This window comes from Biomphalaria glabrata, chromosome 1 (assembly GCF_947242115.1).
Source record: "Biomphalaria glabrata chromosome 1, xgBioGlab47.1, whole genome shotgun sequence".
NCBI classification, from domain to species: Eukaryota; Metazoa; Mollusca; class Gastropoda; family Planorbidae; genus Biomphalaria; species Biomphalaria glabrata.
This window is the reverse complement of record NC_074711.1, coordinates 72,623,341-72,695,429: the sequence shown is the minus strand read 5'-3', so window position 1 is coordinate 72,695,429 and position 72,089 is coordinate 72,623,341. Positions and strand designations below refer to the sequence as shown.

General features: G+C 34.0%; 5 protein-coding genes across 9 annotated transcripts in view; 2 read left to right on the top strand and 3 right to left on the bottom strand.

Moving 5' to 3' along the window:
• LOC106072107 (male-specific lethal 1 homolog) overlaps positions 1–8,832 on the bottom strand; it is a 10,399-nt gene extending 1,567 nt beyond the window's left edge. The window contains exons 1-8 of the mRNA XM_013232390.2: positions 8,236–8,832; positions 4,263–4,402; positions 3,409–3,818; positions 3,119–3,180; positions 2,953–3,020; positions 2,171–2,295; positions 1,962–2,034; positions 1–592 (exon numbers count right to left, since the gene is read on the bottom strand). The exon at positions 1–592 is cut by the window's left edge and continues 1,567 nt beyond it. Of these exons, the coding sequence (XP_013087844.2) occupies positions 499–592; positions 1,962–2,034; positions 2,171–2,295; positions 2,953–3,020; positions 3,119–3,180; positions 3,409–3,818; positions 4,263–4,402; positions 8,236–8,757 (1,494 nt within the window). The 5' untranslated portion in view covers positions 8,758–8,832 and the 3' untranslated portion in view covers positions 1–498. The remainder of the gene's footprint in view (positions 593–1,961; positions 2,035–2,170; positions 2,296–2,952; positions 3,021–3,118; positions 3,181–3,408; positions 3,819–4,262; positions 4,403–8,235) is intronic.
• Positions 8,833–17,836: 9,004 nt separating this feature from the next.
• On the top strand, positions 17,837–41,797 carry LOC106072100 (ras GTPase-activating protein 1-like). The gene is made up of 24 exons (XM_013232377.2): positions 17,837–18,077; positions 26,634–26,786; positions 26,929–27,064; positions 27,206–27,276; positions 27,453–27,570; positions 27,939–28,023; positions 28,134–28,278; positions 28,408–28,492; positions 29,092–29,233; positions 29,359–29,441; positions 29,669–29,742; positions 29,994–30,081; positions 30,554–30,792; positions 30,931–31,007; positions 31,107–31,276; positions 31,898–32,060; positions 32,677–32,819; positions 33,845–33,960; positions 34,102–34,188; positions 34,327–34,394; positions 34,534–34,622; positions 34,778–34,855; positions 35,813–35,935; positions 37,928–41,797. The coding sequence occupies exons 1-24, from the start codon at positions 17,962–17,964 to the stop codon at positions 38,000–38,002; spliced, it is 2,724 nt and encodes a 907-aa protein (XP_013087831.2). The 5' UTR covers positions 17,837–17,961; the 3' UTR covers positions 38,003–41,797.
• A 2,132-nt stretch (positions 41,798–43,929) lies between these two features.
• Positions 43,930–47,328, bottom strand: LOC106077463 (uncharacterized). Its single transcript, XM_056034251.1, has 2 exons — positions 47,266–47,328; positions 43,930–45,000 (listed from the first exon to the last, which is right to left on the bottom strand). Exon 2 carries the CDS (start codon positions 44,998–45,000, stop codon positions 43,930–43,932), a length of 1,071 nt encoding a protein of 356 aa, XP_055890226.1. The 5' UTR covers positions 47,266–47,328.
• A 425-nt stretch (positions 47,329–47,753) lies between these two features.
• LOC106072050 (myosin light chain kinase A-like) lies at positions 47,754–61,951 on the top strand. 3 transcript variants are annotated; one of them, XM_056012996.1, is made up of 11 exons: positions 47,754–47,825; positions 55,366–55,444; positions 55,538–55,600; positions 55,938–56,020; positions 57,065–57,143; positions 57,764–57,802; positions 57,982–58,033; positions 58,579–58,653; positions 59,083–59,158; positions 59,392–59,509; positions 61,160–61,951. In XM_056012996.1, the coding sequence occupies exons 2-11, from the start codon at positions 55,415–55,417 to the stop codon at positions 61,574–61,576; spliced, it is 1,032 nt and encodes a 343-aa protein (XP_055868971.1). In that variant the 5' UTR covers positions 47,754–47,825; positions 55,366–55,414; the 3' UTR covers positions 61,577–61,951. The 3 variants fall into 3 exon arrangements, with proteins under 3 accessions (XP_055868971.1, XP_013087779.2, XP_013087772.2); XM_013232325.2 differs by lacking the exon at positions 47,754–47,825 and adding an exon at positions 52,751–53,047; XM_013232318.2 differs by lacking the exon at positions 47,754–47,825 and adding an exon at positions 52,751–53,051.
• LOC106072066 (uncharacterized) lies at positions 49,746–52,622 on the bottom strand. Of its 3 annotated transcripts, none has more exons than XM_013232348.2 (2): positions 52,531–52,622; positions 49,746–51,890 (listed from the first exon to the last, which is right to left on the bottom strand). In XM_013232348.2, the coding sequence occupies exon 2, from the start codon at positions 51,888–51,890 to the stop codon at positions 50,823–50,825; it is 1,068 nt and encodes a 355-aa protein (XP_013087802.1). In that variant the 5' UTR covers positions 52,531–52,622; the 3' UTR covers positions 49,746–50,822. The 3 variants fall into 3 exon arrangements, with proteins under 3 accessions (XP_013087802.1, XP_055868979.1, XP_013087795.2); XM_056013004.1 differs by having other exon boundaries at positions 52,160–52,616; XM_013232341.2 differs by having other exon boundaries at positions 52,221–52,616.
• Positions 61,952–72,089: the final 10,138 nt, after the last annotated feature.

Here is a 72,089-nt window from a genome sequence, read left to right as displayed (position 1 = left end):
AATAATCATTTTTCAGCAAACAGGTTAAACATACTTTAAAGATATAGAATAAGAAGAAAGAATATATAATATATTGTAGAGTTATACAAAACATTTTTAGTATAACTTAACCCAAAAAAAGATCTACAGAATTACATTTTGAAGAAATTTTGTGTGTGTGTATGCGAGAAATTTAAAATTTATGTACATTATGTTCTCTCCTGAACATGATATATGTACATTGAGTTCAAAAGATGACAAATTTACATAATAAAATTACAATTTGTAAACAACACATTACATTACGACCTGACAGTGACAACTTAAAACAGTTTTTCAACAAATCAAGAGAAAAAATGTCCGGCAGCCTGTCTTGAGCCACAACTTTTTTTTGTTTAGATATTAGTGCATACAGCCATCTTATGAATTCATACCCGTAGGAGGGATAGATTTAGACCTGGAAAAAGTTTTGGCCAAAAAAAAACGGCAGTTCTGTACCAAGTTAGCTAAAGAAGATAGTCAGTGCTTTTTCAATGGCACATTGCTAGCTTTCTGTCGATTTACTGGCACTACTTGTCCAGAGCTGCTCATTTCCCAAGGGATTTCAAATTCACTGTGGATTAAAAAAAAAAAAAAAATTAAACTTGCCTATTTTCTACCTTCACATACTTTGTAAAAGTAGATTCAGGTCAACAAATGTTATGAAATGTGTATGTGTACTTCTACTGACTGATGGAATACATGTACTTTTAACCAAGATAGTTTAAGAAGGGTGAACTACATGCACAGTGTATAAAAGAGGGGGACAGCTGATGAAAGAGGAACCTGAGACACGTGAAGGCTAGATGATGAGATCTAGTAAATTTAAGTGAATTGAGATATAATATGTATTTTGTATCATGCAACATTAATATACCAGTAGATACTGGAAACAAAATTGATATTTTAATTTTTTTCCCTCAAGAGCATGAGTGTGTGTAGAATCTAGAAACTAAATCTATGTAATGCTAAATCTAGAATTAAAATCTACCACATAGTGTACAAAACAAAAAAAGGGTGAGGGCTGAGAGACAAGATAGGGGGTGAGAGATAGATAGAGACAAAGATAGGGGGTGAGAGCAAATCTAGATCAACTAGCTGTAGATTTTTAAATTCTTAGAATTGTCACAGTGAAAGTGAGGGTCTGTTAAAAGAATGTGTGTTTGGGGAGGATATTTTTGTTTCATACTGTTTGTGCCAGTGAGGCTATTTCCACCAGCTATAAATAATAGGAAAAAAAGTTTAAACGCCAGATGTAAAGTCTAGATTTATAACTGAAGGGGAAAAAAGTCAAATGTAGAGTATGGAGGATGCAAAAAAAAAAAAAGATTGGGGGGGGGGGGGGGGGGGGGGAAGAGGAGGATTTTTAGGCCAAACAAGCAATAGTTATTTAATATTTTGATATTGAATTGGAATCCAAAGAAAAGTCAGAGTTTGTATGTAGACTAACTTTTTTTCTTATGGGGAAAAGTAATACTAGAATTTGTGAGCTAAAAGTATGTAGCAGTTGGGTGTGTGTGCAGGTAGGGGGGCTTTATAAAATGGGTTGTTCCAATTCAAGCGTTTCCAAAAAATAAATAACTAAAAAATAAAGGAGGGGGAAAAGGGGGAGGGGGGTTTTCCAGAGAAGAGGTTAGAGAGAAAGAGAGGGAAGTTCCAATTCAACGCAACATATTCTACAATTCATGGGCTAAAAAATAAAGTTAATGGAATTCTTAAAATGTGGGCCATTTTATTGGAAGTGTGGGTTTCAGGTAAAAAAATAAACAATATATAGTCAATGGGCATAGCTGGTGTGTAATAACTGTTTTATAATAATTTCATAAATGCTGGAATTAAACTGTGAGCTTTTAAATGCAATAACAGTATGAATATGACAAAATATCTTTTTTTTTATATAGATAAATTATATATAGTATAAACAGCTAAATTATTTAACTTACGCTGGCGAAACATAGGGCACTGGTTGACCAAAAGCCATGACAGGTAAATATTGAGTTATTTCAATATGATTCACTGGTGAAATATAAAATATAGAAAACTAGAACTATAAATATTTACGTAGAAGCTAATTTGTAATATTAAATTGAAAAAAAACAAAAAAATTATTTTATATCTTTAAACAAAATGATTTAAAACAAAAAAGACATACAGTCATGAACTGAAGGTAAAAATGTCTCCACATCTGCTTCATCTTGGCTTGCTCTTATTTCATCTTCTCTTTGTCTTTGTAATTTTTCTAAAACACGAAGTTCCCTTAGTCTCTGAAGGTCCCATCTATTCATTTGAAAAAAAAAATCACTTATCTAACTTTTCAAAATAAAAAAAATAAATAAAAAAAGTAAAATATAAAAAATATTCATATTTAAAAACAAAGCTTATATTGAGTGAAATTACATCAATTATTTTGAATCAATCAATTAATTTTTATTAGATCTACAAAAACAAAAATAAATCTGAGTGATTGGAAATCTTTATATTAATGGGTTTGGGTTAAAGACAACTTTCATGCTTATAGAATGCTCAGTGTACTGCAGTCCAATTATTTTTGTGGACCAGATCGGAATGGGGCGATACCTGGGATGTTTCCATTCTGACTTTCCAAAAGCTATTTTTAAACAAAATTGCTACAATCCATAATAGAAGGCTGATGGGTCAGTCACTGAGCTATTTAGGGAAGAAAGATTTAAAGCCTAAAAAAAAAGTTTGTTGTTTAAAATGTTTATGAAGACCTAATTCTCTCCCCTTAGTTTAGAGCATTTCTATTTCATTTTTTAAAATTGATTCATGTATCATCAAGTTTCAACTTGATCTGAGTATGGGAAGTGGGAGAAATAATGTGTAAAAGATTCCACCCAGACGGAAAGAGATAATATAAGTAAAAAAGAAACTCAAATTTTATCTGAGTAATAGATTTATAATTAAAGGCTTAACCTTTTTCTTCTCTTTTCTTCCATTTCAAATTTTTGATGACGTTTGTTGTATGCTTCATCTGTAATATTCTGAGGAGAACATTTTCCATCATTCAAATACATTACTTAAGAATGCTTGCAGTCCACAACAAAATTATTATAAATATTTTATTTTCTTATTAAGTTACCTCTGTTCCTTCCAACTGATACATGTTAGTCACAGGTTTAAGGCGCCATGTTGGTGTCTCAACTGGAAAATATTATTATATTACTTACTTTTAAATTTTTTAAATATATACACCTATTTTTTTTTTTTTTTAAAGAAAGTTTGAATTGGTCATTTGACTAACACTTTTGCTAGATGGGGGAAAATGTTAATTTTTAACAACCCTTAAACCCAATAATTATTTTATAATTTGTTAATAATGTTGCTTCAAAGTTAAATAGATATGCTGATACTGTATAACAGAATGTTTACCTTCAGTTTGTTCCATCAGTTTCTTAACATCAGGACTTGGAAATACATGGCGTGGGTAATAAAGATGATACAGTGACTCTGTCTGCATTATGGGATAGTCTATTGTTTTTATTTCCTTTAATTCCTCTACTTCCTCATTTGGTCTAGCACCATTTTCTTCTTTTCTACTTCCTGAGATGACTGATTCATTTGCACTGTTATTTCCCTGTTCCCCTTCCGACTCAGAATTAGAATACTTTTCTCTTTCATCCTCTACTTCTTCACTTTCTTCATTTTCATTATTTAAAGACATATCCTTGAAACTAGCATGAGATTGCAGGAGTCTTTGTCTCTTATGAGTTTTCTTGTGGCTAAAATATATTTTGTGCCTTCGTCTTTTTCTGTATTCTAATTTCAACATTTCATTTTGGCTGATTTGAAGAAACAAAAAAAAATTTAATGAAAAAAAAAAAGAATTATATAAAATGTCACCTTTTGACAATGAAATAAAGCCAAAAGTATGTGTACAATGGGCCATAGATGAGAGTCCACCCAGCTCGAAATGGTACCTGACACTAGTTGGGGAAAAGTAAAGGCAGTTGGTTGTTATGCTGGCCACATGACACCCTCTTTAACCGTGTGCCACAAAAAAAGATGACCTTTACATCAATGGCCCTATAGATTACAAGGTCTGAAAAACTTTACCAGTACTGATTACTAAATCCTTCATATCTGCTTATTGATTATAAATAGAAACATAATTTGAAATCGGCCTACATTATAAGATTTGAGAATAAGTAAAGCTTGACTATTGATAAGATTAGCTAAAATATATAAATTTCTAAAGCAATTACAAGTGATGGAAAATGTTTTACCTTTTATGTGGAGAGGATTGTAAATTTGTTGTTGTTCTGAATGGTAGTGTTTCAGATTTTGTCCCAATAACATCATGTGATTCTTCCTTGTGTTTCAGGATTGACATACGCCGCTCCATGCGTTCCAATCGGCATTGTAACTGTAATTTTTTAAATAAACGTTATAAATGTGCATTATTTTCAAGTCTTATTTTATATATACATTTGTGTTTTAAAGAACACATACATCTAGATATATATTATACATTAGCAACTAAATGTTGTAGTATTTTGGTTTCAATTTTAATTTAAATTTATATTTTGGACAATGTGCACATCATGAAATGTTTACCATCAAATAAATAACATAGATCTCTAAATCTTGAAAAGAGGAGAGCCATAAACTTAAATAAACTAGACATTACTTTGTCTGCCATATTCTCATCCTTTTATTACTAATACACATCCATTGCTTGATAAATCTGAATACTGTGCTGATGGGTAAAAGGCTGTACTTTATGTATATATGTCTCAAGGTAAATAAAGCTTTATATTCACTTCCATACAACTAGGTATGCACACAGTTGCATATAAAAAGTCATAACTCAATGGGTTCTTCATTATTTTAAACCAAAAAAAAAAAAAAAAGGGTAAGTACAATTTCAATCCATTGATCAGCACTAAATCAGTGTTGTACAGCATCAATACTTATAACATTGAAATTAATTTAGACTATAAAAAATTTTGACAGTGAAATTACATTGACAAACAGTAAAGTTGATACAAACATCGACATCCTGCCAGTAATTACATCAACTTCAAAATTTCTAATTTTAGGGAGCAATGTAAAGAAGAACATAAACATTTTTTGTTCTTAAAATATCAAGTAAAAACAAAAGTTGCTATCATTTGAAGTATAATATAATGTGTTATGGAGTATGTGCATGCTGCTGGTTCTAACCATAAGGAAAGTAGGAGGGATGCTTTAGTTGTGTAGACTGAAGAGTTTCTGATGAAACCATGAGGGAGTCTGGCTTAATTCAAGTAAAATAAAAGGACTGAATGGATGTGAATTATCATTTCAAACAGTTGAACTTTCAAGTTGAATTGGTGTATATTGTTAATGTAATGATCCTGCCGGTGTCACAGCTAGTTAGTTTTGGTAGAAATGCTTACAATCTAATAGGACAGCTTTCTTCAATAGGTAATGACGTCATTTGTGCTATTTTATTTTGTGCAGTATTTTTTTCCCTTGTCACTTCGTCGTAATTTTTCATATGACTTCAATTTTTCTTCTTGTACGTTTGGTGCATTCTCGCCATCTTGCGCTACAGAAGCAAGCTGTATCTTTTGAGTTCCTGAATTATCCATGTACTTTATGTTACTGGACAGCCTTAGCGTTGCCTTCATTATATTCTTGAAAAACTTTTTTTTTACCCCTATTTAGGGTGAGTTTTATTTCACATTGTAAAGTTATTTTAATATGAATTTGGTCGTATTTGTATTTTGTAGTTAGATTAGAAGAATATGTTATCTGTCTTTCTATAGGTGAACATTCGTCTTGGCTAGAAGATACTTGTGTTACTATGAACATTTTTGATGAAGTGAACTGAATCTATCACAGAGTCTTTGTCTTGAAATGAAATATTGTTGAGGACAATATTATTGGACATCATACTATAAGATGGTTATTTTGTTTGAAATACTATTTAAGTATTTAATTAAACAGTACTTATGAGTTATTAATTTTATGCTATATGTACTTGTATTCATCATTTCATTCCCAGTCATATGTCATTTCATTGTATAAACATCATTAGATTAAATTTATAGTTCAATTATAATCATCATGTAATACACATTGTTTATTAATTTATGTACAACTGGGTGTGTATGGTGTGTCTGTTAGGCTAAACCTTAGTACTGATATATTTATTAAGTAAAAAGAAATTATAATTTGCAATTAAAAATTACATTTTTAATACCTAGAAAACTTAATATTTATTATTTAAATAATCTAAATTCTGACAGCTGGGATAACTTAAAAATAGGCGTTGTGTTCCTTGTGATTTGGATGTGAGTTTGTCCATTTCTTGTTAATTCTATTAACTATTAGTTTCTTTATTTCTTCTGGAAAGAGTCCACTTGTGTATTTGTTCAGACTTCTCACTCCTTAAAGTTCAGTATGTGCTGGTATTTTTTCTTGTTGCTATTGAGCTTTTTAGGTATTGTCCTGAGTAGTTTCACATAGAAAGAATCAGAGTTTTTCAAGTTTTGGGAGACTTTATGCATCGGTTAGAAGACAATGTGACTTTGTGGGATACTTGCATAATTTACTAGGGTGGTAACCGCTCTGTGGCTGTCAGAGTGCTTTCAAGTTGCATTGGATTTTTTTATTTTTTCTCCATTGGGCCATTTGATGTATTCCAGCACCTCCATTTGTAGTGGCTTTATGACATGAACCATATGTGTAAACTGTGATCTACTGATTGCTAAGATAATGAGTTTGTAGAAAAGAATTCACTATGTCCTTGAGCTATGTTGGAATGTAGGTAGATTTTTTGGTTATATTTTCAATAGTCTCCTATAGAAGGAAAAAAACTTTGGCCTAGGGTGGAGATTCGCTGTGTTGTTTAGTGGATTCCAGAGTTTCACGTTGGTGCTTCTTTTTTAGGTTCAGATATTCCTTTATGAAATTAGTCCTTTTAGGACAGTTTTGTGAATTTTAGTTTTGAACAGGTGCCTCTCTAAGGTTTCCATTTAAGAGAATTGGGAAAGGATTTTTATTTCTCTTCCTTCATCCAGAGAGCTAAGAGCAGCGGTTTCCTCCATAGCTCTTATGTGTGTTGTTTTGTTTTATTTTATTGTTTTACTGTCATTATCCTTAGATCAATATTTAGAACTGTGTCTATTTCCCTTTGGTTGGTTTGGGCTACTGAGAGGCTAATTTTTTCCATAGAGGACAGTCTCTGGATGCCATTACTTTTTTGTGTTGTTTTTTTTCTTTTTGTTTTTTCCAAGTTAATCTCAGGTCATAGGTGACTCCAAGATGTGTAGGACTCTCATTTTTTTCTAAAGCTTCCTTATCTAATGTTAATTTTATTGTTTGTTGTTTTGTTGACAGCGAGAAGAAGGTATATATGTTGTCTATTTTGTGTTGATGAAAATGCCCCAAATTTTTTGACCATTTATTCTAATTTCTATATTCAAAATATTCATATTCAATTGTTGAACGTTCTACTAGACTCTAGAATATAGATCTAGAATTAAAAAATAATTAATTAATGTTATTTTTAATTATAATAGACCCTCTTCTAAAGTCAAAGTCCCGTAGATTCTATATTTTTTTTATAGATCTAGTACTAGTAGTAAGTAGTAGCAGTACTAAGTAGTCTATGACGTCTATCATCTGACTATGTATACATCTGAACTAGACCTAGAATGACCTAGAAATCTAGATTCTAGTTGGTACATTAGTTAGTAGATAGATTATAGTTATAGTAACATATAGTTATACATATATATATTAAAGTTATAATCTACTCTACTAGTAGTAGTACTAGTCTCTAGTTAGTCTAGAGTACTCTAGAGTCTAGACTTAGACAAATAAAGAATGAAAAGATAGATCATAGATAGATGAGATTCATTGAGATCTACTCCAAAAATCATAAAATTAAAAATAAATTTAGATCTTAATAATAAATTTACTCAAGGAAATATGTTTAAATAATGATATTCCTTATGATTAACATTATTTTAAATCCTAGAAACGTGTTGTTTGACTTTTGAAATACCTTATTTTTATAAACAAAGACATGACTGTTACACCAATTTGGGTCAAATAGCCAGACAACTTTTAGGTTTATAGCTAGAGCGCTTATTGTCACATGACATGTCACGTGATATTAAAAACTATAAATAAACAGGACCTTCAAATTGAATTCCTCCCTCCAATCTTAGTTTACAAAATATGAAATTGCAGAAACATTATTACCGCATCATTAGCAGCACGAAGTGATTTTAATTCCTTTTCTTTCTTAGAAATCTCCTCCTGTTGACACTGTATTAGTTCTGCTTGACTCAGAACCAAATCTTTCAAGCGACCCACTTCCTCAGTGACACAGTCCGCGGAAGGCGCAGCCATAGCAGCATTAATCGGCTTGCTATTGACAGTATTGACTGCTTTGTTAGTTCGTTGTGTATCCGAACTGTTAGCGACTTCGATTGTAGTATCGTGTTCATTATCACTTTTACATGAGTCATTTGTAACGTATCCGTTTTCTTTGGGCACCTCTTGCTTTTCATGTTGAACATATTTTAAGCTTTCTTTTATTGCGAGTGATAATTCCATATCAAAATCTCCTACGCCATTTAGAAAAGACGCCTTGGCTGCAACTTTTCGCCTTGGAAAGAGCCTACCTTCAGGCCGACACCTAGGTTGCATAGCAATGTTAGATTTCATTGCTGATCGTTTCATTTGATATAACACAAATTGACTTAATTTATTACATATCATTAAGATTATCAAATAAATCCTGCTGAACGCAGCATCTCGCAAAAAACAACACGAACTCTTTTGTTACATTTTGTAATTTTCATTGGCTTATCTCTAAAAACTGAAGAGTTCGTGTCATGAAATTGTTATAATCTATTATATATTTGTAAAATACCACTGACTGACTCATTCATTGATCAAGAAATCTTTTAAACTGTTGTACGAATTCACATGAAATTTCGTACACAGGTTCCTTTTACTAAGAACTTGATTTGACATAACGACCGCTATTCGCGAAAAACCTCAAGCTTTCTATCAAACCTTTGTATTTTATTTCCCCAAAAGGGTTCGCGGGTTAAAAACAACAACACAGAATGGGGGTTCCAGAGAGCGAAAAAAGAGTGTGAGAGAGAGAAAGGAAAGGGAAAGCGGGCCGTAAAATTTCATTGTATTTCATTGCAGCTTCCAGGCGTTCTTTTTCCTTTGGGGAACACAAATGTAATTTGAGATAACTTCTTTAGTACATCAAAATATATATTGCTGTTCAAACATCATGCCTTGATGACCATCTTGTGAGGCACAATTTTTTGAATGTCCATGTTGGATTCAAAAGCGCCCATCTTGTGAATACAATTCTGTATCGTCTTGAGCACAGCTGACGGAATCATTTAGGACCAAGTATAAGTTGTGGTTAGCACAGTGAACATAATTCGCAAGCGACTGCCTGAAGGTCATTGTACTATTCACTTATAATAGAAGCATTATAATAGCCTTAGCCTCGCAGTTAATTAAAGATAAATGGTAATGGTTCATACAGCTCTCGCTGTCCTATAATTCTTATATACAAAACCAATTTCCCCATTCATTGCAATAGCACAAAAAATTCCATATCTTTAACGATATGATGTTTCTTTTGCTTGCTTAAACTATTAATAGCGATGAAACATTTAAAATACTTAATAGCGTTGAAACATTAAGACCTTACAATAGCGGCGAAACATTAAAACCTTACAATAGCGGTGAAACATTAAGACCTTACAATAGCGGCGAAATATTCAAACCTTATAATAGCCGTAAAAAATTCAATCTACACAGTAGCGGTGAAATAATTAAAACTATTTAATCGCGGTAAAACATTCAAACCCCATAATAGCGGTGAAACATTCAAACTATTTAATAGCGGTGAAACCAGGGCCAGCCTGAATCGCGAGTCACAATTTAATATATGCTTGCGAGGCACTCTTCTAATTTATTTTTCACAACTATTTCTACCAATTACATCATTATATCACTAGAGAGTTGTTGTACATCTAAGCTATAATAACCTGAGCCTGGCGGAACCATTATCACAGACAGGAGACGGGGCAAAGGCGAGCAACTGGCGCCTAAACCAGTATAAGCTTCGGGCAGGAGGGGCTAGTTAGCCTTGGTTGGCTACCCATCTAGGAGAAGGAAAACTCTGAATCCAAATCTCCGCTGCCTTGCGGCTATACCCAAACACGGGAAAGGCTTCCGGAGACAACCCTGAGGAAAAATCAGGAGCTGGTGACCCTTAGGCAGACTGTGGTACACCGTGTTACAGACTGGCAGAGCCTGCGGCGCTACTTATCCCAAATTGTATTGGATATTCCGTTCCTTTGGTCACATCAGTTGCGCGAAGAGGGGGAAACTGCTGTGTGGGTGGCATCGTTCCGACCATAAACAATGCCCAGCCTAGGCTTTCATCTCACTTCTCTGAGATGAACCATAGTCGTTCTACGACTGAAGGAGGCCAATATATATATATGAAAGTGCTCCTGGTAAATCGACATATCGACATATATATATATATATATATATATATATATATATATATATATATATATATATATATATATATATATATATATATATATATATATATATATATATAAAAGCTATAATAACAAGGTATTAAAATGAATTTTTCCAAAAAATCAATAATTTAAAACTGGGTCTTTCTTGCTTTCTTCTCAGCAAAGTCTGTTAGAGATTTGATGTCTCTGTTTATAAGAGATTTACTAGATACTAGTCGACCGGCGGCGTAGCATACGCCGCTATTTTGCAGGGCCGGCCTTAGGCGCCTGCAACCTATGCGACCGCAATGGGCCCGCACTTTCATAGGACCCGCTCTAATTCAAGGTGTAGAAATTATTAAATTAAACCATTTTATAACGTAAAAGAGATTTCCCGCGCCCTCCTGTCGATTTACCAGGAGCACTTTCACAGGACCCGCACTTTCATAGGACCCGCGCTAATTCAAGGTGCATTAATTAATTAATTAAACCATTTTATAACTTAAAACAGATTTCCCGCGCACTCCTGGCGATTTACCAGGAGCTCCTGAAAATCTCCCGAAATCGCAAAATATACGAAAAATATAAGGAAATATATACACGAAAATTGTCATTTTGGATGTAATTCAATATGGAAAACGCCAATCTTAAGCGCAACATTATGCATCAGCCGTAATTGTGTAATCTGGTGAAAGAAGCTTCTCGCGCCTCAAACTAATTAAGAATTACTTGAGGTCAACAATTCTCAAAGATAGATTGAAACAATTGGTAATGCTTGCTATTGAGCGTGATCTATGTAGGAAACAGAATTATTATAATATAGTGTAGGACTTCGCTACACGCAAGGCTCGTAAAGTATTTCTGTACGTAGTAAAGAATTTTGGTCACCGTAGTTAGCTTATGGTTTTCCCAAACTCTTGGTCTGAGTCGAGTCTAGCGAATGTCGAGGCAGCCTTCCCTATGCGTTTTTTCATCTCCTCTTCTAGAGACAGGTCATCTGTAATTGTGGATCCAAGATAGCAGAATTCGTTTACGGAGTCCAGCTTGTTATCGTCTATGAGGATGGATGGCGCCTTCGACACGGAGGTCACGGGATGGAGGGTGGTGCTGTAGCAGTTGGTCCCATAACATTGTTTTCTTCGTGCTAGCAGTCAAGCCATATTCTTTACAGGGCTGAGAGAAGCGGGACATTAGTGACTGAAGTTCCTCTTGCGTGTGTGCCACTACCGCTGCGTCATCCGCGAATAGCATATCTCTTACGAGGCATGCGTTATGAGTACACTGCTGTATGGCAGTGAATCATGGACCACCTACGCAAAGCAAGAGAGAAAACTGAACTCATTCCATTTGAGATGTCTCGTAGGATCTTGAATGTCACATGGAAAGAAAAGGTGTGCAATACTGAGATCCTTGCGCGATCAGGTATTCCCAGCATCTTTACAGCCCTCAGACAACGCCGCTTGCGCTGGCTTGGACATGTTCGCCGGATGGAGGACATGCGCATCCCGAAAGTCATCCTCTATGGTCAACTCGAGACTGGCACAAGAAAAACTGGTCGCCCCCACCTCCGTTACATAGATGTAATCAAACGTGACCTCAAATCAGTGAACATCAATACTGACAATTGGGAAGACATAGCTCTAGACCGCAACAGATGGAGAGAGACAGATGGAGAGAGACAGTGACCAAGAAAGCTATGGACAGTGAAAGTACATGGGTCTCAGCCCAGGAAGAATAACGCACAATCCGAAAAACGGCCAGCTCCTCTACCACCGAAGCAAAAGCCACCTTAACCCGCGCTATCTGTGGACGGGAGTGTCTCTCCAAAATAGGGCTCCACAGCCACATGAGGAAGTGTGCTCTGAGATAGTCGTTCTACGACTGAAGGAGGCCAATGATGATGATGATGATGATGATGAGTAAAGAATGAATAAAATGCATAGACGAATGCATTTTCTATTACAAACTCTTAAATTTCACTTATTATCCGCTTCCCTACTCAAGCTTGGCCCCGCGAAATCCGTTTCGCATAGGGCCCCACAATGGGTAAGTCCGGCCCTGCTATTTACACACATATATATTATATATATATATATATATGTGTGTGTGTATACATAGTATCGCGAGTTAAATTTACTTGAAACAATTAAGAGTGCCAGAAAGATAGTGCAACCAAAAACCTACTAAGGATTCAGCCTTACTATTTCCTTAAGCATCATCTGTGCTTCCTGCTAGTTCTTCTAAAGCATCACACATTTCTGGAGCTTGGAATCTTACAGCTTTAACACGTTCCATTGTAGGCCTACATTTCCATCGTGTTTCTAATAAAGCTTTCATGTGCTTTTTAAAGTCCTTCTTTTCGTAGATGAAGCGAAAAGTGTGTATATAGGCTGCAGGGTTCCAAAAAATGTCATAGCATCTGAACACGTTTTAGATATATCTCCAAGAACAAGATAAAAATTATGGCGCTCATGAATTTCCTTTCAAGCGCATACTTGAAAAATATATGTATGGCTTTAGTTAACTAAAGTTACTTAAATCGTATACACCACTAAATATGTTAACCCTTTAAGTCCTACATCTATAAAAGCCTGTGATAAGAGCCATGGCCGATAGTGATATGCTAAATGTAAATTGCGGGGCCCAATTTGGAACAATCAGTTATATCGATTAGTAAATAAATGGTTAATTTTTTTTATTGATATTCTGTGTTGTCATGTAAAAGAAATAATTGTGCAAAATTTCAGCTTGATCCGAGATTGGGTGTCGGATAAATAACGTGTACAAACTTCAAACCAGACAGAATGAGTTGATAAGGCTTTGCAAAAAAAAAAAAAATCGTTATGAAAGCTTCTACACATAAGGGAAACCGGACAGATCACGAGATATGCATGACATGGAACGTGCTATGCCTGTTTGGAGCAGGTGCGCTCAGCCCAACTTTCTGGAGTATTAAAGAAATATAACATACTTCTTGTGCTACTTCTTATCTTATCTTATAAAATATAGACGTTACTTAAAAAAAAATGATTAGGTCCTACGCTTCATGCATCTAGTCATGCTTCAACCAATGACTTGAATTCTGCCAAGCAGTATCGGCTTTAGGGGGTGGCAATTGGGGCAACCGCCCAGGATCGCGTCTGAGGGGGGGCCCCGCGACTGAAGATTGTCAACTTCGAAAACCAAATCAGTTCTCATTAACTAGGATATTTGATACTATATGATTTGATATGATACAAATTATTATCTAAGTTTTTAACATGATATTTTTGGTTTCGAAATACCGTTCTGTTTCGGTAAAGACAGCACCTGCCGATTCTAAGAGTGTATAAAATTAAAAACGCGTGAGTCTTAACAACAAGCATTTCATGGGAGAACAGTTAAACTTTATGTGCCAAACAAAGGTCCATTTTAGGCTTGGTTGAGAATAACTTGAGATGCTGGCCAAATTCGACTCAACCATCTTCAACAAATTAAGAACGCCGAGGCTCACGACCATTTAATCGGACATAGGATTCAAAATGAGCTTAAGGACATGATGGTATCAGAAGTAAAAGGGATAGTTATTGATAAAATCAAACTTGCTAAATATATTTCTGTCATCCTTGACTGCAAACCATAAGAAGCAGATGTCCCTTATATATTTCATTTTGTGGACGTATCAGATAGAAATTCAAGGGAAAAAAGAGTCAGACAAAGATCAGACAAAGAGTAAGACGCAAGAGAAAAAGAATTCGATTAAGAGAGTAAAGAGGAATCAACATTTTCGGCGACAGCGTTAGAGGCGCACAAGCCCGTTAGCGTGATATGATACGATATATGCTATATATAGGGCCTCGCGTACTTGGACCTTGAATTCAGTGGCAATGCCTTATTAACGTAGGACCTACTATAACATGCATATAGGTTTTGTTAATGTTTCATTTTATAAACATGGGTAATAGGTATAGATCTACAGACTTTCTAGACATTAAAATTAAGGTCCTTATTGCTCTATCAGCAAGTAGAGCTAGGTCTAGATCTAAGTTAATATATTAAGCTGTAACTAATTACAAGTCTAATTGTTTTTAAGAGTTGAAGATAGTTTACTTCCAAACTTCCCGCAGGACGACGGGGGGTGGCAGCGGGCAGGGTTTGAAACCGGGACCATCGATAATTCTGAAAGACTCGACAGTCTAGCGCGCTAACCGCACGACACCAGGCAGACATCCATTTCTAAGCACCTAGATCTATATTAACTATATACTAAAAGTAGGCTAGATCTATATAGTGGGCTATGCAAAGCAAAGTTAACGAGAAATTTAAGGTTTATCATTAGGATTTAATAATTTAGGATTAACTGCATATAGGGCCTATACAATGTTTAGGCCTACCTATTTCTTTGTAAACACCTAGGCCTATTCTATAGGCCTATGTAGACTAGTGAATAGCGTAGAACTTCTGCCTTTATTATAACTGCATATAGATCTATTTCCGTTCAAGAATACCAAAAGTGCACACAGCTTGAGAACTTGGAACTTTAAAAAAAAATATTACCATACACATTCTAGGTGTAAAAAAAAACAACAAACAAACAAGAAAAAACATTAAAAAAATACTTGTTTAAAAAAGCTTATGTTTAGATTTTAGAGTAATTGTAGCAATTAGTTATGATCTGTTAAGGAATGTACATGTAACAACTGTCACATAATAAATATGTGCGATTAGAATTTTTTTTACCAATTGTTTTTGCTTAGCTTTTCGCTTTCTCGATGCGCTATGATCTCATCACAGGTCTGGAACAGTTGGGAAATGGGGGGGGGGGGGGGGTATCTTGATGAATGTTTACATGATCGTTTTTTTTTTAAAATGAATTAAAAAATGTTCACTCAAGGATCGAGTTCTCAGGGACTACTTCAACTTATACCCCCACATCTATAAATTACGATTTCTTTCCCTTGTTCAAAATATCAAACCAAAAAAAAAGTATAATTAGCAATAGTTAATTATCTATTTGGTTAATTTTTTTTTTGTATTGATAACCGTGTTGTCGGGTAAAAGAAATAATTGTGCGAAAGTTCTGCTCAATCCGAAATTGGGTGTGGGAGAAATAACGTGTACAAACTTTTTGCCAGACAGACAGACAGTTGATATAAGCTTTGGAATGAACCGGAGCAACACCGGAACAAAAGTAAAGCTATTTTAGAGAAAGTTGGAGGAGGTGCATTAGGGTGAAATCTCAAAAGCCTTTACGTTAATAAACTAAATATCAATTTAGTTTCCCAAAGTAGAACAGAATGTATATTTTTAAAGTTAAACTAGGTATAAATGAAACAAACCCATTCACCTTTAGATTTCTAGAAATTCGAATATCTTCATGCGTGTTGAGTTCCAGGAAGATGGCAGTGTTTCTTGTGATTTATCTGTCTTTCTCATCTTGACGCCCAATCTCGAAAACTGTTCGATTACTTTGTACTTTCTGCATTGATGAAGAATGTGTTCGACCATGCGCATGGTTCGACATTAGGCCTATAGATTTTATCCGACTCCGAGTTTTCCAGACTAAGACGATATCGGGGATCAGCAAACGCCTCACGAATCCTGGCAAAGTAGGCTCGGATTGGGTAGTGGCATGCTCCAAAAAAAAAAAGGGGGCGGGGATTTTTAAAATCTTTTCTTTCTAGTTGCCACCGGGTATCAATCCTGTCTGGGCGTCTGAGATTCATAGTACTGGTCATTTTAGCTTTTTAAAGATCTTTGAATGTTCCATTCACATGTCATTGCGCGACATTTTCGGAGGTGTGCGGAGAGTGCGGATCCCATGATAAGTCCAGAAAAGTTCCCAACTTTAGGCTATGAGTCACAGAGTCTGTCATCTCGTTGCCTTTAACACCACTGCCTGCATTTAGTCATATAATCTGATGACTGCTGTCTTATCTTCACCTATCCCTTAGTCTAATGAACAGTTGGGGGCACCACAGCTGGAGGTCACTCACGAAGGTCGCGGGATACACATTTGAGACCAAAAGGAAATCTGTTGCCGAGGACAAACGCAGACGACGAAAAGAAAATCTAAATCGACCACCTGCGGACAATGGTTATGCTTGCCTTGGATGTGGCAAAATATGTAGGTCACAGCTGGGGCTGCGCAGCCACGGGAAATACTGTATTCCTCACTAATCTTCGGACTCGAAGACAAGCCTTATATATAATTTACCATTTAATTGTATCGGATATATTCGCAAATTTAGCCTAATTTAGGTGTGCAAGATTTCTTGAGCGCTTCCGCCTAAGATGCTTGCGCTCCATCATGGACATACGGTGGCAAGACCGAACTACGATGTCCTTGCGAAAGCCGGTATGGACAGCATAGAGGGACTTCTTATGGTCCGGCACTTACGCTGGGCAGGGCACGTATTCCGAATGGGAGACGAATGTATGCCAAAGGCAGTCTTTTTTGGTGAGCTAAAAGGTGGTTGACGTAACAGAGGCGCCCCAATGAAATGCTTCAAAGACCAGCTTATGAGTCAACTTTCCTTGGCTGACATAGAAGAGAGCACTTGGTTGCATGCGGCCTCAGAACGAGACAGCTGGAGGTCACTCACGAAGGTCGCGGGATACACATTTGAGACCAAAAGAAAATCCGCTGCTGAGGACAAATGCAGACGGCGAAAAGAAAATCTAAATCGACCACCTGCCGACAATGGTACTCTGCTTGCCCTGGATGTGGCAAAATATGTTGGTCACAGCTGGAGCTGCGCAGCCACGGGAAATACTGCACTCCTCCCTAATCTTCGGACTCGAAGACAAGCCTTATTATTATCTGTTATTTAACAATAGAAAATATAAGTAATCTATTTTTTTTAATGTCAACAATCTGAGATTTAGGCCTGTTCAGTAGTAGACTACAATAAAATGGTACTTTCATCTACTTTTTTTTTTTTTTACATTTTGTTAACAATCTAGATTAATAGTTAGATCTAAAACTCAACTAGATCTAATAACTAGATCTAGATTCTAGCTAGAGCTCTAGATTTAGATTTCTTTTTAAACAACAACAGCAAAAAAAAAACAACAACAACTTTGTTGTAAATTATACTACACTGGATTTTCTATACAGAATATTATGGATCTAGAATTTTAGATCAAGGTCTAGTTTCTAAATAAATGTCTAGTATAGAGGTCTAGATATGTACCTATATAATATAGATAGATCTATACATAGATCATCGTTGTTTTTTTTTTCATTTCGTATCTTTTTTGTTTTGTAATTTTAATTACATTTGGCTACAAGCACCGGAGCAAGGCCAGGCTAGTGAATGAATTTTTTTTTTTTAGTATTGCGTGGGCGGAACGACCTAAACAGTGGTCAATGGTATATATTTTAACCAATCGCAAAATTTGTCTATAGTATTTACCGTAGAACGAAAAAATGGCAGCAGATGTTCCATTTACAGATGGCAACGACGATTTGAACTCAAGATTTGCCGAATTGGAGCTTACTGAAGAGCACATTGATAATGAACTGAACGCTCCAGATGAAAAGCTGTGAGATTAAATACCTTTAAATTATACGATAATAATCAAAACACATTTAGAAACATTAAAATACATCCCATTTAAGACTTAATCACTTAATCATAATGAGTAAATGACTGAAGTCAAGTTAAGTGACTTAAACTTAAAGTTTGTATTACTATTAGATCTAGAATCTAGATCTACAGTATTAGATTTAATTAGATCTAGAATCACTACGTCTAAGTCACTAAGAATTAAGAATCTATTACTATTAATTCTATTCTGTAAAATGTTTGTAAAATGTTTTACTTATTTCGGATGATACTAGAATATATAGATCATCATGATCATGAGTATTAGAATAGATCTAGACTCTAGAATCTAGATCTATTTATTAATAGAATCTAAAATGACTAAAATCTAAAGACTAAAGTAGTAGACTAAACTCTATATATGTAATTTGTAGAAATGTAGATCTAGAATTAGATATAGATCTATAACTATAGAGTCTATATTTATTCTAGGTTCTAGATCTATATCTAGTCATTTTAGATTTTATTCTAGATAATCTGATATCATAGACTCTTGACTAGACTAGACTGACTAGAGTGATCACTAGTACTAGTGACACTAGACCCTAGAGTCTCTTTAAATATAAATTTAGATCTACTCTCTATATTTATAGTCAATATTATATGTAATTGTAGTTTATAATCAAATCCTATTTATTAAAATTTAAATAATTATCTATTTCTATGTCGGTCTATATATTATATATATATATTTAATAAATATATATATATTATATATATATAATTCATGCGGGACACCACGCACACATGCCGACTCACTAACTCTAACCCTCGATGAAAAAGTCATAGAAAGAAAACTTTTATTTCTTTAAGTTGGACTAGAATTACCCCACGTTACTTTCTAGGCGACAGCGCGGCTCAGAAAAAAAAAGGAGGGGGGAGAACAAGTAATCTTCTCTGTATGTATAATTCTCTATATGTTGCCCAACCATACCACACTTCCCAACCCCCGCCCGCACCCGTGTCCCCCCTCGCTCTTCAGGCATGCGAAACAGCATGTACTTCGGTCGCTCCTTGTGTCCTCAGTTGCTTTGGTATCTCCTACAGTTGTCTTAGCCATGTTACCTTTCAATTGTTCTCTTCAATTCCGGCTGGTTTGGTTTGCTAACAGGTCTCTTATTGCTGCTGTCTTTGTTTGTCCTAGTACGCTTCTCTGGCCCACCTTCTTCGATTCGCTAATGGGTCTGTCTTATTGCTCCTGTCTTTATTGGTCCCTAAAGCATTGTTTTGATTTTGCCCCTTCGTATTGCTCTTTGTTTCCTAACCATGGTCACTGCTTCACATATATTTCTAGTAGTCAACAGGTCTTTCAATGTAGTCAACATTCTTGCATCAGGTAACTCTTTATTTATATCAGTCGCCTATTTCTGGAGAAATGTCATCGACAAAACTGTTGTTCTCAAACTTCGCAAGATGGTTGTGAGCTTTGTTTGCAAACATTAGGATAACTATGGCAATGCCCTGTCTGTTCTGTTTTCAGTCATGGACAATTGTATGTTGCTCTCTCCAGAGTTCCTTCTTTTCATTCACTCGTTTGCCCCAAACCACACCATTTGGACAACAGTATATTTTAGGAAGTGTTCACTTGTCACTAAATAGCGGCCTATGCTACACTGTGGGTCGGCTAGTATATTATAATAGACTATGTTTAGTTAGTGTAAGGATCTCAGTATTGCACATGTGACAGGTGGGGAAATGTGACGTGTGTTTGGTGCGTTTAATGTCTAGGGGATGATTATTTTTAAAGCTATCACACCACAACCTATCAGCATATCAATCGGGAGCAGAATATTTATTTACATAAATATACATATAAGAATAAAAAGGGGGAGGGTTTGCATCTATCTCTAAATAATACTAGATTTAATCATCACTCTTGCACTTAATGAGAGAGTATGTCACTTTGTCCTCTGACTTAGCTGGTTTTCCTGTTGATGCCGCAGCTGGCTGAGTCCTGGCTTGAGGTTCTGCAGCTGGAGGTGGCGCTCTAGCGGATAGAGGGACGCCGGTGATTCAGTTCTTGTGGAGTCTCAATCCAAAGTTCTGATATCTGTAGTGGGCACAGTAGGGCGGGTGGCCGGCTACCGTGGGCACAAGGTTACTGCGGGCAGAGCTGATCTGCCGTGGGCAGCGTAGTTGACAGGATATGTCCAGTGAGTTGCAGAGGGTTGGCGTAGCTATGACGTCTCGCACAGACCTGAGTCTATAGGGACGTCGCACCTAATAGGTTGACAGGTGGGCTGTCGAATAGGCGGGCAAGGCCGATAGCGCCAAGTAGTAGAGTTGAGAAGATCTCAGTGGGTAAGTGCAGTGCCGAATAGCACTAAGCACAAAGGCAGGTAAATAGTTGAGTAGTGCCGAATAGACACTGAACTGCAAATAGCTAATAGGCAGATCTCAGTAGGAAAGTGCAGTGCTGAATAGCACTCAGCACATAAATAGGCAGTAGGTGATTCTCGATAGCAAACAAATAGGCAGGTAAATAGGCAGACACCTGAGGGAGGCTGCAGATAAATAAAGACAAGTTAGGACATGTCTCTCATGCATCTTATCGATGCCCTCGACTGAGGTGCATTCGTCAGGTTGGTAAAATTGCTTTAGAGCACAATGGGGAGATGATGACAAATGGGATTTGGAAAATAGATGGCAGATAGTAGCAATATAGGAATGTACATAGAAGGGGAAATAATAATCTCAAATAAACAACACAGGTGGATAGAGAAAGAAAGGGGGGGGTGAATTGGGCGGTGGTCAGCGACCAAGACGGTTTGTTTACATATGACCGTCGGTCGAGAACAATGTAACGCGCTTGAATGGAGAGGGTGTCCGTTCAAGCAGCGCAACTCTCGCTAGAGTAAAATGACTACAGGGGAGATAACTCATATCTCCTTTCTAAGCACAGTATTAGTGCAATAGTAAAATCATCAAGGCGATCAACCGAGATAAAGGAAATAAAATAAGATGTACAAATATATACATGGTTGCATCAATGATCAATTGAGCAACATAGCATTAATAGATTAATGCAATACATAAATACATAGGACATGTTTATGTTTTCTACTTACGCCAGTGAGAGATACACAATGCACTAATTAAATATAAATGAACTAAGCAAAATGCTCATGATAATATCCAATGGAAATAGCACAAAAGTAGTTAAGATGGAACTTGTGATTAAGTTCGGCTTACCACCAGGTATTCCTCTAGGAGTAAAATAAATGAAGTAGTCCAGACTCGATTGCTCAGCGATAGAGAAATAAGAGGGTCTGATTTGATTTGGATCTACTTTATATAGGCCTGGAAAATGCGGGCGGAAACAGGAAATGTCCTAGGCTTAGAATTATCTTACACTTGGGTGAATTAGACTTGAGATGGGAGTCGCACATTGGTACGTCGAGAGGCGCTTTGACTCGAGTAATCTCCTAGATCAAAGAGAGACATAGGAGAAAAGGGGGGGGGGAGGAGTGACTTACATTCCACACAAGGTGGTGTCCACTGCGGCTGTCAGACATCCTGCCGATAAGATCAAAGAGTCTGTGTGTATCTTTGCCCCGGTCAAGGGAAGATAAATCGAAAGATGTGGCCTAGCTATCTCCAATGTGGTCAACTAAGTCTAGCCTGGAGCAGAAAAGGTGGTGCGGGTGAAGAATTTGGGGGTAGGGTGGGGAAATAATTAAAATAAAATAAATAAATAATGAAAAATAATAATTAATGCTGTGATAAATTTGAGTGACTCTGACAGCAAGTTTTTGACTTGTCACAGCACACACTCTCTCTTGCCATGTGATTGTCAAGATCCTTTGGAAGCAACGCACATGGGATGAGTTTAGTTTTCCGTCTTGCTTTGCATCTATATAGGTAGTCCATGACTTACTGCCATACAGTAGCATACTCAGAACACATGCCTTGTAGACCTCAATTTTAGTTGCTTTAGTGAGCTTCTGGTTTTCCCAAACTCTTGGCCTGAATCTAGTGAAGGTCAATGCAGCCTTCCCTGTGCATTTTTTTGATATCCTCTTCCAGAGACAGGTCATCTTGATTTGTAGATCCAAGATAGCAGAATTCTTTTACATAATCCAGCTTTATATCGTCTATTGGATGGAGTGTGGTGCTGTAGCATGTGGTCCCATAACATTTGTTTTCTTCATGCTAATGGTTAGGCCAGTGTTTCTCAAACTGTGTGCCGCGGCACACTAGTGTGCCGCCGAAAATTTGCAGGTGTGCCGCGGGAGTTTTTACTATTAAATTTTCATTTTACGTTGCGACGACATCCCCACTTGCAACGACCAGTAATAGAAGTGGATCGCTCCATTATGACGGAAAGGGGTGTTAGCTATTCAGGTTATAGAATTGTCCACTATACATATATTATTATAATGACTAAAAGTTGGCCGCCTTAGCACACGCACAGCAGTTCTTGAATTGGTAACGATAATAATAAGCGATGTGTTTCATGTAAATTTGTTAGGTGTATGCTAATAATAACAAGTTATCACTAAGCCTTATTCTTTGTTATCCATGGAGAAATACGTTAGCAAGAATGAAACTGCGAAAGTGTTAAATGAAAAGCAAGGAAGAATACATCGGATATGGTTTCATATCTTCTGGACCTGAAGATTCTCAATTGCCATTCTGTCTGGTCTGTAATGCAACTCTGTCGAATGAGACGCTTGTTCCAAACAAATTAAAGAGACACTTGGAAACAAAAAGGGATTGATTGCAAGTTATAAGGTTGCTCAGTTATAAGCAAAACGCAAGAAAGCACACACAAAGACTGAATCAGTCATTGCACCAGCTTTAGAAATAGTTGATAAAACTATCATTGGACCCGATGCTTCCGAAAAAGTTAAAAAAAGTTCCTTTGTCAAATGATAGTATCTCGCGCAGAATTGAAGACTTATCGTCAGATTTACAAGATCAAATCTGCGAATACTTCGACGTGACTGACGATGAAGTGTCTCTGCTGTGGTCTCTTCAAGTTGATGAATCCACTGACCTTAGCGACAAAGCCCAGCTGCTAGCTTTTATTCGGTTCATAAAAGATGAAAAATGTGTCAACGAATTCTTATTTTGCAAAGACTTACCAACTACAACCAAAGGCGAAGATATTTTCAAAGTGGTGAACGAAAACATTTTGCTCTTCAAACTACAGTGTCAGCGTTTGCACCGACGGCTGTCCTTCCATGCAGGGAAATAGAAATGGATTCGTCACTCTTGTGCGTCAAGAAAATTAAATGTATTAGTTGTTCACTGCATGATCCACCGAGAAGCTCTTGACTTCAAATCTTTGCCGAAAAATTTTATGTCTGTTCTAGATCAAGTGATTGAAGTTGTAAACTTCATCAAATCTCGACCGCTTGCATCCCGACTTTTCTCTCAACTTTGTGAAGCAATGGATTCAGACTACAAATGCCTCCTGTATCACACCAACGTTCGTTGGCTCTCCAGGGGAAAAGTGTTAAAGCGTGTCACCCAACTCAAGGCTGAGCTGATTTCATTCTTGGAGACTGAAAAAAAAAGACTTTGGATTTTCTATTCGTGACGAGATCTGGTGGGTTAAGGTGACATTTCTCTCTGATTTATTTGACAAATTAAATTAATTGAATTTAAGTCTTCAAGGACCATCAGAAACCATCATCGCTGCATCCTCAAAACTGAAGTCATTTGGTGAAAAATTGTCTTTGTGGCAAAGTAAGATCTTGAAAGGAGTCTTCGCTTCTCCTACTTACAATGAATGTGCTTCAAATAAAGAAATCACCCCCAAAATTCTGGACACTTTGACACACCTGCAGTAAGCATTGCAGCATTACTTTCCAACAGTTGGAAGTAATGAGTATGGATGGGTCAGCTATCCATTTGGAAACAATGAAGATACAAATCTGACAACTGAGAAGCAGAGCAGCTCATTGATTTAAAAAACGATGCAGTTCTTAAGTCAAGTTTTGCCGAGAAAAGCCTGTTTTGGATTTCAACAAGTTATATCCTGCAATCAGTTTAAAAGCGATCAAAATAATTCTTCCATTTGAATCTTCATGGTTTTGTGAGTTTGGATTTTCAGCACTGACTGAAATAAAATCTAAGAAAAGAGAGAGACTTCTTACAATAGACGATGAAATGCGAGTTTGTTTGTCGATTTTGGAGCCTCGATTAGATCGCATTTGCTCTAAAAAACAGACACACCCTTCACATTAAATGTAATACTTAAAAACGGGTTAAATCTTTTTTTCTTTTTATTTTAAAACAACTGTTGCTCTTCGTGGTGTGCCGCAAAATTTTTGTAGTTTTTGTACTGTGCCGCCAGACAAAAAAGTTTGAGAAACACTGGGTTAGGCTATACTGTTTACCTTTCGCGAACTGGTCTTCCCAGCATCTGTACAGGCCTCAGACAATGCCGTCTGCTCTGGGTTGGACATGTTCACTGGATGGAGGACAATCACATCCCAAAGGTCATTCTCAACTGGCAACACGTGTCTGGCTCTAGAAAAACTGCAGCCCCCACCTCCGTTATGTGGATGCAAGAAAACAGGATCTCAAAACAGTGAACCACTTGGAAGACATAGCCCTAGACCGCCCTAGATGGGGAGAGACAGTGGCCATGAAAGCTATGGACAGTGAAAAAAATGGGCCTCAGCTCTGGAAGAAAAGCGTAGCATACAAAAAATGGCCAGCTCCTCTACCACCAAAACGGAAGCCACGATATATGTGGAAGGGAATATTTCTCCAAAATAGGACTGCACAGTCACACGAAAAAGTGTTCGAGATAAGCCATAGTCGTTATATGACTGAAGGAGGCCTGAGAGAGAGAGTTAGTGTAGTAATGAAATGAGTATATGTATACTATAGTTGTATTTCTATAGACTGCACTATTTTATACTATTCTCCAATTTATTAATTTTGTTCACTGAGACACCTTGAAAGTTGTAGTAGACCGCAGGGGGTCTATATAGAGTCTTATAGACTTCTTTGGGAATCACTTAACAATTAGTAAGAACAGTTCTTGACTCTAATTAACATAGCACTATACTATACTCTAAGCCAAGATTGATATTTAACTAAGATTTCTAGTAAAAATATTAATAACTATTCACTGTTGTTTTGGATTGTTATTATGAATATTAATCAATGTGTTCATATCAGTGTCAATATCTTGTAATTCTTAACTATCTATAGTTATAGTATTAATAGAAATTCATATATGTAGATCTAGCATTCTAGCTGATCTGGTCTGTAATGTGCATAGTTCTTTCTTGTAAATAAAAGACAATTATTCTTTTTAAAAAAATTGACATCATATGGGTTTTGCTAATCCGTGACTGTTCATCTAGTTAATTCTAGCATTGGATTAAGACTAAAAATATCACAAATATATATGTGTTTTTTTCTGCAATATCATACCTGGTGGTTCTATTTTTCTCTAAGCCAGTTTAAGGCGGTTTTACGTCAATCTTTGTCCATTGGAGCATAGTTTTAAAAAATATTATAGGAAACTTTTAACTAGAGAAAGTGAATCATATGACAATGTTTTGTTTTTTTTTTTTTTTTTTTTTTTTTTTTTTAATGGGCCTTCAATGTATAGCATATAGTTGGACTAGTAAAACTTGACATATATACTCACAATTTTAATAATAATTCAAAATAAAAATTATGGCCAGACTTCTTGGATTCTATTGTTATGGATCTTTTCTGTAAAATAGGCTCCCTTATGTATCAACACATTTTTTTAGATCTACAAAAGTTTCTATGAAGAACGAAACCCACCAAGATTCAACCTTGATCATTGCACTGGACATACATTAATATATATATCTTAAATGCTTTCCTTTTCAACTCTGCCTGTCAGAAATGGGAGGCATCCAAGAGCCTATTTGATCAACTCTTCTATTCATCCAAGGAGATGTAAATTTGTTACATCATATTACAGGTGACAGGCACTGTGTCTAAGTGGTTAAACACTTTGCTTCCAAACCTGAGGTCCTGGGTTTGAATTTTGTGAAGACTAGGATTTTTAATTTTGTATTTTTTATGGCGCCCCTGAGTCCACCCTAGTAGGTACCTGACTTAAGTTGAAGTAAGTAAATGAGGTTGGTCATTGTGCTGGTCATATGACACCCTGTTCATCAAATGTTGGCCAAAGAAAAAGATTACCGTAAGATCATAGACTGCCTTATTGGTCGCTAGATCTGAAAGGGGAACTTTACTTTTATTACAGGTGGCTTTTATCCCAAGATGCTTGGGTTAAGGTGACCCTGGCAAGGCAGATTCCTTTTCTGTACCACATCTGGCACATAGATATCCCCTTAAACCATGTATGGATTAGTGACATGGTTGTGACTCTCTTCCACCCCCCCCCCCCACCCCCCCCTGTTGCCATAGACTCTTGTCTTTAGGCACCCGAAGAGAGTTTTATAAAAATTGTGTCATGATTTAAGTAACTTGTGACTGTTTTTGATAGTAGTAAGATTAAGACCTGTACTTTTTTTGTGTCTGATAGATGGTATCATGGAAGACTGGATAGACAGTCAGCAGAAGAATGCTTACTCAAAAATGGGAAAGTTGGCAGTTACCTGATACGAGAAAGTGACAGCAAGCCAGGGTCATTTGTGCTGTCTTACCTCGGACAGTCTGGTCCTCCTACTCATTTCAGGTACCGAAAATAAATATATACATATTTTATACCATAAATGGAAACACCAGCTTTAATCTACCTTAAGTTATTGGATTTAAAAACATTTAAGCCAAGCCAGATATATTTGGTTGAAATATGACCTCACCTTGTTTTAAAACAGGATCATTGCTATGTGTGGAGATTATTACATTGGAGGACGTCAATTTGAGTCCCTATCAGATTTGATCGGCTATTACACAACATGTTCTTGCTTAATAAAAAATGAGCAGTTGAGATATCCGGTTCCTCCAGCAGAGGTAATTTTTGTATAGCTTTTTTGCTTAACTTGTACAGACAGTGTTTCCTACATAAGCTCAGAATATTAAATAAATTGTCTACCAACAGTTAGAACTTTCTTTTTTCTGAATACAATATTTATTTGATTGGTATATTTTTAGCCTGTAAATGATAGACGCAGGGTTTTGGCCATGCTTTCCTATAGAAAAATGCCTGAATCTGATGAATTGAAGTAAGTAGCAAATACTTTCTGTCATTATTGACCTATCACCTTTATTGTTATTTAACTTTGCACTTTAAATGCCTTATTATTACAAAGTCTCTAAGTCAAAATGTGCTAGTATGCATAGTCCTTGTAAACATGATTGATGATAATAATAATAAAAACAACTATTTATTTTATTTCAGTTTTGACAAAGGAGATACTTTTATTGTCCAAAATGAGCTTGAGAATAATTGGTTATGGGTAACTGCAGAAAGAACTAAGGAAAGTGGCTTAGTACCTGCTCAATTTGTTGAGGAATTGGTAGGTGTCGAGTAATTAGACTTAAAAATCCTCTTTGCTTATTGTAATTTTGATATTATTTATTTAATGTTAAAAGTTTGGGTTATTTATGAATTAGTTTTGATAATTACACCAATCAGTAAGATAATTGGACAAAGTAATAATTTTTTTGATGAAGTTAATGATTTTTCATCCAATGACCCAAATGTTTATTTCAAACTATTTAAATATCATCATGCTTTTCACAAATACTATTATAATACTTTGTTCACTTAGCAACTAGCAAACTCACCTACTACATTGTCTTGCATGGAAACTTTTTACATGAATAATTTGTTGTGTAGATTCATAATCTGACAGCCAATGTAACAAGTTTTTATATTTTCAAGACATGCAATGGAGACCCAGTGGAAGCACTTCCTTATTTCCATGGCAACATTACAAAAGATGAAGCAGTAGATAAACTTTTAAAAGGTAAAGTTTGGTGCGTAGTTAGTAGAAAACAATATAATCACTAAAGATTTAGCTTAATGTTTTTTTTTTTAATACAAACAAATGAATCTCTGACTTATTTATATTTCTAGCTGGTGAAGGCAGTTATTTAGTTCGACCAAGTGAAAACTCCCCTGGTGATTATTCATTATTTTTTCTTTGTGGAAAAGAAGTGAGGCGATTTAGAATTGACAAAAAAGGGCGCTACCTTCATTTAGGAGGGAGATATTTTGACAGGTAAAAGCAAGTCAATGCTAAGGATTTAAAATAGGATTATTATTTAAATAAAGGTAAATATTTGGCTGCCTTCTTGAAATTATTTAATTTTATTTTAAGTTCATTCTGTGTTGTTTGTATATTTGATAGCTTGGATGATATAATCAAGCGTTATACATCAGAAGAAATAGTGGAAGGGTCCAAACTAATATCAGCCGTGTACAGATCTAATAGAGTAAGATTTTTTTTATTATGCATTTTAAAAATTCATATGTTGTTATAATGTTAATTTGTAATCAAATAGTTTAAATTTTACTTTCAACGAGACTGTGTCAATGTAGTCTCTCAAAAGGAGTTTTTTTTTTTAATGTAAATTAGTCTTACTTATGCTGTTTTATACCTTTTAAGTTCTCAGAGTGAATTGACATCCATTTTTTTTTTTTGTAATCATCACTTTGTAAATTAAAAAAATATTATTAATATTCACACTAATTATTAATTTTTTCACCTGCCTTATTGCTTTGTAATTACAAAACAAAGTTAGTCATTTAAACCCAAATATAGATGTACAAAAAAAGCTCTGGAGTCTTGTTTAAATGAACCTAATGGGAACGGCCATATTATTTATTTTACTTGTATTATGCTAGTTTATCTAGACTTACTAAACTTATTTGCTATTTTTAAAAAAAAATTGTTAGTCAATAAATATTTTTTGATGTGCTAATTTAACTATTGATTTTATGTTGATTACAGTTCAAATATCAATGATAAATTTGAAATTTATTTGCAGATTTATCTCGTTCTGAACAATGTGTATATTATTTTCATCTACAGCATTTTAGTAATATAGATGATCGGTTTGAAGCAGTGGATGGCACAGATGAAACATACTCCTCCATCAGACAAAGCTCAGGACCAAGTTTGCTGACACGCAGCAATGATCGTATTGATATGACTGGCTTTCTCAACAAACGCAGTATGCTAGTAGTTATTTTTCTATTTTTAATCATTGATTGGAAACATTTTTTTTGTGGATATTTTTGTTCTATCAAGATTTTCTGTTTCAATCTTTGTTAACAAAGTTAAAACTTTTTTTCTTAGGCGATAGAAAAAAGATTTGGAAGCCTTTCTACTTTGTTCTTAATGGAACAGATAAATATTTGTATTATTTTGAAAATGACAAGGTAATAAAATTTTTTTCCATTTCCTGTATAATTTGTATCACTTAGACATATATGATATCTTTATACTTCAACATTATACTTACACTCATCATAAACCATTTCATTTATAAATATTTATTGATAAAAAAAGTTTTGGTGTCTGTAGACTTAACATTTAAAAATAAATGCCCATTATTGTATTGTTTTCTTGTATATATTCTTTCAATGAAATTGTTTACTCTCTCTAGAAATCCAAACCCAAGGGAATCATTGACTTGAGTTATAGTGCCCTCTACCCAGTTCATGATAGTCTTTTTGGAAGGTAACACTTTATTTAATCTATAAATTCAAATAAAAAATCTTTTGTTTTAAGTATTTTTAAAATGTATTTTCTCATTGTACACAATGTGGATAAACATTTCTTTATATAAAGTAATGATATGACATTTGTAAAAATAAATATATTTAAAAAAAAATCTCTCATTGTTGTTAAATGTATATTTAAGTAATTTATGAAAGTTTTTATCTACTATATCTCTTATGATGGTAAAAAGACTTATTCCTATATTTCAGGGCAAACTGTTTTCAGATAGTTAGTAACTATGACAATATAAATGAACAGATTTGTTATGTTTGTGCTGACAGCTCTGACTTGACACAGGTATAATTATGAAATAGTTATTTTATCTGAAATTTGGTTATTCTATACAATGTATAGCAATAATAGTATAAAACATTTTATCTTCCCAGTCTTGTATAAGAGATATTTGTGATACGAAGGAAGAATAACCTCTGAGAGATTACTGGCACGACATGGCCTAAATTGTGCCAATGTGCAAAAAAAACAAAATACATATACCTCTAGAGATCTAGCTTAATAAAAAAAAATAATTTGGTTATATAAGAAATTAAAAAAAAAAATAAAATGTTTATATTTAGCTCTTATTTATCACCTGGACATTTCTGTTGGCATGTCAGTACTTAGGAATATAGAAACCTTGCAGCTTTAATTATTACTTAAGTTTCTTAAATGCTATTCTGAATTATTCTTATTTTAGTAACAGGTAACCTTATTTTCTTGAAAAATATAAGTTAAACTATTTGTAAAAAAATTTGTAAAAAAAATCTTTCAGAAATGGATTCAGTTTCTAAAACCTTACTGTGACAACTCAAGAGGTACCCGATCACCTGGTCACCATGCTGCACTTAAAGAATTTCACAAACTGGAAGTCAGTATTCTAGATGCTCACAGATTTCCGCCTAAATTTCTTAACCACCCTTACTGTGTTCTGGCCTTAAATGGTGTTCGTGTTGGCAAGACAGATGTGGGAGAAGGTTCAAATCCTTTTTGGTCGGCTGGTTTCTTTTTAGAGTAAGTTCGCTTTAGAGATTTAGATCTTTGATTTTTTTCTTAACAATTCGATAATGCTTACACTATTTTATTGACTATACACCATTGTAAATTTAACAATACACATTAATTTAATTATTCATGACCTTATTTTTCTAGTGATATTCCACCAACAGTTGAATCCTTTACTGTTCTGTTATTCAACAAAATAAAAAGATTGAAAGATACAGAGATTGGTAATTTGTTTTTCCCCATTACTATTTACACAAAAAATGTATTAATTAAAAAAAAATATTTTAATAATTCATCTGAAAATTAATACTATGTGTTTTCAGCTTCAGTGACAATATCCTTATCAGAACTTTCGGGTAGAGGGTACGTTGATGATGCTTACACATTACAGCCTGTTGCTGGCACTAAATACGAAGTAGGTTCACTGCGACTGAAGTCACGTTATCAGCATGAAATAATTATGCCCCAGGATGAATACACAAGCTTAAAAGAGGTTTGTAATAATAATAATACTATATGTATTTTTATAATGTGTCATATCCTGCCATATACCATATTTTCTTTTGACCTAATATGTTTGTCTGAATTGAACAATGCCATAGAGTAGCCAGTTGAATGAGTTTATCATAAATAAGCTTGTTACTCATCATTACTTATGGGTCCTGAACAAAAGTGTTCATTTGAATTGGCTAACAAAAGTTTTGACTGTCAAGTCTCTTCTCTCTGCAGCTGCTGATGTAAATATATTTTGAGTTGGGTGAATCCAGGAACTTTAAGTCACCAGTCCTGATTAAAGCTCTATCATTCAACTTAGACAATCTTTAGGTGAAGCAAATCTAAGAAAATTTGCAAACATAAATTATTTTCATTAGGATGGTTGAAATAAATCTACACTATCAAACTACTCTTCTTGTTCTCTCTGTTTTTACCTTCTTAAACAATAAAGTCCATTTTACTGTTTCTTAGAGAGTGGAGGAGAAATCTGAATCTAAAATAAAATGTTTCATTTTTTATTCTATTGCATTTTATCGCTGGATGATTTTTACTAAAATTTTGCTTTTACATTGTATTGAATGATTTTTACACAAATTTTGCTTTTACATTGTATTGCCAGTTATTATTAGATGATGGGTACGAGCATATTCTGACCTTAGCCCAAGTTTCTGGAGAAAGTGAACGTACAACACTTGCTTATGCCTTGTTGCAAATTTTTAGGCATGAGAAAAAAGAGGCTGGACTTTTATGTACATTGAATGATAAAGAAATTGAAAAAGAAGGTCAGTGGAATGTATTTTATAAATATCAAACCATAATGCATAACAGGTATATGCTCTAATCAATCTAAATACCAATGCTTATAGAGTGTGTCATTTTACATATGGGTCCAATCTGTAGTACAGTAATGACAAACTCTTTTCAGACCTTGCTATCTATAAAGCTGATTATGTAAAGGTTTTGATTTGTTTTGATTGTCCATGGTTAATGAGGGTGTCATTTGGGAATCACCACTGCCTTTACTTTCCAACTAATGTCAGGTACCTATCAAGGTTGGGTGGACTTAAGGGCATCCTAAAAATTCTGAAATTTAAAATTCCAGAAGTCTTCAATGTGATTTGAACATGAGACACCTCTTTTTGGAAGCCAAGTGCTGAAGTACTCAATCCCCTCCAATCTATAGTGTTTCCCAACAAATCACTTAGGTTTTTTTTATTACATGACATTTCTTATTCTGAAATGTATTCAAATATTCATAAATTGGTTTTTGAAGTAACTTAATTTAAAAAGTTTTCTTGATATTGTGTTTCCTTCGGCATTTCTTTTTCATTGTTCGTGTAAATAATAAGAATAGTAGATAAGTTACAGTGGTAAAAATGAGTTTGTTTGTTTTTTCAGCTGAGGTCTCTACTCTATTTAGAGCAGGCTCTTTAGCAACAACCCTGATGGTGCAATACATGAAGATGACTTCTACGGCTTTTGTTCAAAAAGCTGTTAAAGAATCAGTTCAGAAAATTGTTGAGCTCAAGCAATCTTGTGAGGTATAATTTAAATATTATGTAACATTCATTGTTGGAATTGTTCTTGTTATCAGTTAGCTGAACTTATTTCCTACTTTACCTAGGCATTGTATAGAAAGAGTAGGCAATCTATCAAATGACTAGAACTACTTCAAGCAAGGTATAAAATGTCTTAGCTAGAAAGATATTTATAAATAATCAATATATTAATTTATGTAAAAAAAAAAAGAATTAAAATAAAAATCGGGAAAATACCATATACTGGTAATTGCTTTTTTATTAATCTTATTAATGCTTCTAAGTTCTTATGGATTCTTGTATTTGGGTGCAGACTCTATCAACATTCTACCTTTTCCTCAATGGCCTAACTAATAAATGTCCTGAATTGTGTCATATATTTCAGACATTAAACTGGATAGCACTGAAGGGTTGCTTAAGAGAATTAAATTAACTTGCACTTGTTTTCTACTATTATCACATCACATAGATTCAAATCTAGTCTGGTTTCTTCTAAGTAGTTCTATTAACCATACTGACACCATTCACTGCCAGTTGGTTTGCTAGTGAATTTTGCAAGACAAATAAAAATGTTTATCATTAGCTCGTATGACATACATAGTGCTTTGTTGAATCATATTTGCATGTCAGAAAGTCCTGATAATTGCACATACATTATCTTTTTCCATTTTTCATACAACATGGTGTGGAGCATCTTCTGTATCAACAATTTACCCTGCAGAATTAAATTAAGACAAGACAAACATACTTCCCCTCTCCAAATTAAAACGAACTCCAGAACCTTGAAGAACACAACTGTTGATGTTTCTGCCAAATAAAAGTCAATATTTAGAGAAACTTATGTTATTATTAATAAATACTTTTAATCGTTGTATACTTTGTCTTGCCTGAACAAGTATTAGTCAGAATTTGAATGCCTAGGCAAAGTTAAATCTTATTTCGCTCAAAATTACCTATTGAATGCCTAAGTATTTGTGACCTATACAGTGCATTCAACACATTAAAATTTATCCTAACATTTTTTTTAGCTGGATCCTAAATTCTTAGAGAATTCAACTGATCAGCAATCAAATTCTGAATTTTTTCTTCGCCTTCTGACAGAGGTTGTGGAATCCATTTTTTCTTCTATAGATGTTTGTCCTGTGTAAGTTTTGAATGACATGATTTGCTTTATAATTTTTTTTAAAGGTTTAAAAAAAAATTATCCTACTTTGAAGTGTAAGCCTTAATAGTAGAATCATTCAGATGAAATTTCTTAACAATCTGACATTTTTCTTTTCCAAAGCACACTACGCTATGTATGCAATTGTTTACAAAAAAGAGCAAAAACAAAATGGCCAGGTGATGAAACTGTTAAAACTAGAGTAGTAAGGTAAAAGTTTTATTTTTGTACCTAGTTGATTGCAACTTGTTTTTTTAACTTATTTTTTTAGTACTTGAAAAAATATTATTATTTTTTTTTTTTTTTAACCATATTTTGAGCTACAATCATGTTCTCTTTCTTTAACAGTGGTTTTATTTTTCTTCGGCTGCTTTGCCCTGCAATTTTAAACCCAAAGTCTTTCAATTTAGTTACAGGTAATTTTGTTATGTTTAATATGTATACTTAATTTTTTTGATGAAAAAATCTTACTTCATATAATTTTTTAGACATAAATTTTTTTTTCTGTACTTACAATAATAGGAAATAATGTTAAGATTAATTTCTTTTCCCCAGAAAATCCTTCTGAAACGGCAGCAAGAACACTCAAACTTGTAGCAAAAGCTTTACAAAACTTGGCCAATCTTGTAGATGTTGGACCAAAGGTAAAAAGTATTTTTATGTATTTAATCTAAATGTATTTCTTAGCCCCTTTTTTTTATTGTACATAACAAACTTATTAGATTCTTCTAGTTTTCAGTATACTAAAGAAATTTGAGCCAGTCTTAGGACTTTTTTTTTACATGGGTTTCAATTTCAGGAAGCTTACATGGAAGTGGTTCAACCTTTTGTCAAGAAGAACAAAGACAGAATGATTTCATATCTTGATGAGCTTTCAGTAAGCCAAATTTTAAACTATGCTAATAATTATTTTAAAAATTTGTTTGCTGATATTTTTTTTTCAAATTGATCAAACTGTTTATTTTTTTATATATATTTTTTTTACTGTGTCAGTTTTGTAGCTTCCATGACTTTTATTTTGATCTCCTGAATGTTAAGCTTATATTTTTGTTTTAAAACTGAAATAATCAGTCTTCCTCTTGGTACCTTTTTGTTATCACTGTCTTTTTTTTTTTAATTTGTACTTTGTGACACTATTTTTGTGTAACATGTCTCACTCTAAAACAAGTTTCATGTCTAATTCATCAGCATCATCATCATCTCACTCTAAAACAAGTTTCATGTCTAATTCATCAGCATCATCATCATCTCACTCTAAAACAAGTTACATGGCCTAAAGTGTGCCGATGTGCCAAAAAACTCAAACTTAAAGAGAGAAGCTGATCTTTCTTTTATGTTATCCAGCCAGCTTTTCTTTGGACAACCTTTTCATCGTTTTTCCTCCACTGTACCTTGAAGAATGACTTGTGAGTGAGTCATGTCTTACAATATGACCAAACCAGCTGTTTTGTCTATTCACAGTATTGAGGAGTTCTTTCTTTTTGCCAGCCAGAGTGTTGACTTTTAAATGTTTAAACTCAACCTATTTTCTTGGTATCTGATATCCAGAATTTTGTAGGATTTCTAATTACAGCCATTTAAAAATTCTTTTATTATGTAAAATATCTAAAATTATGTGTAAAATTGTCAAGATTAATTTTGATACAGCTCTGTTATTAACAAGCTAATAGTACTCTAAAAAATAAGTAGAAGAGGCAATTTTTTTTTTCTTAATTTTTAATGAAATATTATTTTCAATAATGATTAAATAATTATTGTAGTTTGTCTTCTATGTTTTTACACTTGATTTTCTGAACTTGGGTGGAGAGGCTTCTAAAATCCTGTCTATTTTCAGAGTGTTCAACGTGAACCTTCAGTCCATGAAATACTACCTGGAGATCCAGCCCGTGAATTGGCAACTATACATCACTTGTGTGATACTCATTTGGAAGCACTTAAAGACATTATGCAAAGACAAGTAATTGTTTTATGTACAATCTTTTCTTTATTGCCAAAGATGTCAAAAAGGTTATTAGTGTTTATGAACAAACATTTTGTTTCCTATCTTCTTTTCTTATAAATGACTTATATGCTTCTTCAAAAGTAATTACAAAAATGTGAAGCTAAGTGCAGAAACAATGAATGAGACATAAATAATAATAATAAGGCTTGTCTTCGAGTCCGAAGACTAATCAGGAGTGCAGTATTTCCTGTGGCTACATATATAAAGGCAAGGTGTTGCCTCTCTAAATGAATGCATCGTTTCTTCAAAAGAGAACATAATTTTGTCCTATGCATATCCATCAGTTATCATGCATGTTAATAAGAGGCTTAAACTCTGCTAAGTTTTTTTGGTGTATCTGGCTGATTCATGCAATGGTACTAGGAAAGAAAGAACACTTGTACAAATTTGTCCTAGCATAGGGACATTTTATTATTGTCTTACTGAGTATTAAGTTATGGTTCAGTGTATTATGTAGAATAAACCCTAATTCTTTTATTATTATTTTTTTATAATTATGGCAATATTCCATGTTTTCCATTCTATTTAAACTGAGAAAGTGAAAACCTTGTGAAAATATTTTGTTAGAAGTTTCAAAAGAGTCTAGCAAAAAAGGTTACAAAGAGAAGTTGAAATATTACATGTTTCTGCTTTAAAAATTTGACTTTCTATTCTGGTACTTAAGACCCAGGCGGATTACCAGCTCCCATCGCCTCATGATGGAAACATCCTCCCGAGGAAGTGGATAGGCTAAGAACGAGAGCTAACATGGCTCCCAGTGAGCTACCATTGTATGCTCTAGCGAGTGTACCTGCACGTGGTGGGAATGTGAAAAAGGCTTGCTAACCAGTCCAAAACCCAATCACCCATTCCCCAATGGGGCCCATACAAATGGTGATGGTCCCCTCATGGGTGTGATGGGACAGTATAGGCATAAGGAGGGCCCCCATGTGGGGCTTGGGCCTCCGGCCCCGCATGAAGGTAGGAACTCTTGTCAGGGCTTGGAGGACCGTGCAACATGACAAGCCGGGTGTGACTACATCATCACCTAGTTGCCGGGGGACTCCTGACAGAGGAGTTGGTGAAGAGCCAATTTCTCATCTTGGCCATGGGATAAAAGCCTTTCCTGGGTCACATGGTCCATAAAAGGGATGAGGTCATCTCGAACCATAAAGGACATCTGATTCAGGTACTTAAGACCCAGACATGTTTCTTAACCCCTTGAGGCATCTGCATAGAAACTTCTTAATTTTTTTTATTTTTTTTTAAGACATTAGCCTATCAGTCAAGTGTAGTTTTATACCCTGTTATTACTGTATGTTTAATCCTCTTGGGTCCATGTTGCATTTGCTTTCATGGGCATATTTTTGAAAAGCTGTTAAAATGACATAATCAATACATCTTTGGAGCTCAATCAAATTTCAGTTCAGTTGTGTAATGCTCATCCAGCACACCATATTTGCTCTTAATTTCAGCACCCACTTGTGCTAATTATAAGACACTTAGATTAGGAGGTTAAAGAAAGTAAACATTTTGTTCATAGAATTGAAAGTTAAAAAATTTTTGTTTGGCCAAGCTTAATATTTCATTGAAGTGTGTTTAAATATATTATCATTTAGTGGAAAGTGTCTGTGTGTGAAGTTGGTTTAAGATTTCTTTTCAGGACTTTGGGGCGGATAATTTTAAATCACATTATTTCATTACATGCTTTTTTTTTAGGCTTTGGTAAAGAAGAGCTCCACATTTTCAACTTTTGTTTCTTTCTTCTTTGTCTCAGCTGTTAAATGTATAGTCCGTCCTTACATTATAGATAAGCTTATTTAGAACATCCTAAGTGACACTAGCTAAGCCCTTTAAATGGTAGTATCAAGTCTGGTGTAGTAAAGTATACAGCACTAGCCAATTACCCACTGGTACCATTATAACACAGTGGTTAAAAAAAAATATTTTTTTTTATGTTCATTTCAGGTTTCTACTAGAAAGATTGTGGTTGTGACAGAAATGCTGACTAATCATAAGAAGAGATACATGGGAGATTCATAAGACAAAAAGCCAAATAATTTCACCTTTTCTTGGATTGGGTCGAAGACTGGATTCTGCCTAAGAGTCATCCTTTTGGCAATATAATTACTTTTATTGCTTGCCTCTTAGTCAGGAAGAGTTTCTAGTGATTTCTTGCAATGTATATCACACAAAAAAAATGGCAAACTGATATATGCCAACTTAAACATGTATGTATATATATATATATATTTATATATGCATATGACCAGCACAACTTAAATTGTGTCTAGTACAAGTTTGTAAAAAAATGGTCATGTCACTGGTATTCATATGAGATTAATATCAGGTATTAACCTGTATATGTACATATACTGGTATATACCTTTTGATCTGTCTAAGTATACACACATATTTACATACATTCATATAGAATACACACACACACACACAAAGGGAGCTTTTTATGATCCAATGTTTTACATATATATATTGGGCAAGGATGGGGAGTGATTGGTTCTTCTTCTACCAGATCATATGTTAAGATGGTAGAGGGTTAAGCATTCCTTGAAATCAAAATCCATTCACTTTTGGACAAAATATGTGTGTGTGTGTGTGCCCCAGCCTGGACAAGATATTGACTTAGGTCAACATCATCAAACCACTTCTGTGTATCAGCATGTACAGTAGTACTCTACCCTTTCTGGGGATTTCATTGTACTGGCAATTTTTTTTTAATTTGCATGTTTTACCCACCCCTCCCTACTGTTTCAGGTGTTTTTTGTTTTTTTTTACAAACTTGATTATTTTATTTTTCATAAACATACAAAAACAAGGACTAAATGGTCAGATAATCACTTGTGACTGTATTATAGATTTGTTGCTTTGATTGTTTGTAGTCAGTTCTGCAAGATATGCCATATGTAAATACTGTCGGTCATTTTTTAAATCTTGTTTGTTTTAATAAGAGAAGGGCTGAGCAGAGTTGCTTACCTGATAAACATAAACAAGTGGTACAAAAGTGATTAGAGTAATAATAGATACATTTTGAAAGGGGATCACTTGGATTATTTTGTTTTCTTTTACTGATATAGAACTGATGCAACTTAAAGATTATGTACATTGTCTCTTTGCCTCACACAGGTATTTGGTCCACTAATTTTGTACAATACCAGCAGTTACAATGAAAATCTTCTATCTGAATTTATTTCTTTAGGTCAGTGTTTCCTAAACTTTTTCACTAACAGAACACTTAGCACATTCTGAATATTTAGCGGGACACTTTGCCTATTTTTTTTTTTCGAGAGATTAATTCACATCGTGGCTTCTAGTTAATTATTACAGTAGTTTGCAGAACACCTATTTAGGCCTCGCAGAACTCAAGGAGTTTGGGAATCACTGCTTTAGGCCTATTCTATTAAAAGATATACCAGTCAAAAATGTGTCATAAAGTAGCTGTGAACTTGTTCTTTATTACTCCCATTTTTATAGCTTTACCAAGTGGGAAAAATAAACTTTTCATTAATAGACACTATCTGTCTAATACAAAGCTTACCTGGATACTAGACTGGCTACTAGTAATGTAAAACAATAATTAATTATTTGTAACAGGTGTGTGACAAGGTCTAGATCAAGGCTACACAAGCTGCTATTACTGCTCTGTAAGCCTAATTCTATTATATGGGCTTGGTATTCAGGCAATGTCGAGGGGTTATGGTCTACCTTATCTAGACTGTGTTATGGACTATACTAAGTTACATTTTTGTAATCAATGTTGTCTGAATTTTTACGTATACGCTACATTTAAAAAAAAACAAACTACTAATTAAAAATGTCCCACCAGTGCCATTACATTTTATTCTTAATATCCTGATAAAACAAAATAAAAAAATATTTTTATTTTCTTTCAGAATGTCATTTCAACACATTTTAATGACGAAAGCAAATTTTTACGTATTTTTTTCATTAAAATGTGATTTTTTTCCCTAATATTCTAAATATGACAGAGTTTAGGATATTTGGGGTAAGAATATAATTTTTGGCCACAAGCTGGACTCATTATGCAAAGTAGGCAGCTCTGTTAATGCTGATTTGGTTAATTTACTTTTGTGAATGCTGCCAGTTCAACTTATATCCTCATGTATGTACTAAAATCCAATTTTTAAAATTAACTATTTGATCCTGCTTTAAAAATGTTTTTAATTTTCTAAAAATTTTAGTTTTAAAATATAATCCTTTAATTACAATTATATCTTTAATATAAATATTGCTCATATTGAAGTGGAAACATGGTTGCATTCAGTATTTAATCTACTTATGGATATTTTCTAATGTAACTATTTTAGAACCTGACAGTCACAGTTTGAAATGATCAGTGGAGTGTTCAGAAGGTGAAACTGTTTAACATAACTTTATACCTCTAAAATAAAAAAATTGGATAACAAGATTAAGGTTTGTTTCACAATAAATTTGAAGAAACAAATTTTTCAGATTCTCTAGGTAGGGAAAAAAAAAGTAGTTGCTGTTTTTTCTTGACAAATTCTGTTTTTGCTCTGTCATGTGGTATTGAATGTTTTTCTTGACCAAAAAATAAGGGCAATTTATTTCGAAAGAATTAAGTTGGTCTCGTGAAGATGTATTGAACAAGTTATGATTGTTTCATGGTTTTATTTATTTTATAAATTAAAACTATACTGGTGCGTCTACATTCAACAACTCACATTGTTTGAATTAAAGTGTGAATTGTTTCAGAAAATGTCAATTAACTCATAAATCATTAGAATTATGGAAAAACAAATTAATAAGTTATTATATTTTCTACATCATCCTCTTCAGTGTAGCTGTTAGGTGCTGTGGTTAGTGTAGCTTTTAGGTGCTGTGGTTAGTGTAGCTTTTAGGTGCTGTGGTTAGTGTAGCTGTTAGGTGCTGTGGTTAGTGTAGCTGTGGTTATGTATCATTCAAGTTTCCCTTAGACATGTTTTCCATAAATAAGGTTTTGTAAAGTGCTCTAACTTTATTGGTAGAAATTGTGCTCCCAATCTGAGGATCTCCTCTTAACATGTATACCAATTGTAGTTAGAAATGTCAAGACCACATCCTGTCCTTGAATACTAAGCCTCAACATTTGGTCAGCTAGAAACGCTCCAGTTTTGATGTACAAAAGTGTGTGCTACTTACCATGAAGTGAACAGAAAAGGTTTCATTGAGTAAATATTTGTTGACCAGATTTTTTGTTATTCTACATTGTGACAATAACACTGTGACATGAAGTTGCATTTATAAATTATAATTTTGTTTGTTTGTTATTGCTTCAAATGACATGTTCATGCCTTTGACCTTAACTGTTATCATTTAAACCATATTTATTGCATTTTTCCTGTATTTTTAACTTAACTGATTCATTGATGAATTGGATACAAAAGACATAAGCATATAGTCTAAATTTGAATGGCTGTATGCAAACTTTGTGCCCAGACTTTTACTTTAGCTGTACATTCTTTGTTGTTTATTTTTTACTGTTCTATGTTAGTTAATGGAAGGTCATCATTCCATCAACACACCAGTAACATTTTGTAATAGTATGTTGATCCAACACACACACACACAACTGTTGTTTAACATTTGTGGCTTGTAACAGTGAACATGTTTTTATACCAATTCCTACAACTGGTTCTCCTTGAAAGTGCCATAGAGGCTGGGTGTCCAGTGAAGCAGAAGAGCAGTGATTAGAAACTGTGGACATTGCCTTAACTCTCACTGTATTTCGTCCATTTTGTTTGTATAAAGATGAAAGAAAGTTTGCATGAACTAACACTAGAATAAAATAATGAAAAGTTTTGTGTGACTTGTTTTTCTGTAGCATCATGTTCTGTGTTACTTCACTTATCTGTCGGTCTGTTGGGGCACTACACATGATCAGGTGACCGTCTCTCTCCATTCCTTTCCGTGTACACCTCATTTTCTTTTCACTTGTACTCGCGATATGGCTACACAGTTTAAGTTGGGTCCAATAGCCGTTGTCATTCTGTTACTGCAACTTTTTTTTTTTTTTTTTAATATACCACAACACTTTAGATTTATTAGAGCATCATTGTTTCACTGTTCTCTTGTGTTTTGTTTCACTGTCCTCTATTGTTAGTATAAATTGTTCTGTTTTTAAATACCCTACAATGTTAATAAAACCTGAGTTTCAGTTGACCTTCTAAACCTCACCACTTTTTAAACTTATTTTTCGTTCATAAATTCTTTCAGATGAAAAGCTTTCTAGAATTAGTATAGTCAATAGTACATGTCTCTTGGCATTAAACAACAAATAAATAAACTACTTATGGAAGAGACTAGCGAATCTTTAATAAGGCCGCAGCCAATGCATAGCCTATTTCTTGGAACTTTATGACACCTCGTCCTTGGAACTTTAAAATTCATCTAACGAAACGAGTAATTCTTTTCAAGGGAGCTTTAATTATCTCGTCATTGCCTAAAGGTGAAAGAAAGATGAAGATTTAAGAGGATGGACTTCTGACACTTCATAGCTCACATCTAATAACAGCGTCTCTGCTACATTTCCGAAAGCGAACATCTCCACCGTAGGAAAAACTTTAATCCTTTGAAGTGGAAATTAAAACTTAGGTCTGTCGGATATATTTATTTCAATAATTTCATTCACGTGCAAATCAAGGTGATCCGACAAAATAGCGCGAAATTTTCCGACAAAATAGCGCGGACTTGTATACTATGTGTATAAAAGTACCGAATTATTAGTAATTTAATGTCCTAGGCAGCATTTTTGTTGATATCTCTATCTTTTTCAATATTAATAGATCTGAAAGTATGCCATATTTGCAGAGAACGAGAGTACTTTAAATTTTATATCATTACCCTTTTTCACCAATGTTTAAAATGCATAACTTGCTAAAAATAGGATTTTGAAATGTGGTGACCCCTTTCAAGCAGTGATGGAATTTCTATGTGACATTTCCTACAATTTAACTTTGTGAAAGTTTGTGTGTGTGTATAAATCTGACGAGTATCTTTGCCTGTTTTTAAAGTACACTTTTGGAATATAAATAAAGGATATATTTTGAAATTATTCATTTTAGCTTATTATAATTTTTGCTTAGCCTACTGTTTGCTTATTTGTGTTTTAAGATATCCTGCAAATGACTGAAGAATAATGATAACATTAAAACAAAAAAATATTGGCTCTATTCATATTTTACGATATCTTAAGTAGTTATTTCAAAATGACTGAAGTATATTTTTTGCGCTATTTTGTCGGGGTACCGCAAATCAATGTTAACCAGATATGTTGGTATTTAATATTGTTTACATTAGTTGAATGATTCTAAATAATTGAAATAATCTCAAAATGGACGATCGCATGTCAAGGTTCCAGTACACGCGAGCACGCTACTCTGCCTCAACGTGGCGCTTGTGTGGAAACGACCGTTAGAGGAAGTGGTTAGGCTAAATGAGTAGCAAAACAAAACTCCCGTGGGGGGTATCCACGGGTTGGCGAGAGCTCCCCCATTGCACGGAGCGGAGTTGAAAGAGAGCCCTCATGACCCTGTCAATAATCCATGCGCCGTTCCTCAAGGGACCGTTTACACTAATGGCGAGTCCCCCATGGTTAGCTTGGTACAACATAGGAAAATGGAGGTTCCCGGTGCACTCGGCCTTCGTCCATGTCTAGCCCATGTGTTGGGGGCCAGATGCATCGGAAAAAGCAATGCTTTCAATAGGCATTGACTTGGGTCTCTTCCAGACAGAACTGTGTGTTCACATAGTTTTTTTTTTTTTTTTTTTTTTACTATTTGACGCTCAAACAGGTTTTTTTTCAAACTTAGAGCTCGAAGAGCCTTCGGCTCAGCTCTTAGACGATCTAACGGTTCCAGTACAATAAAGATTTCAATAACTAAAACAAAAGTGACATTTTTGACATAAATGAATTTATTTAAATCAAACATTTCTCACACTTGAAGATCTTTATATATATGCACTTCAGGTATGATGTCAAATATTGACTTGTACTTGGCTCTCACAAATGGCATTTGTTTGAGATAAGTGTGATACCAATGGTGATTGGTGAAAGCAATCGTTATTGGATCAAATCTGTTTTGTGGAAGACTTTTATATTTTAAATTCATACAAGCAAGAATCTGAAGCTGAGAAAGTGTTTGCTTGTTTCGACACATTGTATTCATGTTCCACAGCTTATAGGGTTCGATGGTTGGGTAGAAATATTCCGAAGGAGCAATGTAGACTGCGTCTTCGCCTTTTTCTGAAGTTATTTGAGATTCATTCATTCTATAAATGAAGCTAACGAAATGAGGACCAGTGCTGTCTAGGTGGTGCCATTGCTTAGAAAAACGATCTAAATTGTCTACCAACAGCTTCATGAATGGATGTTTTGGGCGACATCCCATAATGGCATTATTTATAAGATCTTTGAAATTCGTATCAAAGATTGGATGCTCAAAGGGTTCTTTCCCAAAAAAGCATGAGTATTTTAGAACCATCGGTAAAATTGATCCTAAAGCCTCCATGTCTAAGTCAACATAGACTCCTCCAAATTCATACAGAACTAAGTAGCGAATCGCATCGGCTCGTCGAATCTTTTCAGGGTAGTTGTCGTAAAGCTCTACAAAACATGGGAACCTTTCAAGTAGAAATTGCCTGGCACTTTTTTCTGTCCACAACCAATATTCCCAGTCAGGATGATGCGTGTTCCATGATTTCACCCAACCAACAAAATCTGAAGGAACATAGATACCTTTCCAAACCTGATGAATAATTTTGGGAATTTTCGGAGGTCCGTTGGAAGGAAAAGATTCTCTTTTTGTGATCCTAACAGGTTTGAAATTATCAGGTAGTTCTATATCAAAGTCCTTGTATGTAACGTTATCTGATTGCTGCTTGGCTAACAAATGAAGCAGTATTATAATTAGACAAGTGAGCGCAGCTGCAACTATTAGTGTAGATAGGCCTGGTTTACAGCGACTTATTCTTGGAAGTGATCGTAAAGAAAACAAGCCATTCATCTGTGGAAACAAAGAACTCGAATGAAATATCCAAGTTATCTTAATTACAATTGTCAATTTCAGAGCTTTTAAAAACTGAAGACTTATATATTGCAGACCATTAGAGACAGCATTGCTAAGGTATCACTTGTAAAAATGTTTCTGCCAAGTACAGAACCGGGAAAAGAAAGGGCGGAAAGCAAAGAAATGATGTAATCATGTGTAATCTAAATAATAACCTGAAGAAAGACGCTTTAAAAACAACAACACATTCTAACTATTATAGTTGAAAGGTGCTGCACCCACTTATGGAGAGATATAAATAGATAGACAGAGATCGAGAATTTAGAATAAAAACGTACACAGGAAAAAGAATCAGAAATTATCTTAAAAAGTTCTAGCAATTTTTTTTCATTATGAGAAAACGAAAGGTTTACAGCTGCAGAAACTATCTTAACAGTGAAAGGGGCCCTTAGCGAATGTTAGGCCTATATCAGGGCCACAATCGGATGAGGGTGATAAAGACTAGGCCCTATCTTTAATGAGGGATAACCTGGGTGCGGGCCCGGTTACCACACTCGCCACCCAATAAGGCCGCTTCTACTGTTGTTGCATTTTTTCCCCTGATAAGTCAATCGTTTCATAGTATGCAGCCTATAGGCTTCTATTTCAAGCTATCAAATTAAAAAAAAATCATATGGTGTGAATTGTTGCCGGGAACACGAATTCTTGTAGGGAAAAAATGGCACCTACTCTTCACTGATCTATTCAATCTATAGGTAGATGTTTCATTTATGAGAGACTATCTTATAAGCACACCTACTCTACACTGATCTATTCAATCTATAGGTAGATGTTTCATTTATGAGAGACTATCTTATAAGCACACCTACTCTTCACTGATCTATTCAATCTATAGGTAGATGTTTCATTTATGAGAGACTATCTTATAAGCACACCTACTCTTCACTGATCTATTCAATCTATAGGTAGATGTTTCATTTATGAGAGACTGTCTTATAAGCACACCTACTCTTCACTGATCTATTCAATCTATAGGTAGATGTTTCATTTATGAGAGACTATCTTATAAGCACACCTACTCTTCACTGATCTATTCAATCTATAGGTAGATGTTTCATTTATGAGAGACTATCTTATAAGCACACCTACTCTTCACTGATCTATTCAATCTATAGGTAGATGTTTCATTTATGAGAGACTGTCTTATAAGCACACCTACTCTTCACTGATCTATTCAATCTATAGGTAGATGTTTCATTTATGAGAGACTATCTTATAAGCACACCTACTCTTCACTGATCTATTCAATCTATAGGTAGATGTTTCATTTATGAGAGACTATCTTATAAGCACACCTACTCTTCACTGATCTATTCAATCTATAGGTAGATGTTTCATTTATGAGAGACTATCTTATAAGCACACCTACTCTTCACTGATCTATTCAATCTATAGGTAGATGTTTCATTTATGAGAGACTATCTTATAAGCACACCTACTCTTCACTGATCTATTCAATCTATAGGTAGATGTTTCATTTATGAGAGACTATCTTATAAGCACACCTACTCTTCACTGATCTATTCAATCTATAGGTAGATGTTTCATTTATGAGAGACTATCTTATAAGCACACCTACTCTTCACTGATCTATTCAATCTATAGGTAGATGTTTCATTTATGAGAGACTGTCTTATAAGCACACCTACTCTTCACTGATCTATTCAATCTATAGGTAGATGTTTCATTTATGAGAGACTATCTTATAAGCACACCTACTCTTCACTGATCTATTCAATCTATAGGTAGATGTTTCATTTATGAGAGACTGTCTTATAAGCACACCTACTCTTCACTGATCTATTCAATCTATAGGTAGATGTTTCATTTATGAGAGACTATCTTATAAGCACACCTACTCTTCACTGATCTATTCAATCTATAGGTAGATGTTTCATTTATGGGAGACTGACTATTTTTGTTACTTTAGAAAGAAACATTTAAATCTAATATTTAGTTCTCGTGAGCCACAATGCCCAAGTCTTTTATATGACTTCTCTACGCCCATTTTAAACTATCGATAGTTAGATTATCTCTATGTTAATCTAAGATTAGGAATATAGACTAGTGCATTTCTTGTTAGTACAATACACTTACTTTGACATTGGTATCAGCTGTCTAACAGTTAACATAAAGATGAATTTAATGTTAAGTTGACTATAGAAAAACTTCTTAATCTAGTAAAAAAATAACAACACCTACTTTAGTGAGTAGCCTACTGACTACAATATCATTAATGAAAGAAAATAAAATGTATACGCTCAGAGCGGGGAAACTCGATAGACTAGCTCATGGAGCAGACAGAAGTGTAGCTGTCCTGGGGGGGGGGGGGGGTATGTGGGCTAGTGAAAGCACAACTCCTCAGGTCACATACATATTATATAACGATGAGACTTTCCAACCGGTAGAATAATCTATAGGGATTATTTATTTTAAATTTTGACTTAATTTTGAACAATACTAGACTCTCCTGTAAAAAATCATTTGTGATGTCATCTACGCCTCTGGAACTGAGCCTAAATCACCAAGCACCCAAAACGCAGTTATCAGAATAATTAGTGAAGTCATATTCAAATATATTCAGGCAGGGATATAGATCTATTAGGAGCCTCGGGCGATTTTTCTTTGAAGCATGTGTGTGTGTGTGTGTAGTGTTTATTTTTATAGGAAAAGTAACTGTGGGGAGAGGAAAAGTCATTTCGATTATAAATGTGAGACCTATTAGTTACTTTGCTTCCCAGTATTGTAGTGGATCATTTGTTGTAAGTAAATCTAGGGTGTGAATGATAGGTTAACATGCATTAAGATTGTCCTTTTTTTTTCGGGTGATCAAATGTTAATGACAATGAGTAGCCTACTTAGCCTAAATTCCCCTTTCAGGGTCTCCCGTTAAGAAAAAAATATAATTTCCTTATAAATTTCCCTCTCGTAGATAAAACTTCTGAAATCGGTTTTCAAGTAAAAATCGACCTTTTGTATCACAGATATTTCAGGAGCTTAACTTTGTTCAAGTTGCTAGTTTAAGCAGACCTGTGCAAACGGAGCTAGAGTTAAGTCTGATTGACAGTGGATATACACAACTTTTAATTTTAAGACACCCGCCAATAAAAAGTGTCAATAATTCTTGAAATGCTACACTAGGTAGATACGCCAGCCCACAATGAGCTTCTCTCTTGATGTCTTTCTAATGTTCTTATTTTCTATGTCTGTTTTAAACTTCAACTTTTCTGAAATATTGTGTTGCAGGCCTAGGTTTATATCGAGCACATTTATCAAAGGTTCATGATTGTTCTCAATGATCTAATTACAACCTTTTGCTCTTCTTTCAGTAAAAAAAAAAGTTCTTATTGCCTTTGTAGACAATAAACAAAACAAAACACATAAGTAAACGTCTCCTCCAGGCGTGAAAACAGTTCAACAACATTTCTCTTTATACAATGTCTCTATGCTCAACAGTTAATGACGATGTCAAGGACTTACTGCATTTATTGTACACAAATAACATGTCACGGTTAAGTTTTTACATTTGTCTGTCGCATTCCTAGAGATCTTAACAGAAGACAAAAAATATATGCTAGTCTTCTCATAGACTTGGGCTTGAAAACTGATCCAGAATTGCACAGCTTCGTTTTTAATGATCAATACCTTCTAGATGAGAACTCTTTTGTTCGAATAGTCCATTATAAAGCACAACTAATTAAGCCAAATATATAAATTGGTATTTAAAGAAAAAAACTGCAATAACTAATGAATTAAGGCTACATACATTTAAACTTTTATTGTTTATAAGAATTTTAAAAAAATCATATCTTTTAAAAATACAAATTATATTTCCATTTTAAAAGACTTTTTTGGCTTCTTATTAACAAAAACAGAACCTTTTGAAATGTGTATACAATCTCTCACATGCACTTAAAAACATACAGAAGCCAGTTGCAGTAAATACATATAGATTTAGATCCATCTGATTGTGAGTTATTCTTGTTTAATATTGAAGTGTTAATGTAAAGACTGTGCAGCCAAAACAAAAAAAGTTAGCTTTGGTTACTTAATGATTAAGACCATTACGTTCACAACTTAAATTGCATATAAAACAAAAAAAACTAAAAATCAACAGTATAGATGTTTAAATTCTGTACTACTTGAAAAAAAGAGCCAAAAAACTTGGCAAATTTATAAACTTAGCTGCTATTAAATTATCCTTTCTTTTACTGTTAAAATATAAGGTTCAGGTTGAAGTAACCAAAAAACCTTTTCTATCTATTGTTGCCTCACTTTGTGTTATAAAGTACATCCTTTGACAACAACAAGTTTATTTCAGAACTCTTCTTATGAAGTAATTTACTTTGATTCAACTAAGACTCCACAAAGCATAACATGGTTTACACATTAAGTTGGAAAATCTATAAATGGTATGATATGTACATTATATATAAAAAAGTAAACAAACTAAAAAAAAACAAATTTTTTCTAAGTTTTAAGAACAGGTAATTTACTTTGATTCAACTAAGACTCCACAAAGTATGACAACAAGAAGTTTATTTCAGAACCCTTCTTAGTAATTTACTTTGATTCAACAAAGACTCCATAAAGCATAACATGGTTTACACATTAAGTTGGAAAATCTATAAATGGTATGATATGTACATTATATATAAAAAAGTAAACAAACTAAAAAAAAACAAATTTAAAATGTTTAATTTCTAAGTTTTAAGAACAGATCATGATTTCAACAAAATGAATATATTTTTATGTTACAATGATAAAAAAAAAAAGAAAAATAGAATATCTAAAAGTAAATACTCATAAAAAAAACAATCACAGATAAACCTTAATAAAACACTTTTCAAATAAATTACAGACATTTATACTACATACAACAATTCCACCTTGTTAAGCCTACAAATGTCTATTTGCCAAGCTTCTAGTATTGAAAACCATGAATCTTTGTAAAGGGTGTTTTTGTTTAATAAGTTTATGCCCTAGTCCCAACCAGGATTGCATGGGATCAAAACGGGCAGGATGTTAACTTAGTACCATTGTGTTGGCAGTCCAAAGTAAATACCATACCAAAAGGCAGCAGCCATCCATTGATTAATGCAGGAGAGTGTCTTGAATTTTGATCTTTTAAGGATTATGGAATTTCAATTTCTCTCACAACAATCTAAAAAAACATTGTTCTTTAGTATAAACAATAAATATTTTATATAAAAAAATGTATACCCAGTATCTAAACAAAATCTATTGAAATCAAATTAGACACAATGATAAGTCATTTCTAAAAAATCACAACATTACGGAATGTCAAAAATATTTATTATAAATATTACAACACCAAGAACAGTAATATTATTGTAGTAATTGCATGTTACAACAAAAAACTGAAAACAAAAAGCAACATTACATGGGAAGGAAGGCACTTGGAATAATGTAAAAAAAAATAATTTAATTAACATAAAATGCAAATCAATAAAACTTTCCTTGGTAATTTTGTTTTCGCTTTAAGATCTCTTATAATTAAAGTGACAAGAACAGTCCCAAAAACATGTTTTTTTTCAGCTTAAATATATACATATATAACACCTTTTAACTGGTGAATTTCTCTGGTAAAATATTTTAAATCTCAAGTAAATTTCATATCCAAAGTTCAAAAGTAAACTCACTTTCGTGCAGTTATCACAGAAATATAAATGAAAAAACAAAACCACCAAAACAACAACTAGCTCTTAATAGCTTTCATTTGCTATCCTACTAGTACATTACTCTTCAAGATCTTTATAAATATTTACTCTAGGTACAATATCAAAAATAGATTTGTATCCTGTTAGAACAGTTGACATTGTTTTAAGATAAGTGTGGTACCAATGATGATTCGCAAAAGCAATTGTTACAGGGTCAAATTTATTTTCTGGAAGACTCTTATATTTCAGATTCATACAAGCATGAATCTGGAGTTCAGAAAGTTTCTGTGTATTTTGACACTTATTAAACATGTACCTGAACTTAGCTGGGTCAATGGTTGGGTAGAAATATTCAGATGGACTGATATTAACTGTATCGTCATCCTTTTCTAATGATATTGAAGATTTATATTGTCTATACATCAAAGTCACATAATGAGGGCCAGTACTGTCTAAGTAGTGCCACAGTCTTGAGAAGCTGGCTAAATTGTTTATCAGTAGCTTCATAAATGGGTGTTTTTGACGGCACCCCATGAGAGCATTAATTAGTAGTTCATCAAAATTGGTGTCAATGATAGGATGTTCATATGGTTCTTTCCCTATGAAACATGAATATTTAAGGGTTAAAGGCAGAAATGACCCTAAGGCCTCCATATCCATATCTGCATACAATCCTCCATATTCATAAAGAACAATGTAACGAAAAGCATCAGCTCTTCTGATGTTTTCAGGATAGTGGTCATAGACATTGAGCAAATGTGGGTATCTATCAGCAATAAATAGCCTTGCACTTTTATCTGTCCAAAGCCAATATTCCCAATCAGGGTGATGCTTATTCCATGATTTTATCCAACTCACAAACTCAGGGGGAACAAATATTCCTTTCCAAACCTGGTGAATTATTTTAGGGATTTTTGGTGTTCCACTTGATGGAAAGTATTCTCTCTTTGTGATCCTAACAGGTTTGAAATCATCAGGTATTTCAATTTTCAATGATACAAAAATATCAGTGTCACCCGATTCCCACTTGAGTAAAAAATGAAGAAGAATAAAAAAGAAACAAGCAAAAATTACTGCAACAATTCTTGAATGTGAATCACGGTACCTACGACATGGCCATGGAAGCAATGAGAACCAACTATTCATCTGAAGAAGAAATAAGACAAAAAAAAATTCAGTAAACATTATAATAATATCTTTAAGTAAACATGAATGATCTAGTAGAGTTTAAGTCTCTTATTTTCTTGCTTGACTAGATTAACGCATGGGAATAAGGATGTAATTATATTAATATATTCTTTTCTGAAGGAACATTGTAATTTTTAAGGTATGTTAAGATATGACAAGTGAATTTCAATTAGGGCCTACTATAAAATTTGTTATTGTTTATCTAAAGATATCTTTTATATAACTACCTTAACTCCTGCTGTGCCAACGATACCTAATGATAATTATAAGTCCTTTTAGTGTTTCTACCTTTAATTAGTTTAATTGTATTTTTCCACTGGTGCACATAGCATTTACTACAGAGAATGCTTTTCAGTAAGATCATTAGTTCCTGGCAGACACAACACAAACTAGATTATATAGAAGATCTATTATAGTGTCAAATCTACTATCCAGAATTAGAATAGATCTAGGTCTAGTGACTAGTCTAGATTGTTTATATCATTGTTGGCCTCCTTCAGTTGTAGAACGACTATGGTTCATCTCACGCACTTCTTCATGTGACATGTTGCTCTGGAGCCCTATTTTGGAGAATACCAGGGTAGATCTAGAAATTTACCTTATCCAAAATCTATTTTCAATAATAGATCAAATTTTAATTTGAACACTTATGACTTATATTATGACTTATACTTATATACTAGTCTAACTCTTTAAAACCAGAAATAGAAATATCATCTAAGTAGGCTACTTTCAATCTTATGTGCAGTTTATATAGATCTTGACACCCCCCCCCTTTCCCTTTTGGAACCACACACAAAAGTACAACAGTATGTAAAAGTAACGAAACTATATAGATCTATAAAGACATCGTTTAAAGTTTAGATTTCTAGATCTATTTTCTAGATCTAGAGTCTATAGATCTAGTAGGTCTAGATCTAACCAAAATGTAACGGCTCTTGAGACACTGATGGAAAACGAGCTGTTTACATTTCACTGATTAATGCCCCGTCTAGATCCTCTATAGAGAATGCCCTTAGTTAAGTTTGTACAACAACGTCAACGCAGTTATTGGATTGCTCAGAGCACTAAACGATTTGGTATTTTCAGCCAATATGAAATAAAGAACGAGATGGGCAGGTGATCTTTATTTTATTTTAACTTTGTTTTATGCCTCTCTGCTCAATCCGGTAAGGATTTGAGAAAAATCATAATTGAAATGTAAAAAATGAGTCTATATAAGGTACAATAACTGAATAAGGCATACAATTAAAATACATATAAATTTATAAATGGTTCAATTTTAAGTTCCTTACAATTTTATTTATTGTCCCCTTTGAATTGTAGAGGGCCTTTTTATAATCCCTATTAGAATATTGCTTTGTTTGGTCTCTTGAGGTCATCCATTCATCACATGTGAGTATTATCAGCAAGGGTATACAGTCACAGCTTAAATCTTATAAATCTGATATTTTATAATTACAGATGTTCCTTCAAAAGAGAAGATAATTAGATCTATGACCTATGCTTATAATAATAATCTTTATTGTCCGTAAGGAAATTTGTCTTACAATCTATGCACTACATCAAACAAAACATTACAACTATAGAACTTTACACTTGACAAGATTCACACAACAGTTACATGTGAAATGTTTATATATCAGGTAGCTCAATAAACCAGGGGAACAAAGGAATTTTTGTGTCTGTTTGTCTTTGTAATTGGTGTCTTGTATCTCCTTTGTGATGGTAAAATCACAAATTCCTCACCCAGAGGGTGTTTTATTTTTATTTCTGTTTATTTATCCATGTGTCAATTAGTCATGCATGTTAATTAAAGATTTTTTTATAGAAAAATTAGAAAATATAACTATTCAATCAACAAAGCAGCATAATGCTTTTTCTCCCTGGTACTATAAGAGACAGCATAAAAAAAAAAAATCCGACCACAACCAAACAGCTCAAGTGAACTCAGTTAGTGAACTCTTTTCTAAAAACCCATTACCCCAACAAGCAATGGGTCAGAGTTTATACTGATGGATCCTCTAAAAAATCCAACAAAAACAGAGGAGTTGGCATACTAATAGAATGGCCCAATGGAGAAAAACTAGAAAAGTCAATTGCAACTGGCTATCTCTCAGACAGCCACAGAGCAGAAAGGCGTGAACTTGAACTAGCAGCAACCTCACTAATAAACTACCCATGTACACCAAACAGCCAAATTGTCTTACAGAGTCATGCCAAAACAGTCCTTCAAAGCCTGAAAAACTCTGATAATGCAACCCAGGACTGCTCTTGTAAACCTTAACACAACAGCAAGGAAACTTCTTTAATGGATTCCAGCACACTTTGAATTAGAAAGCAATGAAAAAGCAGACATATTAGCCAAAGAAGTAAAATCGAACAAACACATGAAAATTTCTCTCTACTCAGAAGAAGTGAAGAAAATGATAAGAATAGAATAAATGAGAATTGGACCAGCTCACATCCCAATTGCAAGAAAAACTACACCTATTATAGGCTATCCTGACTTGACCAACACATAATTTTTCACCTCAGAACTGGACACAACAGAATGAGACAACATATGTTTCAGAAGTTAAAAGTTGGAACTAGCAAAACCTGTCTTTGTGGAGCATCACCAGAGAATGCTGACCATGTCCTTCAAAGCTGCTTACTTTATCAAGAAGCCTGAACAAGACAATGGCCCCAAAACCCTCCTATTGAGCAAAAACTTTATGGAGAATTAGCTGATCTGGAAACCACTGCGTGATTCATTTCAGATATAGGATTACTGATCTGAACTCTCCAACATGATAATTAGAATGAACAAGAAGAAGTCAGACTTTTTTTTTAGTCATTGGTTTTCTTGGCTGATTCAAGCAACTCATTCCTTGCTCTAATGGCACTAGGGAAGAATACCCACTTGTATGAAGTTGTCCTAGAAAATGGAATGAGAGGAGGCTTGGTGGCTTAGTGGTAAAGTGCTTGGCTTCCCAACCGAGAGTCCAGGATTTGAATTCTGCTTAAGACTGGGATTTTTTATTTCAGGATCTTTAGGGTGCTTCTGAATCCTTTCAGCTCTAATGGGTACTTGACGTTAGTTGGGAAAAAGTAAAAGCATTTGGTCGTTGTGCTGGCCACATGACACCCTCATTAAACATGGACCACTGAAACATATCTTTTTACATCATCTTCCCTTGGTCTGTAAGGGGAACAACTTTACATGGAATGAGAAATGTGCTTTTATTTTTATGTCTTTCTGAATTTCCATTAGGTTGTCCTCTTGTATGTGTACGTTATGGTTCAATGTTTTATGTAAGCTTAAGGCCCTATTATTAGTACAGTTTTTTAGTTATAGTCCTCTGTAAATCAGTAACATTTATGACTTGAGAATATTACTTTTTCTAACAAAAAAATGTAAAAAAAATATTTGTTTACAATTTTGTAACAGAGGGCCAAACTCCATTGTATATCAGTGTCAGAGGAAAGGTTTAACAGATATGTACAGTGTGAAATGTATGAGAAAAAATGTAAGTGTAGAAAACTTTTTTCTTCTGAAACTATTTTATTAATACACCAGTTAGTTTTAATTTATACATACAATCCTCTTTTTTTTCTTTCAGTTAGCGAAAAAGGTTTCTTTAGTTGATGCAGGTATCCTTCTCAAGCTGGACCATAAAAATTTGGTAAGTTTTTATATTTCTCATATTATATAGAAATTTAGTGTTTTTTTTTCTACTTTTTGTCTAATTTAACAGTAGTTAAAACCATATATCATAATTAAAATTAACATTTTCTTTTTGAAATAACATTAATCAATTTTTAAAAAGTCAGTTTAAAGATAAATAAAAAAAAATAATTAAAGAATATTGTTAAAAACACTGAGATCCTCAAGATCTTCACATAACCATGCATCATCTTATATAGCTGAGATGAATCCATAATAATCTTAGTAAGTCTTTAGAAAATGATCAATTTTGAATTTTGATTTGTTTAAAAAGTCAAGTTTTTTTTTTTTGTTAGGCAAGACTACAGGAAATATTTGAGACAAGAACAAAAATATATGTTGTACAGGAGCTATTGACTGGTGAAAATTTACTTGAGAGGTAGGTCTACAGCTTATTGGAAAAAAAATTCTTAAATTCTTCTTATTAGATCTTAATTAATTAAAAACATGTAAAAGATTTCTATTTCAAAATTAATGAAATATCAGACTAAAACATTAAAATGCTGTTTTGCAATAAACAAAAAATTATATCACTTTTGAGCATGCAAACCAAATTTTGAGTGCTATCTAAAGCTAAATTCTGATGGACTTATTTAATTCTTTTTTTGAGTTTGCTGGTCACATTCTTGTTTTCAAATATCCTTTTAGAAAATAGGGTCTATGAAGTCTGGGTAAAGAGGTGGCCATTTTGTTTCTGCAAAGCAATTTAACATCCTTGAAACTTTTCACATAGTGTTCTTGCTGATTTATGCAGTTAACCATCTTGCTTTCTTGATCAGAATTCACAATTTAAGTGTTTTCAAGTTCACTTTCAAAGAGATAACATAATTATTAAAGTGGCACAAGTAGCACACCAATAAGTTTTCCATTCTGATGAAATGCAGGTTAATATTTACCAGCTCAATATCTCAGATTCTGTTTGTTAAATTACCTCAGAGATAAATGTGAGCTTTGTCATTAATTTAAACTTTGTTAATCAATGTGTGATTTTTATTTATTGTTTTTGATAATCATTCTAAGAGATGCATTCAATTATCTTCTGCAGCAACTCATTGCACTAAGTACTCCCCCAATGTCCCTGCATATTTTTTAGCTGGTCTGCATGTTCATAACATAATTTTTCTACTGTTGAATAGCAAGATAAGGAAAATCATGGCAGTGTTGCTTAACAAGTTTTTACAAATAAGCTACTTTAAATGTCTAGCACTTTAAAGCTACCTTATGAAATAAACAAACGAAGTGATCTTTCCGTGCCAAATATAAGTAAAAAAAAACAAACAACAAACTTAATGAAAACCTAACAAGAGATGGAACTGCTGGATATCTTAACATTTTTATTGTCTGTGTCAGAACTTGTATGAATAGTTTTGTTTGAACTCTTTGGTTGATAACTGAGACAATATTTTTCTCTTTATTTTATAAGGGTAGCTAATTTAGAAGTGTCCACCTATAATGAACTCTTGATAACAAAATTAGTGAGAGATATCGTGCTTGGAATCAAGGCAAGATTTTGTTTTGTTTTCCATGTTTGGTATATTCTTTCCGAATCGAAGGTTATTTACATTCTAGCCCAAACCTCCTGCAGGATGGTGGGGGATAACAGCCGGCAGGGTTCAAACTTGGGATCATTGAGATGCTTTAATAGTTAGGCTTATTTGTAGAATAATTTAAAATTTAATTTAATTAAAAGTTGTGTCCTTTCAACTATCATGAGCTGGTCTTTTATATCACTTACACCATCCCCTACCTCCTTGCAAGTAATTTGACCTATGAACAGTCAACATATTGGTTAAAGACTTAACTTTGCTGCTGTCATCACAATTGCTTTTTATGGGTTGTACCTTTCAACATTGAACTCCAATGTCTAAGTTTTAATTTGGCTATTTGTTGTACAAAATATTTTGAGCAATGATTATGGTTATGGTGGTATTCTAGTAGCATATAAAGTATTTTAACATTTTCTTTTTGTTTTTATCTTGGTAATCTTATTTCTACATATATAGTTGTTTGTGTATTGTTTATTAATTCTATCTTGGCAGTTTTTTTGTTAAATTATTTAATTATTTGTAATTGTATAAATATAATTTTGTCAATGACTTCTGTTTTGTGTGCAATGTTTCAGTATCTTCACTTCTGTGGTGTGTATCTTGGAAATCTTAAGGTATGTGTTTGAATAGTAAATTTTAACTGTGAATGTCTTTTTGAAAACTTAAAACAGCTTCAACTGCACAAAGTGTTAGAATTTTTTGAAATAAAATAGTAGAAATCTAGCATAGTGACTGTTATCCTATTCAACAATTATCAGATAACAAAAGAAAACCTTCTTTTTTTTTTATACAGCCAGAAAATTTAATATTCAATAGCACCTCTGATGATGCTCATGTTAAAATTAGTGAGACTTTTCAATCAATTTTTACTATTCATTTTTAACATTGACTTATGTAATTTTTTTTTTTTTTATATCAAATTTTAAATTTTACTTCAGTGAACCTTTGAGTTGTTTATACATTTATTGTGTTCATTTTTGTCATTACAAAATCTTTTGGAAGCATATAGGAAAAAAAAGATTTTTTAAAAATGTGTAATGTTTGTAATTGTAGATTACAGTTCGATCATAAAGCTAAAAATCATTTTGACTTTTTTTTTTGATTCATCAAAAAAAAAAAAATAATAGAAAATTTGTATCATATTCTTTAGTTAAATGACAATATATTCTGATGTAAAAAAAGACAACACTTTATAGGTTATTAAATGAACTCCAAAAATACAAACGTTTCCCTAAAGTTGATGATAAACTTATTAACAAGTGACAAGAAACCATTATTATTGTTCTTTTAATTAATATTTAAATTCACATAAAGTTTCATAACTATCTGAAAATTATCTTTTATTTTTAGTTCAATGAAATATAATGAGATACTTTATTATTTTTTTTAGCTGATTTTGTCATGTCGACCATTGTGGAACAAGAAGTGTTATTAGCTTCCATTACAAGGCAGCCCTATTACACGGGTAAGCTTAGAAAATATGTTTTAAGGAACATTGAATATTTAAGAAAAAAAAACAACACCTAGAGATTATAAAATACTTGAGCTTTCTGATTCGTAAAATAAATTTATGAGCAAGTAGGTAGGATTTTTAAGAACTTTAAAAGGAAGGATGTGATAATATTATGTTATTGTTACATGTTGTTTCATGAATTGTTTCTTTTGTGAAAACTACATGTCAGGATGTTAATTCATAAAATCAGATCTCTAATGTCTAATCTTATTAAAGACTCAATTTACTTGTTTTAGTGTGGATCAGTCTACAGTAATTTAATTCTCTGTAGAAACAGAACAAAAGAAGTCATTATTTATATATGAACCTAGATGTATAGATGTATTTTGTTTGATGTTTTTCAGATTTTCATTTATATAAGAAATATTTTTTTCTTAACAGCTCCTGAAATTTTAAAAAATATCAAAGCTGATTTAATTTCTGATATGTGGAGCTTAGGAACTATAGCATATATTCTGTAAGTATGTTGTTTAAACATGTTTAGACATCATTCATGTCTTGATATAACAATAAAACAATAAGATCTTAGCAGGCCTTATATTGTGTGTAAATAAAGCATGTCATTTTGACTTCTTCGTACCAAGCATTTGTTTACTCTTGCTGAACCATCAATCAAAAGTCACTTCACGATTAATTTAAACAATTAAAATGCCATTCTGACATTAAATTTTGTTTGTTCTTTTATTACAGACTGTTTGGGGTTGAACCATTTTACCATGATGACCCTATGGCTCTGTATAAAAAGATCATTAAAGGCCAATATGAGTTTCCTCCCCATGATCAGGATGATTTAAGTGCAGGAGCTAAGGTTGGAATTAGTTCATTAGGATGTTTTCATTGATATATTAAGTGAAATAAGAAAGTTCTAAATGGCCATAACATCGCCCAATAGCCTCCTTTCCTTTTTCTTTGCAATTGTCTTTGCCTTTATAAAATTGTATATCTTTCTGGTAATATGCTTTGTGCCATATGATGTCCCAAAATAATTTTTAAACAATTATTGATGCATACAATCATAAGGTTAATTGTAGACCTCTTTGCAGTTTGTAGAAGTGTAAAATACTCAAGAGGTTCCCCAAATTATCTTTCAATAGTGTCTCAGCTAGAATATTTTCAGGTATCAGTTATTTGGTACTATTAATACAACTAATTATTGATTAGTATTGTCTATTACACCACACTCATCTCTAATCTTGGAATCGAAGATATTGCCTTCATTATTATTGTCTACCTTGTGATACATTAGAGGAAAATAGGATTCTTCTTTTAAAATTATCATACACTTTGATATTCCACATAAATGCTACATAATCATTCAGATACAAATTTAACTTTAACTCTATGTTTATTTTAACTTTTTTTTTTTGCCAGCAAAATATTTTTCATTATACAGGGTGGCGCATGAAAAAAGTAGCCCGCCTCAATGGGAAGGTAGGGAGGAAATGTAATTCAAGTAAGATGTTAATCTCTACTTACTACTGGACTGTTACAAGAGGGTCTGAAAGTGATCTCTTGCTGTGTGAATGCTTTGTTGTGCTTGTTGCAGCATATTAGCATAAACTCTTTGCAGTTCAGCCGCTGAGATATTTTGAACTTCAGTGAGAAAGTTGTTCTTCAGGTCATTATTTTGGCTCACAACCCTCACTCAATGCTACCGAGGGACTATCACAACACACTATTTCCAGCAGACAAATACTGTGTTACTCTGTTAGAAAAATGTGGCACCAGATTGTCATACTCTATATTTGTATTATTCTACTCCTTCACTCTGGAATACTTTTTCATGCGCCACCCAGTACTTAAAAAAGTTTGTTCTGATAACAGATGGGCCATGCCATCTTGGGTCCAATCCCCCTTACATTTTACCCTGAGGTATCAGTTTCAGTAACAATAGACCACCATGAAAAGGAGAGAAATGTTGAGGGGGGGGGGGTGTGTGGATGTAATTGAACCTAAAGGATAGATATTTTGACAAAAGAAACAATGTTTTGAAAGGTCACTGTTGTCAACTAAATAAGCAAAAGAGCTGAGAAATTTGATCCTGCATGTCCTAAAAGAAGCAAAAAAAATGATACACTTCAAAATATGCAGAGCTTATCTATACTGTATTCTGTACACTCAATGCATCAAAAAAAGCTAGCTATTTATAATTTGCATACATTTATGGTCTTAAAAACAGCCACACTTTTTTTCTTTGAAAAAACAATGTACTAATATAGAAAAACATTTATAAGGCATTTAATATTAATTCTCAACTTTTGTGTTATTAACATGTGAATTTGTATATGACTGTAACTCCTTTTATTAAAAGTTAAGAAACAATTTTTTAAAATGGATTTATTTATTGTAGTAAAGTGTTAGGTTTGAATTTAAAAGAAATTAACTTTTTATATTAAAATATTAAAATGTAATCCAGAAATACCATCAAAATTGATTATAAACTGCATTTTTTTTTTAGGAATTTCTCAGAAAGTTATTGTTAGTAGATGTTCAAAAACGGATGACTTCCGAAATGGCCTACTTAAACTACTGGGTCAACAGCATTAATGTGAAGACAAGGCCTTTGACTGAAGTGTTAATAAGAATGAAGGAGCTGAACACTGCTAGGAAGAATCGGGCCAGACTGCTTCCTATCACCATTAGCTTCTCAGGGGCCACAAGCATCAATGAAGGCTACTTGTACTTAGTGGAAGATGTGAATAAGACTGAGACCACAGACAATGTTCCACCTAACTCTTTTGACAGTACCAATGATAATGTACATGTGGATGTGAGCAGGGAAGTAAAAGACTCAGAAGATGCTGAGGCTCTGAAAAACAAGGAATCATTTCTGGACACTAAAGAAAAATATGGAGATACTTTATCTCCAGTTTAAGAATCCTTGGGGGGAAAAACTCATGTCTAGTTTGGGAAGTGTATTTTCTAGTCTGCTTTAGGGAAATCATTCAACAACTTCTGTTGCAACATCTTTAAAATTAACAGTCACTTTGTCAATTTAGTTTGAAAACAGTTAACAATTTGATGTTGTCTCGTGCACTGGAAACTATCTTTTTGTTAATCTTTGTTAAGGGAGGTAATAACTTTCAATAAAACTTACCGACTGAAATAAGTTGTAGCCCTTTATCAAAGTAATGAAAAAAAAATTTCATGACATTGTTAGCAAAAATAAACAGTAAGAAATAAAGAACAAAAATCCTTGCTAAAAATGTAAAAACTGTATAAGAATAAAATAAAACCATATCAAAATGAATGTCTCATTATTGTTTTATTTTATCGTTAGATTTGAATGCACTGGGGAATGGTAACTATCTTAGTGTTGGCTTTAGGATTGGAGCACAAGAGAGAGGGAAAAAATAAATAAATAGAGGTATTCAGACATTGGGTGCTTTAAAAAAAATAGTATTATATAGGTTATGGAGATAAAAAGTGACCACTATAATTCTAGTAGACTACTTAATAGAGACGTTGGAATTAGCGCTTAGAAAAGTAGGACTACTCGTTCTTGCCTTTTTAAAATGTCGCTTTATAGGTAATGTATACATAAGGGAAAAAAAAATGAAGGATAATTTTTTTTTGTAATATATTGTAAGAAGGGTGAGGACAAGGTGGTGTGTAATGATTAATGATTGTTGGAACTAGAGAAAACAATTCAATGGACTAGTGTTACTAGTGGCGGCACAGGACCTAAATTTTAGAGTTATAGGCCTACTTTGTGAGGCCCTCTTATATAAGAAATAGATGCATATTATAAATAATAAACACTTGAAACGGTCACATTTTATTATATTTATAAAAATAACGTGAAAGAGAAATTATATATATAAAAAAAGAATTAAACAGAAATTTCCTTCTAACCTTACTACTGAACTCCTTTATGATAGTATCGTAATGTATCCTCGAATCTAAGCCTATATCTGGTTTAATAGCTACAGCTGTCAACGCTGAACCACTGTACATGTAGGCACTATTTCTGAAAGAACTATTGATTAGTTTGAATTTTGAAAAACTTCTTTCGCTGAAGCTGTACTTAAAGGTAATGTTGACATGTAGGCGCCAAGAACCAGTTTTCAATACCATCAGCTCACCATTTAGCGCAGACGCTGATTCAGCTCCCGAGAGCATAACTCCCAACAAATTATGACCTGAATGAGAAGTTCCAGTCAGTACTTCCGCGAAAGTTTTATGGGTGCAAGAAGCTGTATTTCGACACTTCAAAAATAAAAAAAAATTACTGCTAAATGTTCACATTAGTTCGGTACACAGACATATGTGAACAAGCATTTTTTTTGTTGTAAACTAAATAAGTGTCGGTGGTTACTGACTGTTATTTGACATCCGTCACAATGGTAACAACTAGTAAGCTAGTTCCATAGTGCCGGAACATTACGCACGAGATAACAGATAAATACTTCAAGAACAACTGTACATTTGTGGTGAAATGTTATGTAACAAGACTATATTAATTTTTTTTTATTAAATCGTAAAATTGGTTTCAGAAATTGCTAACTCTTGTTGTAATTCCTCAATTGGGAATGTGAAAAAAAATGTGAATGTATAATACAGTGTAAATATGAATTAAAAGACATTATGACAGTTAGCTAGAGTATCTTTATAAGTTGTAAGTGTGTGTGTGTGATTGCCCACCTCTGCTCTAAATAATTCAGTAATTTCTTACAAGTTATGATCACTATTGTTTTTAGTATTGTTTTGTAACGTATTGCAGTAGCTGCTTATGTTATATGAAATCAAGGAAGTTACTGACAGCTGTATAATTCTTCATACAATTAGTAAGATTATAAGTCACTGGTCTCGACTACTTCTATGACTCTTTTTGGAATAGCCTACTTTTTAAATTTCCTTAACTCGTAGAGAGGACCAACATTTTGAAAACGTCGACTTAAGGACATAAATCTTGAATCCATTTGCTAATTATAGAATTATACATTTATTTTTAAAAATCTATTTGATAATGGCTTTTAGGGGATTAGGCCTATACTATGTGGCCTCACTGGCCTACATAATCGAACATTCTTCTCGGCTACCATTTTATTTACAGTCTTTAGACAGATTTTTTGTTTGTTTTCGAATCGAGTAAGTTTTGTCTGATCCACTCACAAAATTAACTCAAAAAGCTGCCCTAATAGACTTGTACAGAGTGACACAACTTGTAAAGTAAAGTTCCCCTTTCAGACCTTGTGGTTTATAGGGCAGATGATGTAAAGGTTATCTGTTTCTGTGGCCTACGGTTATAGAGGGTGTTATGTGGCCAGCACAACGACCAACCGCCTTTACTTTTCCCCAACTAATGTCAGGTACCTATTAGAGCTGGATGGACTCAGAGGCGCCCGAAGATCCCGAAATAAAAAATAACTTAACTCGGGATAATATCTCATACCATACAAATTGTAAACTGAACTTACGTGTAAAAGCGAAGCGCAATTTTCGAGTGTGTCTGGTTGCTAAGTTAGTTAGCAACCAAAGTTAGATTTTTAAAAACTTTAAATTCACTGACTTGAGTGACTTGCCTTAGTCCTTTAGACTCCCTGTGGCGTAGGCCTATAGGGCGGCAACAATACTTTGCCATCGGACTCTATTCAGGGAAATTCCCCTCACTTGAGTCCATGTCCATCCTGCCGTCCTTCGTCTATCTCTTTTGATCTTATTCATGTTTGCCCTTGTCTCCTTTCTCTTCCCTGTGAGCTTCAGCCCTGAGCCTGCTTTGCAAGATTTTCCCTTGTTCTCCGCATTGTATGGCCAATCCTGCCCCATGTGAGCCTTTTGACTTCCTGCCCTGTTGATTGTTTCCTATAGGCTAGTAAGAGATTTTGTTTCGTCCTCTAACGCCCATTGTATGTCGCAGTGGCGTAGCTAGGGTGTTTGATGCCTAGTGCGGCATCTCCTCATGATGCCCCCCCCCCCCCCCGATATAAAACAACGAAAATACGTTATTATAAAGTAGTTTTTTGTTTGTTTATGTATGTACAATGTGTGCCGTTTTTTTTCTAAGAAATTTTGCGATCAGTTTGATGCCCCTCATCACTTGATGCCCCGTGCGGCCCGCACCACCCGCACATGGCTAGCTACGCCACTGGTATGTCGCAAGTATTTGTTGGTGAATTCCAGGAGCGTGTCTGCATTGCTATTTGTAACTCTCCAATCCCTGCAGAGGCATCTATGTATATAATTCTCTTCATGGCTCAACAGTTTGGACACCAAGAAGTAAAGAAAAGATCACTTTTTTATTTCTACAAGTCGGACTAGACTTACCCCACGTAACTTTAGTGGCGAAAAAAAATGTGTGCGTGGGTGGGGGGGGGAACAAGTAGTATTCACCCGTCACTAAATAGCAGGGCCGGATTTAACCATTGTGACCAAGAAGTCATTTATTTCTGCAAGTCGGACTAGAGTTACTCCACGTTGCTTTAACGGCGAAAAAAAAAGAGGGGGGGGGGAGAACTTTTTAATCCACAAAATGCCGTTGTAAATAAAACAAAAAATTATAATATTGAGAACCTTAAAAATAAATCACGATTAATCCTAATAACGCCTTTCTGGAGCAAATAGTTTCAATTTGTTAATTTCTTCCAAGTCATTTAACTGAAGCAATAAAACAAACAAAACTATTGATGTCGTTCATTTTATTAGTTCAATCATAGTTCAATGTGACGATTCACTGAGAGACCATAAAACTAAGTTAATGGCATCGCGCTCTTTCCCCAAAGCACGCTCAACGCGCCTTTCAAAATTGATTGTTTAGCAAAGTATTCCCCAAAAATTATGTCAATTCCAATTGGTTAGTGAATGAGGTCGAGCCACAGACCTGTATATATTATAAGGTCTGTGGGTCAGTTGGTGCAAAATCTGAACTTTCTGTACAGAAGAGTCTATTGGTGCGCTGAGAGAAAATTAAGAAAATAATCAAGATTGTAACTTAGTATAAACCATTACTCTATAATCACCAATGAAATTGATAATCTGCTTTCAATATTTGATAAATTGAGTAACAATATACTAGGGTGTCAAATCGTCCTGGTGATAATATCCTAGTTTTAATGCATTTACCGGGAATTAGCCCAATGTATTTCTACCTTATAGGCCTATATACACATTAATTTATATATATATATATATATATATATATATATATATATATATATATATATATATATATATATATATATATATATATATATATATATACATGGTTATGAACCGCGGCCTGTGGGCTGGGTATTAGTGATCTACTGGATTGAATCTTGACCTCCGTGTCGAAGGTGCCGATTGAATTGAGATGAATGTCAAGCATGGATTATGTTCCCTTCACATTCTTTTTTATTTTGCCTCAAAATAAAAGTAAAGTGTGAATATGGGTTCACCCGTGCAGCCGACCTGTTCCTATCAATATATATATTTCTCTTTTTCTCTCAACAGTTTAAACGAGTAGAAGGGAGTAAAGGAAAGATCACTCTGCGGATAGTCCACGAGAAAACAAGAAGGGGGGGGGGGAGAACACGTAGTCACAACCTAGCAGGGCAGGACCGTTGAAATATCACTCTTTTTTTTTATTTCTACCTCACGTTAAAAAAAAGGGGGGTGGGCAGGGGCGGATTGGCTATATGGGCATTCGGGCCAATGCCCGGTGGGTCGATACCTAAAAGGGCCGGAAGGTCCACCAAAAGTGCCGCATGGATGCCACTGTGACACTACTGAAATGTTAAAGGTTTTATAATATTCTCTTATAAAGTGACCCTTTGAGCGTCGTGTTTACAAAAGAAAATCTTTTACAGACTCTACGTGTAATACTAATTTAATCTAACACATTTTCCGAACTTGTAACAGCCTACACCCGTAGACACGAGGCGAGATGGCTGAGTGGAAAAATTTAGATTACGAATCAAGGAGTCCCGTGTTCAAATCCTGGTGAAGACTGAGATTTTTAATTCCACATTAGTTGGCGAAAGTGTAGGTGGTTGGTTGTTGTGCTGGCCCCATGACACCCTCAAAAACCGTGTGCCACAAAAACGTTACATCATCTGACTCATAGGTCTGAAAAGGAGTACTTTATCAAACTTAACATAATGATTTTGAGGACAGGTAGAATTGGATGCCCAACATATGGTATACAAATTATAGGCCGGATGGTACAGAAAAACCCAGGCTAATTTTGGCGCCCAGGCTAATTTTGGCACCCAGTCCGCCCCTGGGGGTGGGAGTAATCTACTCTATAGTAACTATCGAAGCGACAGAGCACGCTCAAGAGTTTGGACACAATGGAAAGATCACTCTTTTACTTTTGCAACTCGGACGGAAGGAGTTATCCTAGGTAATTTAATAGTAAAAAAAAAAAGACAATTTTCGTCTGTATATTTCAGGAGATTGGTATGAGTTTTCAAAAGATTTTAATAATTTCCGGATATTTCCAGGACTTTTTCGTATATTTTGCAATTTCGCGAGAGTAGATTACTTGTTCATTTTCCATGACTTTTGGTCACAATGGTTAAGTCTGGCCCTGCTATTTAGTGATGGGTGGTACTACTTGTTCTCTCTCTCTCCCCGCCCCCCTCCCTCTTTTTTTTTTCACCTTTTAAATTACGTTGGGTAACTCTAGTCCGTCCGACTTGCAAAAATAAAAGAGTGATCTTTCGATTTAGTGGTGTCCAAACTCTTGGAGCCATGAAGAGAATTATATATATAGATGTGAAAACGGATTTACCCGATTTGTTAAAAAAGTTTCGTTCTTTAATAGATATAATTAGGTAGGCTTACTATTTTGTTACATTTACAGACCCTCCAGTTATGGGAGGTACATTAAACACTACGGTCTAAAGAACACTCATGCCAAGTTTTATCAAAATTGTTCAAACGGTTTTTATTTTTATTCTGGACATACATAGGCCTACATACATACATACATACATGATACATGCATACATACATAGGGGCCTACATACATACGCCTTACTTTCTGCTTTATATAATGGATATAGATATAATTATAAATAGTGATAGAGGACTAACAAAGCACAAACTCTATGCGGTGTCGTAAATTTTTCATATCCAATAATTATTTCATTCAGCTAAAGTGTACAGTATTCATTCCCTTTTCAAGGGTTTTCCGTTGCAGGTCTATACACGGTAAGTAAATGTCCACGAAGCAGGGATGCATAAGTTAATAAATAGTTACACATTTAAGGTCTATATAAATCTTTCCCACGCATAGAGACGTGCCGTATATGAGGAAGGGGAACTAGAAGAGTCTCAAATAAGTATTTTTTTTAAATGACTTAAAAATAAAGCGTTTTAGAATGAATGCAATGCGCCGGTGTGCAAAAAACCAAATCGCCCTCTTCAAACAGTAGGTAAGCGCTACCAAACAGCTTACAGTACACTAGGGGAGATAACATTATCAGCGCTGCAGTTAGATCCCTTCGTTTGACTTCACTTGGTCATGGTCCATGTTTCTTGATTAGCATTATTGTTAATTTTGTATAACCCATGTACCAAGTAATATACGAACTAAGAAGCTTCTAAAAATCAACGATAAGAAGACATGGTTTTAAAAACTTAAAATCTTCAATCAATACAGTCTATGTATTTAATCAATACAGTCTTCAATCAATACAGTCTATGTCTTCAATCAATACAGTCTATGTCTTTAATCAATACAGTCTATGTCTTCAATCAATACAGTCTATGTCTTCAATCAATACAGTCTATGTCTTCAATCAATACAGTCTATGTCTTCAATCAATACAGTCTATGTCTTCAATCTAATTGTAAAAGCATCCTGGTGCTAAATAAGCTACTTAGCCTATCTTAGGAGAGACTAAAAATAAATACATAAATACATCTCTTTATAAATGGATTAGGACTAGGTTTCTTCTCTCCAACGGTCACGTGAACCAAGCATCGCTGCCGTTATTTTGTTATGGTGTATAAACAAAAGCGATGACTTTTGGACATAGGATGGCTGCCTGGTCTTGCGTTTGCGCGCTGGACTGTCGTTTGGATTTATCGATGGTCCCGAGTTCAAGCATATTCCGCTCCCATCCCCCATCGTCCTGCGGGAGGTCTGGACTAGGAAGTAAACTATCTTCAACTCTGAAGGAACATCCGAGACATGTCAAATATTTGACAAAACAAACAAAATCAAAGTAGGCAACACAAAGAGAAAAGAACTTGTCTGAAATAAAGGAACATTAACCTTTATAGACTAGTTGGAGATCAACTGCCACGCATTTAAATATTGTTAAAAGATTGTCTAAAATTAGAGATCGATTTTTTGTTTCGGCAACAGTGAAGCTCAACTCGTGAAAGTCTCCAATAACATAACTTTTTTTTTGGGATTTCTCAATATAATTACGTGAATAGTATGGTATCAAATGACGCCTCGCTTTCAAGGGAATTTGATAACCGTCTGGCCAGGGCTAGGGCCTGCAGTGCTATTGGACGCCTTTAGGCGAGAGTTTGGCGGAATGAATCGCTCCGTTTACCTATACAAATCAAAGACCAGCCTAAACTTATAACTAAAACTAAGTTCGTATCAAAATTCTTTTTTAAAAACAACATTTGAATCAGTATTCTATTCAATGAGTTAGTTAATAAATGGAAAATATATTTTAAAATGATCCATTGACACTTTTACCATTGTGACTTTAAATGCTAATTTTTTGTACCAATGCACGAATCTATGAATGAAGCTTGAGCTATTAATGAAGAAGTCCATGACCTTTACAAAAGTTACCTCGCCTGAAGTTTTTCATTGAAAGTGGTGTAATTTTTTGAAAAATCTGCTTGCGTATATAATTTAAAAAATTAGATTGTTCACTTTCGGAAAAGAAAAAAAGTAGCCGTTGCATCAGTTGTTCACTTTCGGAAAAGAAAAAAAGTAGCCGTTGCATCAGAAAATTATATTGAATAGAGATGAGAACATACCGTTACTTTCTACTTTTTAAATAAACTAGATCATTGTAAATAAACCTGTTTAAATGTAGAGTGAAGTGTGTAACATTTTATTTCTAAAAGCAATCCATCATCACATTTATATTACATTAGGCCCTGAATAGCTGACATAAGAGATTTTAAGATTTTTATCAAATTTTTGATTTTTAACATTCAAGCTTAATGAGCTCTAAGTATTGCATTATCAGAGAAGATGGACACATAGAGATGGACTCAATAGAATTATGTTGAAGACTTCGCCTAAGGCTAATGTTCCAAAATGTCTGCTGTGTAAATACATTATTTTAGCTTTTATTTCATTTTATTTCACATTTCTAGACACATAACTATGTCCATGATGCTGAAGTATTTTTTTCTTATTTATTAGAGCACACTATGAGACAATACAAATTTACTTTTTAAAGGTTGTTTAAAATGTAAACAGTTGTTTTGAAATTCAATTGTCTATATACTGTTTATAGATGTTCATACTAATTTTAGATGTCAACTAGGCGACTGCACAGAAATTCTGTCCAGACACTTCACTTAAGCCTACCTTTTTTAAAAGACAAATATTTCTAGTATGCAAGACAGCTCAATTTATTTTGCAGCCTAATAAATCTTAATTATTTCTCGATTGTATTAAAAGAAGTAATAGAGAATCCTTTGAGCGCTCAACGTTTCTCCAACTGTGGAAAGTTCCCACTTCCTTCACGTCGCCAAACGCTAAATGGACTGCGACATGCTACCAGGGTGGAGCGAGCGTATTTTTCGTTGGTTTAGCCACTTAGTGGTAAAGATTTGAGAAACACTGGCTTAATGTCACAGACTTTCAGAGAAATATTACTGGCATTAAAATGTCAGGATTGGGGAAATATGATATGGAGGTCAGTGAGTGCAGAGCTTTTTTTTTTTACTATTATTATTACAAATCATTTTTTTCTCGCTATTAAACATTCGCGTGTATGACTGTTTCCTCAAGACTGTTGCAAGCATTTGAAGCTAGTCAAGTAAACCTTCAGCGTCAATCAGTTAAGGCAAACTCTTACTTCGTCAGTTAATTAAGTCACTATCAGTGAAGTCAATAGCTTTCTTTAGTCAATTAAGTAATCCTCTTACTTAAGTCATTTAAGCCAACCTCTTACTTCAGTCAATTAAGTCAACTTCTTATTTCAGTCAAATAAGTCAACACCTTACTTCAGGTTCTTCCTTCATATTAAGTAAATCTTTTACTTCAGCTTGAGGTCATAAAGTTCTTCGGAGGATTACTATGTTACGGATTTTCTGTTCGTGGTTCAAATGCATCATGTCACTTTAACATTTGTGAAAGAAATATAGTTTCAATAATTAACATGTCTTTGTAAAAAAAATATTCTGAATTTGCAATGAAAAGAAAAAAAAAGGCGTTAATGTCTAATGATGACACTTTTTTTTCCCCAAGAAAATGAGCCACCTCATTATGTATGCCTTGACCAGTTGACGGTTAAAATAGCTGACACATATTTTTTAGTAATAATAATAACAATAATAATAATACATATATAATTTATATGAAAGTACTCTACTAGGTAAAAATCATGGTGAGTTTTGATTTTTTTCAATGTTCATGCCCCTACTGAAGATGCAGATGATAACACAAAAGAAGCCTTCTATGATGGACTGGAAAGAATTTATGCTGAAGCACCAAAGCATGACATCAAAATAGTCCTAGGAGATTTCAATCCAAAAATTGGAAAGGACCAGTATTCAGACCAACAATTGGCAAAAAAAAGCTTACATGAAGAGACCAACAATAATGGCATAAGATTAGTGGATTTTGCATCAGGAAAAGGAATGTCTATCTGCAGCACTAAATTTCAACATAAGAATATTCACAAGGTAACTTGGATCTCACCTGATGGCAACACCCAGAATCAAATAGATCATATACTCATAGATAAGAGACATGGATCAGATATACTAGATGTAAGAAGTTTCAGAGGAGCTAATGCTGACTCAGACCACCTACTAGTAAAAGCTAAACTTAGACAAAGAATAAGTACCATACACAATTGCCAAAGAAAAGCAGCACAGCAATATGATAGTCAAGGATCCTCTTGGAGCAGAAAAGTATAGAATTGTACTCCAAACGCAACTAACAACATTGGAAAAGGACAGCGAAAATGACTTAATGAACATTGGAAAATAATAAAGCATACTATCAAAAGAACAGCAGAAGAGGTGTGGATTTAAACAATAGAAAGAGATAATCGGATGGTTTGGTGATGAATGAAGACAAATTATAGATGAGAAAAACAATGTTGGGGAGATAATGCTACAGAGAGAAACCAGAGTCACTAGACAGCAATACAATGAAGCAAGAGAAATGGCCACAACCCCTTACAAATAGATACAACTATTTATTTAATTGACAACAATGGTCTGATGGAAACTAAAAAAAATAAAAA

What these genes read in the sequence shown, in the direction of transcription:
- LOC106072100 (XM_013232377.2), top strand. Translation starts at nt 17,962, where the DNA reads ATGGCAGCAGATGTTCCATTTACAGATGGCAACGACGATTTGAACTCA. An exon ending in GGAGGGAGATATTTTGACAG is followed by an intron (nt 28,279 to 28,407) that starts GTAAAAGCAAGT and finishes TATATTTGATAG; the next exon opens with CTTGGATGATATAATCAAGC. An exon ending in AGCTCAAGCAATCTTGTGAG is followed by an intron (nt 32,820 to 33,844) that starts GTATAATTTAAA and finishes CATTTTTTTTAG; the next exon opens with CTGGATCCTAAATTCTTAGA.
- LOC106072050 (XM_013232318.2), top strand. Translation starts at nt 52,942, where the DNA reads ATGCCCTTAGTTAAGTTTGTACAACAACGTCAACGCAGTTATTGGATT. An exon ending in TGTATCTTGGAAATCTTAAG is followed by an intron (nt 57,803 to 57,981) that starts GTATGTGTTTGA and finishes TTTTTTATACAG; the next exon opens with CCAGAAAATTTAATATTCAA. An exon ending in GGAACTATAGCATATATTCT is followed by an intron (nt 59,159 to 59,391) that starts GTAAGTATGTTG and finishes CTTTTATTACAG; the next exon opens with ACTGTTTGGGGTTGAACCAT.
- LOC106072066 (XM_013232348.2), bottom strand. Translation starts at nt 51,890, where the DNA reads ATGAATAGTTGGTTCTCATTGCTTCCATGGCCATGTCGTAGGTACCGT.
- LOC106077463 (XM_056034251.1), bottom strand. Translation starts at nt 45,000, where the DNA reads ATGAATGGCTTGTTTTCTTTACGATCACTTCCAAGAATAAGTCGCTGT.